The 72,089-nt window shown below is 34.8% G+C and overlaps 1 long non-coding RNA gene and 6 gene segments (V, D, J or C); 1 reads left to right on the top strand and 6 right to left on the bottom strand.

Annotated features, from left to right (window-relative positions):
* Positions 1–733: 733 nt before the first annotated feature.
* Positions 734–3,453, bottom strand: LOC125781142 (T cell receptor alpha variable 14/delta variable 4-like). The segment is given in 2 exon segments: positions 734–1,053; positions 3,408–3,453. Coding segments are annotated over 2 exon segments (366 nt in total).
* A 1,736-nt stretch (positions 3,454–5,189) lies between these two features.
* Positions 5,190–5,805, bottom strand: LOC103045392 (Ig kappa chain V-V region HP 124E1-like). The segment is given in 2 exon segments: positions 5,190–5,605; positions 5,725–5,805. Coding segments are annotated over 2 exon segments (363 nt in total).
* Positions 5,806–21,486: 15,681 nt separating this feature from the next.
* LOC111196033 (uncharacterized) lies at positions 21,487–24,345 on the top strand. Its single transcript, XR_007424051.1, has 2 exons — positions 21,487–21,779; positions 24,041–24,345. It is a non-coding gene; the product is annotated as an uncharacterized LOC111196033 (long non-coding RNA).
* Positions 24,346–26,323: 1,978 nt separating this feature from the next.
* Positions 26,324–26,889, bottom strand: LOC107197841 (T-cell receptor beta chain V region C5-like). The segment is given in 2 exon segments: positions 26,324–26,634; positions 26,756–26,889. Coding segments are annotated over 2 exon segments (357 nt in total).
* Positions 26,890–28,960: 2,071 nt separating this feature from the next.
* On the bottom strand, positions 28,961–29,569 carry LOC125781140 (immunoglobulin kappa variable 6D-21-like). The segment is given in 2 exon segments: positions 28,961–29,424; positions 29,521–29,569. Coding segments are annotated over 2 exon segments (444 nt in total).
* A 21,493-nt stretch (positions 29,570–51,062) lies between these two features.
* LOC125781139 (Ig kappa chain V region 3374-like) lies at positions 51,063–55,108 on the bottom strand. The segment is given in 3 exon segments: positions 51,063–51,200; positions 54,589–54,914; positions 55,013–55,108. Coding segments are annotated over 3 exon segments (534 nt in total).
* A 12,348-nt stretch (positions 55,109–67,456) lies between these two features.
* LOC125781007 (T cell receptor alpha variable 40-like) lies at positions 67,457–68,468 on the bottom strand. The segment is given in 2 exon segments: positions 67,457–67,806; positions 68,409–68,468. Coding segments are annotated over 2 exon segments (390 nt in total).
* Between the last annotated feature and the right edge of the window lie 3,621 nt (positions 68,469–72,089).

Here is a 72,089-nt window from a genome sequence, read left to right as displayed (position 1 = left end):
CAAACCAAGAAAAAAAATATCTCTCTTTAATGATCTATTTCAATTTTTTTCCAGTTTTCTCCTCAGTTTATCTGTCCAATTACCCACATTCAGTTGCAACTCAGCTGTGTATATATCCCCCATCAACACAAAAAAGGGTGAAGACTAGCACACGCCTCCTCCGATACATGTGTCGTGAAGTCAGCCACCCCCTTTTTTTAACTGCTACTGATGTAGCATTGTCGAGTAGCATCACAGCGTAGCGTGCTCGGAGGAAAGCGCTGCGACTTGGTTCTGATACATCAGCTCACAGGCGCCTTGTGCTGATCGACATCACCCTTTGCAGTGATGATTGGAAAATGCACCAATCTACCATCACTCAATTGAATTTGGCAGCCCCAAACTCAACTAAATTAAGTTTTTGTTAAGTTAACTCAAAAAATGCCCTAAAATGAGTTATTTTATATATATATATATATATATATATATATATATATATATATATATATATATATATATTTTTTTTTTTTTTTTATCCAGGATTTATGCTTTAACAGTGCACAGCTTCCAGTAAAGACCAGCTATAGTGCTACACCCATTCTGTAAACACTAAAAATGAGCAATAAAACCCATAAGCAGGTGGCATAATAATCAGATAATAGAGCAGAAATGCAGCATGAAGCTACAGTTTGAAGCTACAGTCAGTTTGTGCTCCTGTGTGTTTGAGGTTTAGGGTTTTAGTAAGGTGGTTGTATTAATCTGCAGCACTGTGTTCTCTTGCTGCACAGTAATAAACAGCAGAATCAGACGAGACGAGTTTAGAGATGATCAGATCTCCTTTTACATCTCCATCTCTCTTCAGATCAAATCGTTCCTTAAAACCCTCTTCTTTTACAGCATCACCTGAGATGTAGCGGTAGCCAATAAAGTTCATATTTGTACTGTCACTCTTTCGCTGATACCACAGCATATATAACAAGCTATTGTCATCGTGGCTGCACTTGATTGTTACACTGTCATGTTCTTTGGCAAAAAGAGATGGCGGCTGTTCAAATTTAACACAGTTTGTTCTTCCTGTTAAAAACAGAAAAACACAGTTTACAAAATTAAAATCTTGAAATAAGCATAAGAAATAAATAAATAAAAGTTTAATTAAAAATGTTTTAACCTGTTTTGAAAGAATATCATACCTATAAAGACAATAAAACACACAAAAAGTCCCCAAACACCACACATCCTTCAGAATCACAGCTTAAGAGTCCCATCTACTGTAGTGCAGGCACAGACAGTGTCTTTATATCAGGCTTTGAATTATGGGAATGATGAAGAGAGGCGGGGTTTCAACTCAAACTGAGACTCAAACTTTCTAAAACTCTGTCTATATTAATATATAATAAATGGACAAACATGCACATCTTTGCACATCTGTGTCAGAAATAAGCTGAAAACATCTAATGTGGCTGAATATATTCATTAGCATGGGTGTCCACAAACAAAAGCAGGTAAATATAGCATATATGCAGTGTTGTGCAAAAGTTTTTAGCATGTGATGATTAGAAAAAAAAAAAGCTTATTTATTTGCTCAATAAAAACCTAAATGTAAAATAATACCCTGGTGAAAAAAAAAAATATATATATAATTAATTTTACTTACATTTGTAACACTTAAAAAAATGTTGTACAGTATATTACAATTATTATATTTTTTTATTCCTAACAAAGTATACTAGAAGTGTGCTACCTACAAAAGACAAGATTAAGAATTTGTACATATGTACATATTTGTACTCTAATGTAAATATACAGTATTGAACATCAATTCATGAAGTAGTATGTTTACTTGTAATATGTTACTTATGTATATTTAAAATAGTTCCATTTTAGTAGAGTTAAGTACACAGATTTTTGTATTATATTTATAAAATTAAACTATAATAAGTACAAAATAAAGTTGTTCCATTTTAGCACTATAAATATACTGATTAATAATGTGGCTATAAGTTCACTTTAGTGCACTATAGCATAATAATGTAGACTTTAATCTACTTTTTTTCACTAGGGTATTAATCTTTTTTTTTTTTTATTCAGAATTGTAAAACAGGTCCACATTGAGATTACAACTAACTTTTTAAAACAAAGCCGAAACCTGATCTATTGGCAAATAGCTAGATCAGCCCAGATTCTATAAAACATAAACACTTTACATATTGTGTGTTTAAGCATTATTTACATTACTTTGTTGGCCCTAAAATAAAGCCATGTGGGACTCCATACATGACTATACATTAGTTTTTGCTTTAGGATTTGTTTTAAAGCAGGATTCTGTAGTTCTGCTTAGATCTTGGAGCATTTTTTTTAGCTTATCAAACTCAAAACTTCCAAAACACTTACAGTTAAACTAATCTGTTAATTATCAATTCTTTTTAGAGTTGAAGTGGGTGTGTGAAATCAGGAAGTCCTTTAAAATGTGCTTATGTTTAAAATGATGCCAGGACTAGACTTGAAGATGCAGTATCTCACAAGGGGTTACACCCCTAACATTTTTGTAAAAAAAAAAAAAAAAACATTACTGGACAAGACTGAAGAGATTACACTTTTATATAATGTGAAGTAGTCAGTGTACAGCTTATATAACAGTATTAATTTGCTGTGCCCTCAAACTAACTCAACACACAACCATTAGGGTCTAAAGAGCTGTAAAGTAAAAATGAGTAAATTGTGCCCAAAGTGCCAATATTTTGTGTGGCCCCCATTATTTTCCTGCACTGCCTTAACACTCTTGGGTATGAGGTTCACTAGAGCTTCACAAGTTACCACTAAAATCCCTTTCTGCTTCTCCATGAGAACATCACAGAGTTGGTGGATGTTAGAGACATTGTGCTCCTCCACCTTCCATTTGAGGATGCCCCATAGGTGCTCAATTGGGTTTCAGTCTGGAGACATACTTGGCCAGTCCATCACCTACACCTTCATTCATTATCATGTTGAAATTCTGCCATGTGGCCCAGTTTCTGAAGACATGTCACAATACATGTTAGAAAATAAATGGTTGCAGTGTTTCCAAGCTCTTGGACTGCTTGCCTTTAGCAAACTGCTTGCTGACTTTCTTGTGCATCAGCTTTAGAAGAGGCCACCTTCTAGGACAGACTCTCTGCAGACAGAGTTGGTGCAGTATGCAGGGTAAGGTCTGACCATTGCAGGATGACCCTACACTTCTTCAACCTCTGCAGCAATGCTGGCAGTGCTCATGCATCTATTTTTTTGAAGCCATTATCTGGATATTACTCAGGACATGTGGACTCAATTTCTTTGGTCAATCTTGGAGAAGCCTGTTCTGAGTGGAGGCTGAGTGTGAGACAACTGTAATGGTTTATGATATGAAAATATTTTTATTTTGCAAGTACTTTTAATTTGAGCACTGCATGTACCAGAAGCACAGTAGTACACAGCAGAGATGATCATCTTTCCAGTCATGGTGTCCTCCCTAATTATTGTAAACCAATCATAAGGCTCATTAGCTGCTAAGACTGTGATGCAGGGTTAAATTTGCACTTGCTATCTCAGCATTTAGCTAAAAAGCTATTAATATGGCTGCATAGAGACAACAAACTGTAAAAAAGTGAGTGAGCTTTTAAGCATTTAATACACAAATTAAACTCTGTATGTAAGCCTCACTACATTATCATCATAATTTAAATCAATTTAATTGGCCTTAAAATAGAACCCTGTGGGACTCTACAAAAATAATAAGTTAAATGAATATTTTTTTCCAATAGTTATTGCTATTAATTACTAAAGCAGTGGCCTAGGGTTTAAGAAAATAAACAAGAAGAATCATACAAAAAGAAAATGCATAGGCTTTAAGTAATTCCATACATTGCTAGAGAGAGAGAGACATACCCAGACTTATTTATACTTGTGAAATCGCTCTTCTCTTATTACAGATCTCCCCCTATTGGTGAAAATATGAGATATGTATTTGAAGATGTTACTGATGTGATGTGAGAAAAATATTGTTATGAATATGAAGCCAAAAAAAAAAAAAAAATCACATCAACCCTCCTATTATCTTTGGGGTCAATTTGACCCCATTCAATGTTTAAAGCAGTGTTAAATTGCTGTCTTTTCTTAGTTTGATGAATACTAAGTAAAGAATAATTAAAAAATAAAATGTTTCAACTTCCGTGTCTATTTTATTAAGGATGTTTAATTGGCATAAAACGTAATAAATTTTTATATTTTACACACATGTGTGTTGTAATAATGTTGAGGTCACTATGACATTCGGTTTTATAATCTTTCTTTAAAGGTCCCTTCACTTCACTTCATAATAATCCTTATTATTTTTATATAATACTAATAAAACACTTATAATACTACCAAAACCACTGACAATTTGTCAAATAAACATACAAAACTGTTTAGTAAATAGTTTTTAAATATAATTATAATACTTTTCTGGAGGTTTAAATTGCTGGAATCATAGCAGGAGGGTTAATCATCAAAAGCCTATATGACAAAACTAATTTAGGATAGCAACAGTATGATAAAAGTAGGAAAATAAATCACATTTTTACAATATTATAGTATATGTTATTTAACAATTCTTCCCCTGGTTATTATTATTATTATTATTATTATTATTATTATTATTATTATTATTATTATTATTATTATTATTATTATTATTGTTGTTGTTGTTGTTGTTGTTGTTGTTGTTGTTAGCAGTAGTAGTATACTGCATTGACCCTAAAATAAAACAGAGTATTTTTAGTTGAACAAAAGCTTTGCTAGATTTAAAGCTTGAAAGAGTTTATTAATGAAACTATAAGTATTGTCTTCTATTTAAAAAAATAAATACATAAATAAATAAATAAGCTGCATGTGAGATAAAATCTTTTGAACTATAATTTCAATCTAATGATTATATAAGTGAAAAACACACATTAATCATTTAAAATAAAATAACGTTTTCTCCATTACTGAAATGCCTTTTTTATACTTATATTTATACATTCACTTAAATAAATAAAATAACCTACCATAGTAAAGGAAGACATTAATATATTAATACATTTTTTTAACAGAAAAAGCCCAATTAATGTACTGTTGTTTGATTTTGTTGTTTGATAAAAAAAAAAAAAACATAGGTTAGTTGCATTTTGTTCAGAATACATGAATTCATTAATCAGCCTAAAATCTGAAACTGCTCTGTAAAATGGGGCTCATAAACACCTCTTTCATCATACCTGAGTGTGTGTGCTGCTGTGTGTTTGGTGAGGTGAGGTTTTAATACAGCACTCATATGATCATGCAGCACTGTGCTTGCTTACAGCACAGTAATACACTGCAGAATCAGACTGAAGAAGATTCGAGATGGTCAGTTCTCCTTTCAGATCTCCGTCTTTGCTCAGTTTGAACCTTTTATCAAACCCGTCTTCATAGTTTGGTTTATTAGTGCTAACACTGAAGCCAATCAGATCCATAGCCGTGCTGTCCCTCTTCTGCTGATACCACAGCGTGGTGTAATAGCTTTTGTCATCGTGGCTGCACTCGATGGTTGCGGTGTCCGTTTCTTTGGCGAACAGTATCGAGGTCTTTTGTTGAACCGTCACAGATTCTGCACCTGTTGAAAAAAAAACATCAGTCAGACTGGAAAAATCATTAAAACTCCAACATGAATAAAAAAAAAAAATGCAATTGTTAAAATATTTATTACTTTTAAATACTTTTTAGAAATCATACCTAAATATAAAATGTAGAATACACACAGTCCACATGCCAGACACATCCTTATGATGAGCAGTGTGACTGATCCACACTTTAAGCAACGGAGAGGTTTTAAAAGTTAGTGTTTGAGAAGGAGGTAAAGAAGATAAAGAAGTGTAAGTGGTAAAGTGGTAAAGGAGTAGAAATAAGGGGGAGGGAGTAGAATAAAAGGGGTTGAGATGAGTTCAAAGCTGTTTTTTTAATCTGTCAGGAAGGAAGGACATAAGTTACCACCATTTAAATCCATTACAACCCCAAGCTTATGACGTAATGCAGAGTAAATTAATAGTAAATGAATGGAAAGTCGAAGGTCAAATGGGATAATTTAGCTATACAAGGTTTATTTTCTTTAAGTGTGAAACCACAAAATCAGTTTAATCAAATGAATCTTCACTATTATAGAAGGGGATTATATGCTTGGTTAACTGTTTGGTTAAAGCGTTCAGAAAGAACTGACCCACATCCAAATTTGTCACAAAATACTATGTTTTAAAATAACAGCCATGTTCAGACATGACTTTAACAAATAATTCCCAGAATGCATGACAGCTTAAACCTGCTAAATCTGTTCTCAGTGGCTGCTTGTGATTGGATTTCTCACATCTTTTCTGCTTCTGATTCTTTAACTCAAATGAAGAACTTGTGCACCAGCCATGAGTATCTTCAGACTTTATCCATTAGCTTGTTTTATTATTTATTTATTTATTTATTTATAAGTGCAGCGGCTCGGTTCTGATACATCAGCTCACAGATGCCTTGTGCTGATCGACATCACCCTAGGAGTGATGAGGGCAAAAAGAGCGCCATCTACCCACACAGAGAGAGCAAGGTCAGTTGTGCACTCTTAGGACTAACAGGCAGCTGAGGGCAAGCTGCATGACCGGGATTTGAACCATGTATATACAGGGGCACTCCCTGGAAAAACCAAAACCAGAAGGAAAAACGTTCAGAGTCCCTCCCCTTTCCTGACCTGCAGCATGTCTCCATTTTGCATTTTATTTCTGTTTGTTTGCTAGTTTTTTTTTTTGTTAGAGTTCTCTTATTTATCTTTGGGAAAATTAGGAATTGAGTCCCATTTAGTTTGACTATCTTTTCTCCTGGTTTGCTTACAGGGATTCAGGGTAGTGTTGTGCATTTTGTTTTGTTTTTTATGTTAAGCTTTAGTTAGCACTTTTTTTAATAGAATAACTTCTGATTTATTTCATTTTTAGAGTCCAGGGTTTGGTCTGGTAGAGGTTTGAAGAGAGAGCCCACTATTATTACTCTAGAATAGGCCGTAACAGGTGTTAATAATCAGATAAGCATTCAGAAGTACAGCCCAGAGCTACAGTTAGAGAACAGTTTCCTGTGTGTTTGAGGTTGAGGGTTTTAGTAAGGCGGTTGTATTAATCTGAAACACTGTGCAGACTGGCTGCACAGTAATAAACAGCAGAATCAGACTGGGAGAGATCAGAGATGGTCAGATCTCCCTCTGTGGTTTTAATTCTGTTCAGTTTGAAGCGATCATTAAATCCCTTTTCCTTGTTTTGGTTTCCAGTGCCAACAGTGTAACCAATCAGATCCATAGTTGTACTGTCACTCTTTTGCTGATACCAAAACACATAATTATAAGTGTCATCATTATGGCTACAGGGGATCACTGCAGTGGCTGCTTTACTGGCAAAAAGTGTTGGATTTTGTTCAACTTTCACTGCAGACATTGCTGAACCTGTTGAAGAAAAAAAAATTAGAACAGAAACACAGGGATTATATAGTAAATAGTTAACTTAATGCTTTATCATATAAGTCACCATACCTAAAAACAGCCCAAAAAACACACAAAGCCCCCAAACAACACTCATCCTGCTGTTCTGATCACAGTGTGGATGATTCTCACTCTAGCACCACGAGCAGTGATGGAGTAGAGAGACAGATTGAGAAAGAACTCTGTGAACGCAGTGATGGAGTGCAAGCAACACCAGCAACCACAAGGTGAGACATAACTCAATCAAACCAGTTTTTTTAAAACCACCAACAAGAAAAGCCAGAACTCATAGTAAACTGGGGTGTTTAGGCCCACCATATACATCTAACTGAAAGGTCTGATCACTACATTTAGCAGGATTGTAGGTATACGCCCTAATGAAAAAAAAATATATATATATATACTTAATTGTACTTTAAACATATTGAAAAATGTCTAAGTAAACAGATTTATGTACTTACTTAAAATATATTAAAGGAACATTAATATCATGCTTAATCATAATGTAATTCAGTATACTTCTAAAATACTTCTTTCCAAATATACTTTTGTACATTTTTAGCAAAGTGTGTTAAAAACAACTGTTACAGTAGTTCACTTAAAGTGCAATGTATCATGTAACTTTTTAGTAAGTAAATGAGTAAATGACTACTATTGGTAAAATGTTAAATGGTAAAATATAATTAGGTATTACATTAATATCACAGTTAAAATGTATTTTAATGCTCTGTAATTGTAACTAGGAAAATATTAATACACTAAGTAAATTATAGGATACAGTATTAAATAACACATTTAAATGTCAAATAAAAAATATAAAGTAAATATGTAACATGCTAGAAATTGTAGAACAATATATTAAAATATTTATTTTTATACTCAACAAAGTATATACTAGAAGTGTGCTACTTACAAAAGACAGGAACAAGAAGCATATTTTTACTCTAATGTAAATAGATCACATGTATTTAACATAAATTCTCAGTAGATTTCTAATAGACCTGGTGTATAATAGTAATACAGTTGTAATATTTATTAAATGTATTATAATTTTACTGTAAGCATATTTTAAACATGGGGTAACATACATGAAGTTGTTTAAATGTTACATATTTAAAATAGTTCCATTTTAGTACAGTTAAGTACACTTAGCACAATTTAAATAAGACTTTTTACTATTTTTATACAATTAAAATAGAATAAGTATTAAAAAAGCTGTTTCATTTTAGCCCTCTGAATATCTAAATATACTGATTAATAATGTGGCTACAAGAACATTTTAGTGCACTATAGCATATAATACAGCTTGGTATACTTTAATCTACTTTTTTACACGAGGGTGTGGAGGTGTGTATAGGTGTTTGTAAGTGTTTAGAGGTATTTGGAGGTGTTCAGAAGTGGTTGAATCATTTGGAGGTGTTTGTGGGAGGTTGTGGTGTTTAGATGTGCTTAGGGAAATGTTTGTGGTGTATTTTGATTTATACGTGTGTTTTTGAGGTATTGTTAAGATGTGATTGAGATATTTGTGGTGTTTTTCTGCATTTTATTGTGTATTTGGAGGTGTTAATATAAGAAAGCGTAATTTACCACCAACCACCAGTAGAGGGCCTGGACACTGCAGTGGAAGAGCTGGTGGATCTGGGCCAAAAAACTCCAAGTCCCATAATCCCCAGCGGTAATCATTGCAGACCAGGTTCAGCTGTGAAACACAGCATAAAACACCAAGTCAATCAGCAGTTCACTGTTGTAACTTTGTAGAGGGGAAAAAGAAAATATATCTTAAAAGAAAGAGAAAAGATTTTAAAGATTTACAGAGAGTCTTTCCTAAGTTTCTAAAAGTTTATTTGGTTGAACTTCCTTGGTTTGAGTCATGCCATGTGGTACATCCTTTGTTTGCCTTTCCAGCCATTTTTTCCTGCCATTTTAAAGGCCTTATTTTAAAGCCTCTGCAGACATTCCCATTGGTGCAGTGGTAGCACACTGATCTGCAGTCCCCATAAGGTTGGGCGTTCAAATCCCACTTTGGGCAGCGGTTACATGTACAGAATCACCCTGTTCCATATTCCAATAGCTGTAGACACAAAAAAATCAAGTTTTTTAATAAATAAAAAAAGGTGGTTAAAGGTGGTTGGAGCATTTGTAGGTGAGGAACTTCTTCATTGTATATTTCATCCAAAGAGATTATGTAGAACATTGCAGAAGCCCTGCACAATGTTTCATTACAAATTTTTCTTGGAAAGGTTCACCTCGGCCAATATCGAGCAACCAACCAATCGAACTGAAAGACCAAATTGTCCCCAAACGTGAATATAATCCTGCATAACTTCAATAGAGAAATCAATAAAAAAGAGATTTAAACAGCAAAACAGCTGATTTGAGTTTACACATAACAAGACTGCAAACCATCCTATAACCACTACTTTCCTGTATAAACCACAGTCATTAAAACCATGAAAAGTAGCACAAACTCCCATCAAACAAGCTAGAAACTTGAAACTACCAAGAACGGACATCTTCTAAGACAGCCAAAAATGAAGAGCTCCAAAAAAGAAAGGCTCACAAAAGAAAGAAAAGAGATCTTAAAAGAAAGCCACACAAAATACTGCTTACAAAAAAAAGTCTTTCCTAAGTTTCTTTATGTTGGTTTGTTTGGTTGTACTTCCTTGGTTTAAGCCATGCCATGTGGTACGTCCTTTGTTTGTCTTTCCCGCCATTTTTCCGTCTGCCATTTTTTAAGGCCTTATTTCTAAGCCATTGCACACATTTCTATTGGTGCATTGGTAGTATGCTGGTCTGCAATCCTCAAGGTTGGGAGTTCAAAGTCCACCTTGGGCAGCATTTAAGTACACAATCCATCCATTCTGCATGCAAAAAAACTGAATCAGTAACTACATACACTCTAACAGAGGGGTGTCCAAACTACGGCCCGTGGGCCATTTGCAGCCCGTTTCCTTTTTCGGAGCGGCCCGCGAGGTATTTTAGAAGTAGAATGAAAGTTGACCCGCTGTTAAGCAGGTTTTTATAATATGAGATTCAAAGTTTGAAGGCTAGGTGTCAGAAATGGGCCAAAGAGTCTTAAAGCGGCGAGAGTGAAGTTGTAGCGCAAAAAAAACGGGCCAAAGAGTATAAAAGCGGAAAGGGTGCGCAGTTCTAGCACAGAAAAACGGTCCAAAGAGTCTAAAACCGGAGAGAGTGCTCAGTTGTAGCGCAGAAAAACGGGCCAAAGAGTCTAAAAGCGGAGAGAGTGCGCAGTTCTATAAGTCAAGTAAATGGTACATAAAAATAATCAAGAAAATGTATTAATTAAAGTGGTATATTTCATTATTTGTTTTATTACAGAGTCTGTGGCCCGTGACTTCAAATATATTTCTCCTTCTGGCCCCAACAAAAAACGTTTGGACACCCCTGCTTTAACAGTTAAAATGTATTAGGCTGTATTTAGGCATATTTGGAAGTTGTGGAAGTATTTGGAGATGTTTAAAGATGGTTGGGGGGGCAAAAGTACAAAAAAGTCTTTACTAAGTTTCTACAAGTTTGTTTGGTTGTACTTCCTTTGTTTGAGCCTTGCCATGTGGCATGTCCTTTGTTTGCCTTTTACGCCATTTTTAAAGGCCTTATTTTAATGCCATTGCACACATTTCCATTGGTGAATCGGTGGCATACTGGTCTGCAGTCCCCAAAGTTGGGAGTTTAAATCTGTCCTTGGGCAGCACTTACAAGTACAGAATCACTCTATTCTGCATTTAAGTCCAGCAAAGTTAGTATGGAAAGGTTCACCTCTATCAATATCGAGCAATCAATCAAACTGAAAGACCAAATTGTTCCCACAAACACAAATATAATCCTGCACAACTCAAATAGAGAAATCATTAAAAAAGAAGGACTTAAACAGATTATTTGAGTTTACACATAACAAGACTGCAAAACATCCCATAACCACTCTTTTTTCTGTATAAACCACAGTCAATACAAACAGTGAAAGAAGCACAACCCCCCATCAAACAACATGCTGTAAATATGGTTTTAATAACAATCAGATAAGCAGCCAGAAATACAGCCCAGAGCTACAGTTAGAGAACAGTTTCCTGTGTGTTTGAGGTTGAGGGTTTTAGTAAGGCGGTTGTATTAATCTGAAACACTGTGCAGACTGGCTGCGCAGTAATAAACAGCAGAATCAGACTGGGAGAGATCAGAGATGGTCAGATCTCCCTCTGTGGTTTTAATTCTGTTCAGTTTGAAGCGATCATTAAATCCCTTTTCCTTGTTTGCATTTCCAGTGCCAACAGTGTAGCCAATCAGATCCATAGCTGTACTGTCAGTTTTTTGCTGATACCAGAGTACAGTAGTATAAGAGCTGTCATTATGGCTACAGGGGATCACTGCAGTGGCTGCTTTACTGGCAAAAAGTCTCAGGTTTTGTTCAACTTTCACTGCAGACATTGCTGAACCTGTTGAAGAAGAAAAAAAAAACAGTCACCAAACTTAGAACAGAAACACAGGAATTATATATATTAACAGTTCTTAATACTTTAGCAAAGTGATCATACCTAAAAACAACCCAAAAAACACACAAAGCCACCAAACAACACTCATCCTGCTGTTCTGATCACAGTGTGGATGATTCTCACTTTAGCAGAAGGAGTAGTGATGAGATTCAGACTGAGGGAGAACTCTCTCAGGAAGCTCAGCAGTAAAACAGCACCAGAAATACTTGTGCACCACAGGGTGGAGCGTAGCAAGTTCAACCATTTCACTCAATAATGTGCTTTACATTACGTTACATTTACTTAAAAATGATCAGTTTCTCTGATTTTACTATTTATAGGTATATTCTGCTGAATATGTGTCATTTCTGTCCTCAAGAAATTACATGTATAAATGTGCAATAAATAATATTATTGTTATTTTATGACATTTATATTCAATAGTATATTAAGGCAGTTACATTCTTTTAAAAAAACAAGGAACATATGTATACAGATTCAACAGATTAAAAGAAAATCAGAACAAACAATATAAATAAAGTTTCCTTGCTTGATAATATATATAGGGATGCACAGAACATTTGGCAACAATGTTTATTATTAATTTATAACCAAATTAAAATAAATACCTAATAAAGACCTAATGATTATTACAAAACAAATATATTTTTGATCATGTAATCAAATTGCAACGAGTGCTGAGTGATACAAACTTTGTAAACATTGCAATGATGAAAGAGTGTTAAAATTTTATGAAAACCTGCAAAAAATAAAATAAATGTAGTATTCAACCTTTGGCTAAATGTTTAATTTTGCTAGGCTTTAGGCCAGACATTTTAATTGTGATGGATCTCTACTAATATTGAGGTTGGCAAAAATGATTGAGGTCATGTTTGATGATGTAATTAGCATGACAGGCCTACTTTGGATGCTTAAAGAGCCACTAAATCATAAACCATATTTATTTTTTTATTAATAGCTGAAATGTGTTCCTGTGAAGTAATAAAACATACCAGTCCTGTTTAATTTTTTTATACACCTTATTTCCTAACCTTTAAAAAACGCTTTTATTGTGGTCATTTCCGCCTCTGTAGCGCCCTCTCAGCTCATCCAATCAGCTCTCCCTCCTGTCCTGCCTCTAAACCCATACATCACCCAGTGCCCCTCCTAAACTACCCCTTCCATTTTTTATTAAACGGTTAACCCTCTGAACTCTAGGCTGTTTTGGTGTTTTTTCTCCGTTTTTGTTTTCAGGTCCTTTTTCAGGTCTTATAACACAGTAACTATATCAGACAGACTCTATATCAGCCATGAGCTCTTTTACACCAGAAGACATGCGGCTGCTCAAAAATATAATCATTTAAAATGTAAAAGGAAGCAGAATTGTTATATTTTCCTGGAACTGATTATGTTATGGTCCAAATTTTACCAAGCGCCTGTTTTTTTTTTTGTGTAGACTTTAAATATATTCACACCTAAGAAATATATTCATTTAAATGGCTAGACTAGAGTGTTAATGAGATGAAAGCATAAGAATTTTTATAATAGTTAATTACATGGATTATTAATTATTACTTTTATACTATACATGGAGAAACAGCATCAGGCGGATTTATTTTTCTTGATAATCAATAATCACACCTCTAGGATACATGTAGATACTAAAAACCTGACACTCAGAGCAGCCTATGCCTTTCAGTACTTTGATCAGGAAACATAAAGAAAACTATATAGAAAAATGTAAAAATAAAAAGGCAGTGATATGATTATTACCATGTTCATAATATCTCATCATTTCTGATTTTTATAACTGAATGTACTACTCATATACATTCATATCTCAATTTACATTACATTTACATGTATGGCATTTAGCTGATGTTCTTATCAAGAGTGACTTACAAGGTCATTCCTATTACAGAGGTGGGTCAATGTAGGGGTATAGTATATTACATCATTCAGTTACCCACACCTGGAATTGAACCTCAGTCTACCACATGGTAGCTCACTGGCAGGTGGTGGAGTTATCCACTGCACCACACCAACCACACACCATATCTATGTTTGTAAAATGCACACGTGAGCATGCTGTGTCTTGATTGGATGATGATTTGGTCACCATGACCAGGTCACAGTGACCATACAGTACAAGACATGAGTTTTTTTTTTTTAATTTAATTTACTTTTTACCAGAGGTGAAAAGTAATGAATTACATTTACTCAAGTTACTGTAATTGAGTAGATTTTATGAGTAATTTGTAATTTGTAAAGTAGTTTTTAAAGTAGGTAATATTACTTTTACTCAAGTATATTTTGACAGAAGTAATTTACTTCGCTACATTGGAAAACTCCCAGTTACTGAGTAAAAAATAAAATGCTGGGAAAAAAACAATTGTCTGAATTAAAAACAAAAAAACTGGTGCGGATGCGCCAGCGCACGGATGCTCGCGAGTGGAATAACGAGGCAATAACGTCCTCATGCAATGCAAAACGTGCCCCGCCGGACAGAGCTGCCAGCTTTCAAAACTTCCACATCAAACCTGTGAAAGCTTGTGGTGTAAGTACTTTTATCATCAAACAATCTGCTAGAATGTTTAAAAAAAAAAACATATAAATAGCAGTTAAAGCATAACAATGAACTGTAAAACTGTAAAAATACAGTTTATAGTCACATATTTGCCCTTAATTTTTAACAGTAAAGAAAAAAAATGGATCATAGAAACCAATACCACTTGTTCTTAAAAATGTTTTATGGGGTGGTCTGAACAAAAACTGCCTGAAAGATCCAAATTATTATGTAAAATAATACTTCATTAAAAACAATTTAATTTATGATTTGTTGACTTTTTTACATCAAATAATTAAAAGTAACTATGTAACTTTTACTCAAAGTACATTTTAATTTGAGTACTTTTTTACTTTTACTTGAGTAGATTTTTAGATGGGTACTTTTACTTTTACTTGAGTAGAATTTTAGCAAAGTAAAGGTACTTTTACTTTACTAATTACAATTTTTCTGTACTTTTTCCACCTCTGCTTTCTACATTGTAGATTAATATTAAATACAAGGAAGCAATGGGCAACATATGAAAACAAGGGTGTGTATGGAATTACATAGTGAACAGTAAAAAAATAAGTGTTGGTCCTCCACGTTAATCGCCTGATCTAAACCTGATGAACTGAGATGGTGATTTGAGGTGATTTAATTGGGATGAGCTGGAGCTTCACAGTGTGAAGGAAAACCACAACTACTGTTCAGCTTCTACTACTGCCTATCAGGAGTTTCATGGAAGGAGTGTGTCTGGGGAGGAGGATGGGTCTAGTAAAGTATTTTGATAATATATAAAAGACAGGACTGTCTGTCAGTCTGGCTGAGGCTCACCCGTAGGGTGATATTCATGTCAATGGACTCTGCTGCCAAAGACTGTTGACGGCTTCTCAGTTTGTTGTGGGCATGAATGTTGTTTCATCGCTTTTGATGATTGGTGAGGGACTTTTTCATCACATTCAATGTGATGTTCTTTTTCTAAAATGATGTTTTGCTTTTATCTGCTTCAGGTTGTCAGACAGGTCCTATTTAAATGACTCCTTGATTCTACAGGTCTGGCAGTAATCAGGCCTGGTTATGGTTAGTAGTGAAATTGAACTCAGCTTTACAAAAAAAATTTATTAATCACAGTTAATTTATGGGGGAGCAAACACTTTTTTACACAGGGCTAAACTGGTTTGGATTGTTTTTTTTCCCTTACTAAATTAAATCATAATTTAAAAAGTGCTTTGTATACTTTCTCAGGTTATATTTGTTTGGTATTAAAGTCAGTTTGATAATCTGAAAAATGTAAGTATGACAAAAATGCAAAAACAAAGGAAGTCTGTAAGGGGGCAAATACTTCTTAATGCCACTTTATTCCCTTGAAGTAGTCACTGCATTTAGCCTAGAACAGCTTTCATTAGTAAGCTGGGTTTAGGTACAATTTGAAGGTGTAAATATAATGAGTTAAGACAGTTTGTTTGTAATTAGGTTTTACATTGGATTTGCATTTGAATGAAGACAATGCAATGTTTAAGGTTCACATTATGTCACATGTGAACCGACTGTCATAGTCTCGTCCTGTTTTGTGTCCCTCTGGTCTGTCTCTGTGTTTACCTACCCTCCTTCTTCTCCTGTCTTCAGTGTACTCAACTGTTCCTTTGTAACTCCGTCCCCTTGTTACCTGGTCGCAGGTGTTTCTTGTTTCCTGTCCCTGTTCGCGTGTAAAAATAGTCCTGTTTTTTCTTGTGTCCCTTGTACGTGGTTGTATGTCCTAACTTCAGTCAGGGTTCGTGTTTCGATGTTTTTGCTGCCTCCATGTTCTCTGTGTTTCTTTTTGTTTCATGTTTTGTTTCTTTGTCTGTTTATGTTATATTCATTTCAATAAATAATATCAAGTGCATTCACTCTCCACGTCTCCTTCCTGTTCCCTACCTGACAACAACAGTAAATAGATGCTAAAATCCATGAAGCACCAAAGTAATATTTTTTTTTACCCCATAATACAATACATTAATGATTGATAAAACATTTAAATAATTTGTGGCTTGAGGAAAATAACTCCCATGTAGCTAAGCTGTGCAGGAAACACTTGGTTTCATGTTATCATCAATTTTCCAGCCGGGAAATGCTGTTGCAGTTTGTGCACTCTTAAGGGTCTATCCTGGCTGTCTGTGCTCTGGGCCATTAAAATGAGCAATGCAAGTAGCATTTGAGCAGACACTGGAGAAAGAGGAGATTTTTATGATGTAGACAGAACTCGCTTCCAGACAGCTTGAATTACGACACAATTCAGACAAGATGTCAGGGGTGTTAGAGTCTCTGGGAAAGTAAGGGATGAAGCAGACTTTGTCTCTTTCACTCTTAAAAAAGATGTGCCACAAAGGCCACCAAAGAAGAACTGCTTTTGGTTTCTTAAAGAACAATTCTTAAGCCAATCATCAGACAGACCAAGCTGTCCATCATTTTTTACTGCAGCCAATCACCTTAACAGATCTGTCAAAAGAAGGCGGAAACTGCGGTGAAGCTGAATCTGTATAAGTATTTTACAAAATACTATATTAACAGTTTAAACACATTTCTGTGATATTGTAGTTAGTCCTGCCTATATGCCGCTCTTAAACAGAAGTAACTGAATGAAAATGTTAGAAAAGCCCTGACCTGAGCGGGAGGTCGCAGGTTCGAACCCCCGCTCATGCAGCTTTGCCATCAAGCTGCCGGCGCTTAGAGGGAGCACAATTGGCTCTGCTCCCTCTGGGGTGGGTAGATGGCGCTCTCTCCCCATTACACTCAAGGTGGCGCTGGGCGACACGAGGCGTCTGTGAGCGGATAAATCGGAACCTGGCCGCTGTGCTTTCCTCCGAGCGCGCTAGCTGCTCAGGCAGTGATTCATCCGCAGCAGCTCGAAAAAAGGGGTGATTGACTTCACACGTGTCGGAGGAGGCGTGTGCTCGTCCGCATCCTCCAAGGGTCACGGGCGTCACCGGTGATGGGGACGCACAAAGGGGTGGGACAATTGGATATCCAAATTGGGAGAAAATGGGGAAAAATCAGAAATAAAATTATAAAAAAAAAAAAAGCCCTGACCTTAGGTATTTTTAAACCAAAGATTAAAATTATCGTTTTTCTGGAACGGCACTTTCGTGTTTTTTTTTTTCCTTTTTTTCATGTGATATGGACAAGAAGGAAACACATGCTTATAATAAGGTAACTTGCATAAAAACCATAAATTGTGCTGCATTATGAGGACAGTTTAATGAATGTAACTATTTTATCCCTGATTGTCAGCGATGTCCATCTCACAATCTTACCCAGACAGCAGCAGCCTCTGTATTATACAAGTTTTTCTTAGAGCTTCTCTATTGAGTGTGTGTGATTCAAATCGTTGTGGAAAAAAATATATACATTCATTTGATTCATTGGAAAGATTTAACAATAATAATAAAAAGTAATAATATTAAAACACTGAATTATTAAAAATAATTATAGATACCATTTTTCATGCAGTCCTAAAGCTATCAAGACAGGTTCACGTTTACTGTCTAGATTTGTTTTAGAGAGGTGGGTAATTGTTTATAAGTAATTAAGAATGTATAATCACATTTAGATATGCATTCTTAAATCAGATTAAACTACGCTGACATGAAATACCCGCCAGACCAACCAGGTATGTAAGCAAGATACTAAACAGATCTACCTCAATCCAACTAAACGATTCACACCGTTGCCAGCGAGCTGGAATTCACAACAGGAAATGTTGAAGCTTGTTGAGTTTAGTTTTTAACCACCATCAGAAAGCATGTGACTGTTTTAAATAAGTTTATCTTTTTACTATTATTATTTATTTATTTAATTCGTTTTAATTATTATTAGTTTTTTTATTTAATTTAACTTTATTATTCTGTTTTATATTTAGATTCTTACGTTCTTAGTTACATAAGAATCTTATGCTCAATAAATTCACAATGTTATCAAAGCCAATGAATAATCATGTTAAATAGATGTGATCTCAATATTAATGAAACATAACAACAGTAATAAGAGTTTAGCTTAAAACTTTATTTATGCTTTTTTCTTTCTTTTCTTTTTTCTTTTCTTTTCATTTTATTGCGCATGTACATGGCCCAGAATTTGCTACGCCCCTGAGCCTCACACTGAGCAAACAGCTCAGCCAGCTCCTCCTCCTCCTCACTGTCCTGAAAGGGGAGCTTCTCTTTGCTTGAGACAGGTGCTCTAGTCTCAGACTGAGTACACTGCTCATCGTCTCTAGAGGAAGACAGGTCATCCTCCTCCTTACTGTCCTGAAGGGGGGGCTTCTCTTTGCTTGAGACAGGTGCTTTAGTCTCACACTCCTCATCGTCACTAGAGGCAGACAGGTCAATCCCCTCCTCCTTTTTTTCTCTTTTACTTTTGTTGCGAGTGTACATGGCCCAGAATTTGCTACGCCCCTGAGCCTCACACTGAGCAAACAGCTCAGCCAGCTCCTCCTCCTCCTTCTCCTCACTGTCCTGAAGGGGGCGCTCCTCTGGGCTTGAGACAGGTGCTCTAGTCTCAGACTCAGCACACTGTTCATCGTCACTAGAGGAAGACGGGTCATCCTCCTCCTTCTCCTCACTGTCCTGAAGGGGGCGCTCCTCTGGGCTTGAGACAGGTTCTCTAGTCTCACACTCAGCACACTGTTCATCGTCATTAGAGGAAGACGGGTCATCCTCCTCCTTCTCCTCACTGTCCTGAAGGGGGCGCTCCTCTGGGCTTGAGACAGGTTCTCTAGTCTCACACTCAGCACACTGTTCATCGTCACTAGAGGAAGACGGGTCATCCTCCTCCTTCTCCTCACTGTCCTGAAGGGGGCGCTCCTCTGGGCTTGAGACAGGTTCTCTAGTCTCACACTCAGCACACTGTTCATCGTCATTAGAGGAAGACGGGTCATCCTCCTCCTTCTCCTCACTGTCCTGAAGGGGGCGCTCCTCTGGGCTTGAGACAGGTGCTCTAGTCGAGATGGATAGTGAAGCTCTCGCAGTATCAGACTGAGCAAACTGCTCATCGTCACTAGAGGAAGACAGCTCCTCCTCCTCCTTCTCCTTCTCCTCACTGTCCTGATGGGGGAGCTCCTCTGGGCTTGAGATGGAAATCTCACACAGAGCAAACTGCTCTTCTGCACTAGAGGAAGAAAGCTCATCCTCCTCCTCCTCACTGACCTGACTGGTAACTCGAGTTTTCTTCCGTGAGCTATACCACCACCAGCAGCAGCCGGCGACGGCCAGCACACCTGGAACGATTAACGCTTTCAGCATCTGCCCCATCTCTAGTTGTCTGTAGCTATGGGTAGCACTATTCTTTCGAACTGCTCTCTCCAACACCGAACACCCAACAGACCAAAAACTCCAGTGCACAGCTATTTATACCCGGCGGAATGCTGGTTCGGAATCTCCTTTAGAACATGCTGATGACATCATCACCTTTAAAACACTCAGCCAGTCGAATTGCTGATGACATCATCACCTCGAACTAACATTCTACAGCAGTGCAGTCTACTTACCCAGTAATACTGTGTCTAAATTATATTGAATATAACAAGAATATAAATGTCTTTTTTTTGTAATTTCACCTTTTTTTTTGTTAGGTACATAAAACTCAACGTTTGTTAATTCCTAGTTTTGATGCCTTCAGTTAGAATCTACAATGTAAATGGTAATGAAAATAAAAACACATTGAAAAAAAGAAAGAGTGACCAAACTGTGTATATATAAGGAACACAAATTAGGCGCTTATTAATGTCTTATTATTTGCTTAACAAAGCCAAAATTAGACATTTATAAATGATTTATTCACTACTTATTTGGCTTCATTCTGTGTAAGTGCTATTGGTGCTTAATTAGTGGTCTGTTATGTAGAAATGATTAATAATGGCTGTATTAGTTCTTAAATAGTTCAGAATAAACGGCTTAAACTCTTGGGAATAATTTGATATATCTTAATAATTCTATATATTTAGGAATAATTTAGAATATTTGGGATAATTTGATATATTTGGAACAATTTAGTATATTTAGGAATTATTTGGTATATTTGTTTACTTTCTGGTGCTATGTAAATAATATCCCTTATGAAACATAATAAATGGCAATATATTGGAAAATATAGTGCAATATATTAAATAATAAGTTTTCATATATGGAAAAAAGGACATCTATTGTTTAATATATGACAATTTATGCATGGACCATTTATGTCTATATATTGGTAAATATAAAAACATACCACAATAAAGACAAAATCTCTAAACTGCTAAACTGCAATATTTTTTTAGACCAAATGCTTTTTTTGTATTTATTAGTGTCTTTCTTAGTTAAGCATTTCACAAAAGAGACAAAAGCGTACCATGGTTTAAAATACATCCTGAATGTGCCAATAAAGGTCCACAGTTACAAACCCAATAAACAAAATACATTTACATTTACATCATCTACAATTACCTAAATAAAGCGGTCATATTCATGTTTGCATATTAAAAATTTTAATGTAACAAAGATTGACAAGTTATTACATTTATTTTTTTTTTGCCCAAATGCTACATACATTACACAGACCTAGCCCAAAATCTTATATTTAGGTGTATTACACTTATACAGTCTATTAATTTTACTTTGTGATTTATCATTAATTTTGTGTATAAGGGCATATGAATATTATTATATTATATTATATTATATTACATTTGATTTTTATTATATTGCTAATAATGTATTACATTTTAAAAATAATTTTAAATAATTGCAAGAAAAAAAAGCATTAGCTATGGTCAGTGTGAGTGAATCACCACATACAACAGTTCTGTGTGCTGTGTCTCAGTTGTAACCTGCTGAAAATACCCTCCCTCTCATTAAATCATAATTGTTACATTTTCAGTTTGAAGATTGAGCAAAAATGTACCCGTGGTTTTCAGACAAGCCAAATTTGGCAGTATAACCGCGAACCTGGCAACTCTGGGGGAAAAGCGTTCTGTGATTGGACTGCAAGAGCAGAAGATTTAGACAAACACGTATCAGCAGTTACAGCGCGATAGGGCGGGACTATGCTTTGGATGATGTTCGGAGAAAAGATGCTAAAATTGGCTCTCAGATTGAATGAACTGAATGAATATACAGGTTATGGTTTGCCCTCGTTTCTTGGACGAAGGGACCAATGCAGTGAGCACTGTGTCAACCAGCTGGATAACTGACTCTGACCCAACAGAAACCTCCCCGCAGTCCTTCTAAAGTTATCTGGCAAGGTGAGTCCTTAATTTAAACAGTAGCTCATCATAACACAGTTTAAAGAATCCACATGCTGATAATAAGGCTAAGTTTTTTAAGCAGTTTAAAAATTATAGTAAGGTGTACATTCTTGCTAAACTGCTTAGTCAACACAATTTAAGTTATGAGTTATAACTAGCTACCTTAGCTATAGTTTAACTAGCTAACCTAGCTTTAATTTATAAGTTATAACTAGCTAGCTGAGCTTTATTTTAACTAGCTAAACTAACTTTAATTTAACTAGCTAACCTAGCTTTAATTTAACTAGCTACTTTATCTTTAGTTTAACTAGCCAACCAGCTACCAGCTAACCTAGCTTTAAGTTAACTAGCTACCTTTGCTTTAATTTAACTAGCCAGCCTAGCTTTAATGTAACTAGCTAGCTTAGCTTTAAGTTAACTAGCTACCTTTGCTTTAATTTAACTAGCCAGCCTAGCTTTAATGTTACTAGCTAGTTTAGCTTTATTTTAACTAGCCAGCCTAGCTTTAATGTAACTAGCTAGCTTAGCTTTATTTTAACTAACCAGCCTAGCTTTAATTTAACTAGCTAGCTTAGCTTTATTTTAACTAGCCAGCCTAGCTTTAATTTAACTAGCTAGCTTAGCTTTATTTTAACTAACCAGCCTAGCTTTAATTTAACTAGCTAGCTTAGCATTATTTTAACTAACCAGCCTAGCTTTAATTTAACTAGCTAGTTTAGCTTTATTTTAACTAGCCAGCCTAGCTTTAGTGTAACTAGCTAGCTCGGCTTTATTTTAACTAACCAGCCTAGCTTTAATTTAACTAGCTAACTTAGCTTTATTTTAACTAGCCAGCCTAGCTTTAATTTAACTAGCTAGCTTAGCTTTATTTTAACTAGCCAGCCTAGCTTTAGTGTAACTAGCTAGCTTGGCTTTATTTTAACTAGCCAGCCTAGCTTTAATGTAACTAGCTAGCTTAGCTTTATTTTAACTAACCAGCCTAGCTTTAATTTAACTAGCTAACTTAGCTTTATTTTAACTAGCTAGCTTAGCCTTATTTTAACTAGCCAGCCTAGCTTTAGTGTAACTAGCTAGCTTGGCTTTATTTTAACTAGCCAGTCTAGCTTTAATGTAACTAGCTAGCTTAGCTTTATTTTAACTAAGCAGCCTAGCTTTAATTTAACTAGCTAGCGTAGCTTTATTTTAACTAGCTAAACTAACTTTAACTTAACTAGCTAACCTAGCTTTAATTTAACTAGCTAAGCAAGCTTTAATTAAACCAGCTAGCCAATCTTTAATTTAACTAGCTAACCTAACTTTAATTTAACTAGCTAACCTAACTTTAATTTAACTAGCTAACCTAGCTTTAATTTAACTATCTAATCTAGCTTTAATTTAACTAACTAACCAAGCTTTATTTTAACTAACTAACCAAGCTTCAATTTAACTAGCTAACCTAGCTTTAATTTAACTAGCTAACCTAACTTTAATTTAACTAGCTACTTTTGCTTTAATTGAACTAGCTAACCTAGTTTTAAGTTATAATTTATAGCTAGCTAACCTAGCATTCATTTATAAGTTATAATTAGCTAACCTATCTTTCATTTATGTTATAACTAGTTAACCTATCTTTAATTTTGGATTTATTACTAGCTAACCTAGCTTTAATTTATAAGTTATAACTAGCTAACTTAGCTTTATTTTAACTAGCTAAACTAACTTTAATTTAACTAGCTAACCTAGCTTTAATTTAACTAGCTAACCTAACTTTAATTTAACTAGCTAACCTAACTTTAAGTTAACTAGCTTCCTTTGCTTTAATTGAACTAGCTAACCTAGCTTTAAGTTATAATTTATAGCTAGCTAACCTAGCATTCATTTTTAAGTTATAATTAGCTAACCTATCTTTAATTTATGTTATAACTAGTTAACCTATCTTTAATTTTGGATTTATTACTAGCTAACCTAGCTTTAATTTATAAGTTATAACTAGCTAACTTAGCTTTAAGTTAACTAGTTAGCTAGCTAAATTAGCTTTGAGATATGTTTTAATTAGCTAATCTCACTTTATCCCATGAAATAGCTATGCTAATTTATTTTGTATTAAGGATTTAGCTGTACATTATTAAACTATCACAGTTTAGGCTTGTTAGCGGTGGGTTCCAAATACTAAAACTTGTTTTTAATCTAAGAGTATTCGGACCCACTTGTAACTAAGTAGCATTGTGTTGCTGGTGGTCATTGTTTGTTTATTTCTCATTTTCTTCCTTTGTTATAAGGTGAAACTGGGGAAGGAAGGCACCATCACTGTCTCAGTCCGTTGTTGGAAGACTGCAAAAGCACAATCTACAGCCAGTGGGACGGCACGAGTGCTACTGATGGAACTCTTTAATGTTGATGTTTTTCTGAACTTTAAGCATACCTTTATCTGTTTTTGTATTATACATATAGTAGTATATGGTAGTATATATTCTTGAATTTATAGTGAAGTGTATTGTTAAATATATAATAAAATAAATTGTGATGTGTGGTAATAGATGGTATGTGTATTATTGATAGTAATATATTAAAATATATTCTTGAATACATAGTGAAGTGTATTGTTCAAAATATAAAGTACAATATATAGTACACTGCAAAATATGTGGTAATAAATGGTACATAATAATTGATAAGTCATGTTCATATGTTGCCATTGCTGTTACAGTTACCATTTTAGTTATATTGGTATTTGCACATTCGACCAGTAAGTCAGTCAATCTACATTTTAAATTTAACAGTTGAGAGTCTTAAACCAATAGAAAATAAAACTGCTTGAATTTAAAAGAGAATAAATGTGCTAAAATGTGTTTTCTGTTGTTTCATTAGGACAACTGCATTTTTGACATTCAACTTATGTAAATGGGAAGTCAAACACACAGTTCTTTTTAGTGTCTAATTAGTGATGAACAGAACCTCACTTTAGAATATGGTACACTTCTTGGTCTATTAGTGACTTATTAAACCCTTATTAAGTACATTGTGAGGGGGATTGATTGATAAAATATTTAGTCAGTTCTTCTTAGCGTGTAATTAGTGATGAACAGACCCTCACTTTAGAATATGGTACACTTCTTGGTCTATTAGTGACCGATTAAACCCTGATTAACTCAGTAAACTCCAGCACAGCTATAACTGTACCAAACTCACATAGATCTGATTGCAACCAATTATACACTAATAACGTGTATGATTTGGCTAATGGTTAATGCTTAATAACCTGCTTAACTGGGTGCTAACATAACTGTTTATAGTGCACTATAAGAACTAATACAGCCATTATTAATAATTTCCACATAACAGACCACCAATTAAGCACCAATAACCCTTACACAGAATAAAGACTAATAAGTAGTGAATAAATCATTTATAAATGTCTAATTAAGGCTTTATTAAGCAAATAATAAGACATTAATAAGTGCCTATTTTGTGTTCCTTAAAATGAAGTGTTACCCTTTTAGTTATTAAGCATGAATTGTTTGATTTTATTATATAACCTATATTCAGTAAATGTATTGATTTAAAATACTCATAGAAAATTGGATAGAAGAAGAAAATGATATTGAGTCAACAGTATAACACAGAGTTAACATCTCGGAAATTAGTTCTTGCTCTTACAGCCTACAACATTTGAGGCCCAGTATTTACATAGCACTGGAAACTGGGGGACACACCCATTGTGCAATATATGATGCCAGAAGCCAACAAAACAACATAAAACAGACTTGATTTATTAGAGATTCACAATGGAAAAAAAGATTTATGGCCCTATCATACATCCTGCATAAGACTAGTCACAATGCTCATTGCTACCTTACACCACATCAACAGTCTATTTTCACGCCTTGAGCCTGCACAATGAAAATAGCATCTCAGTTAAGGAATATATTTCTGCCGATAGTCGTGGTGGTCTGGAAGTGTGGTGTGTTCAGATAAATTTTCCACAATTGATGGGTAAACTATAGATTGCTAAAATAGGGTCCATTTTGCTTTATTGTGTTTAAATTCTTAATTATTTGAAGTGTGTAAAGCCTGTTGTTTAGTGTATAAACTTACAGATGAACCATTTTCGTATTATATGTAGATTACACTAATTAAGGCAAGCAGAAGAAGTTTCATACAGAAAAAATACTTTTAACAGTTTTTTTCGAGATCTTCAAACTTTGAAATGGGTCAAATTGACCTGGAACATAACAGGAGGGTTAACAGAGCGCTGAAACTAAAACTGCATTGTCTACATGCATGCTTTACCCCCACTTGAGAGGAGAAAAGCCCCAGTCTTTGTGGTTGTTGGGGAGGGTTAGTGTTTAACAGCTGCACACACAGCTTTATGAGATCTTCATTTTGTAGATTATCAGGCTTTCTGTTGTACTAAAATAGCTAATAACTATGGCATATATATATTTGATCTGTGCTTTTGTTCTTTTTGTCATTTTGCCAGCAAAAGCTGCATTATCACAGTGCAGTCAGGTGTAGGTGCTGGACGTCTTCCAGTATGTTTTTGTAGCACAGTTGAATAACACTCATTCACTGTGGAAACTAGCAGCACAAAAGAAAACGGCATCGCTGTCCTCCTTGATAGTTACATTCAGGGACCATTTCTTCTTTTCTGTGCTGGAGATGCTGAAGCCACTCTCAAAACCTTTCTCATACGTGGCAGAGCCAGCTACAAATCTGCCTATAAGTGCTGGTTCTTTTCCTTTGAGCTGTCGGTACCAGTACAGATAGTCATAATCCGTGTCGTTTTGGTAACAGTGCATGTCCACTGATGCTCCTGATGGACTTATGATGTCTTTAGGCCACTGTGTGATCAGAACTGCTTCACTGTAAGAACCTATATAGAAAGCAAAAAGAACAGAGAGAGCAGAAATAGGTTATGAACATAAGTAGATTTTGCTATGTGAAAAAGTTTAAATTTTCTCAAATAAAAAAAAAAAAAAACTTTAGCTTCATACTTTTCAGTAGAAGCAGCCACAGTGTGTATAAGAGAGCTCCATTCATGCTGAACTCAGCTTATAATAGTTCACAAGAGAACTGCCTCACTACTGTCCCTTTTAGTTCAGCTCACTATACACTATATAGTATTAGCCTTGTGATATGTACTCTATTCACACACAGTGATGTTTAGAGGAACCCTGAGAGGAAACCAAATTGCTCACCACCCTTTGCTTCATCATCACCACCATCCATCCAATCAGATACAACTATCTTTTACAAGGCAGATTTGTATAGAGTTGTATAAAAAACTTTTATGTACAAGTTGTGGATTCTTTTCTTTTTATATCTATTTTTTTCTTCACAGTTCATTGCAAAGGAAAAAGAAAAGTGTCGTTCACATTTTCACATAAAAAGCACTATTTAAAAAAATCATTCAGTGCATTAATTGTGTGTTTTAGGCTCATCTTTGCTGTAAAAGTAATACACATTACACCATATTTAGTCTATAAAAATAATTTTCATGCTTTTGTATTAGTTATGCTTGTGTTGGTCTTCTGGTATAACCAAGGATGATATTTAATATAACCAAGCATTTTTCGTTTATAATTCACATTTCCACATACAAAACACTATTTATTTAACAAAATATTAATTGTGTATTTTAGGCTTTTCTTTTCTGTAAAAATAGTCCACATTAGTAAAGTTCATTTGTTTTTGTTAATGTGATGCTTTGTCTTAATAAATATGATAATATTTAGTCTATAAAAAAAGAACTTTTCATGCTTTGTATTAGTCATGCTTGTGTTGGTCTTCTGGTATAACCAAGCATGACATTCAGTATACCCAAGCTTGTCTTTTTTTTTAGATGGCCAGAAGCACAGTAATCCTGGATTAGTTTTTTTTTTCTTTCTTTTTAATCATTTGGGGCAATTGCTTTGGTTGCCTTAAAACTATATGATATGAATTTAAATGAATTTAAAACATTTTAATAAAATTAGTTAATAAAATGCATAACTTCTAGTTATTATGCCTAAATTATTTACTTTCATTCTATAACCTATATTCAATAAATTTATTGATTTGAAATACTCATAGAAAATTGGATGGAAGTGGAAAATGCTAAGTGAACAGTATAACACAGAGCCAACACAGTTAAGAGTTAACAGCTCAGAAATTAATGCTTGCTCTTACAGCCTACAACATTGAGGCCATGTAGTTAATTCTAATATATAATCTGGCAATTTTCCTAGTACCAGGAACTTGGGGACGCACCCATTGTGCAATAAAAAAAGGAAAAAAAAAACAGAAAACAGATTTATTAGGTTCACAATGGAAATACGACTTATGGCCCAATCATACATCCTGCAGAAGACTCATTACAATGCTCATTGCTACCTTACACCCTGTCAACTGTCTAGTTTCATGCCTTACGCCCACACTGTTAAAATAGCTTCAGAGTTTAGGAATAATCTACACTAATTGGCGTAGTGGTTTGGAAGTGAGGTGTGTTCAGGTAAATTTCTGGCATATTTCTATTTTGGCGGTGGAAAACACAGGTGCGCCACTGACTGAAATAAACCCAGACAACAGTCATTCATCAGAGTCCATTCCTATAGGTGAGCTGCAGCGCACAAACTCAACTTTTAACTCAACAATAAACAAAAAAAAAATAATAATAACATTGCTGCTGGTGTATCTTCACAGGTCAGTATCCCCTGTTGAGATGCACAAAGCGCCGCACTGTTGAGATATGAATGTGCCAAAGTCAGAGCTCACCTGGCTCTTAAAGGTGATGACGACACTGATTGGTTAAATTCACGTTACGTCCAAACCATACCCATGATTCAATTAATTAAGAGCTTTTTGCACATTGTGCTTTATTGTGTTTCAATTCTTAATGATTTAAAGTGCACAAAGCCTGTTGTTTTAATGTATGTACTTTTTAAATCAAACAAATTGAACAAATGGCTTTACAGTGCATGACAAGCAAGTCCAACCAATATGACCAGCAAGACATAAAATGCAACCTAGAATAAGCTGGTCATGAGCTTTTAAACCATTTTTTTGGCTGGATGACCGGCTTTCAACTTCCAAAACCAGCTTGAACCATTTGAAACCAGCTTCCAGCAAAAATTAGCCTTGATATGCATTTTTTCAGCAGGGTTATATTCAATTTCTTATGCTTTTTCAAATCTCACACTTATTACTTTAATATTCAGGTGCATAAAATAATATTACATCATTTTTTACCAGACAAAATGTTTCATTTTCAAGTTTTAAACCTCATTCTTTCACTTTAAACTGAAGTTCACAGACGTTACAGGTGCGTTTCCTGTGTTGTGGGTTTTAAGTGAAGAGGGTGATCTAGCAGCAGCACTGTGTGCTCTGACTGCACAGTAATACACAGCCGAGTCTGATGCGTTGAGGTTTGAGATGGTCAGATCTCCGTTTAGCGTGCCGGTCCTCGTGTGTCTGAAGCGGTTGGTGAATTCAGGCTCGTGGTTTGGTGTAGCGGTGGCATAGCTATAACCGATCAAAGCCACAGCCAAGCTGTCCCTCTTTTGCTGGTACCATAACATGACATCTAAATTACTGTCGTTGTGGCGGCAGGTGATCTTTACCTGCTCCTCTGCTAGTTTTGCCATCACATGCCCTGGCTGCTCAATCAGGACGCAGTGTGACGGACCTGTCGATGACAATGATTAAGATAAAGAAGATACAAAAACATAAATGATGAAACTGCAAATAGAAATTAATTTAAATTAGAATTTTGATATCATACTGGATAATAGTCCAAGCAGAATGCAGAGCCCATAACCCATGTGCTGCATCTTCTCACACTTCTCAGTAAAACAGGCCTACAATGAGAATTTCCACTTTTCTCTGTCTGAAGAGTGTCCTGATGATGTTATTGAGCTTTATCGCCCCCTGTTGGCTCCTTTTTTTTAATAGTGGTGTAATTTTCTCACTGTATAATTGTATTGTAATTACTTCAAACATCTTTAAACATAGTAAATCTATGGAATCGGTGCCTTTATTTTGAGCCGTGTAGCACAGTCATGTTATTCTTGAGGGTCTCTTTCAATTAGGAACTGACCATTAGGTTTAGATATCCTGTTATTGATCTGTTAAAAGTATTATTGGTTATTTATTGATGATTATTTCTGTTTATTATTTGGTCTTCAGAAGGACTATAGTTGAAACAGGTGGTTAGACAGACTTGGACAAGAACCAACTAGCCAGATCAATGGGTGTCTGAACTATTTTCACTTTCACCACCAGGGTCAGTGATGGCTCACAACCATCTCAACTCATTAGGTCATCTCAATTTATTGTGTGATTTGTGACATAAAATGCCTTCAGTAATGTTTGGAAGAAATACATTATATATATATATATATATATATATATATATATATATATATATATATATATATATATATATATATATATATATATATATATATATATATGTATTATTACATATATATATAATAAGTTCTGAAATTTCATTATTTCAATATTTTGCTATTTATAGGTATACGTTTGAGTAAAATTAACATTGTGTTTTTTTCTATAACCTACAGACAACATTTCTCCCCAATTCCAAATATTTTCACTTAGAGCATTTATTTTCAAAGAAACTCGAAATTTTTAAGTGGTCTCTTAGTTTTTTCCAGAGCTGTATACACACACACACACACACACACACACACATATATATATATACTGTGATTTTGTTTTTTTTATCCATATATGTACATTTATGTATAACGTTTTTTATATTGCTACTTTAATTTTGCAATTCTGCAATTTTCTTCTAATTCTATCTGTCTGTCTGTCTATTTAATAACCTAACTAAGTAACTAATCAAATACAAGTTTATTCTGCACAAATGAAATCAAATACATTTTTGTTTTCTAAATTTAACACTTTGGAAAGGACAACAAGTGTAACCAGTAATTAAACCAACATTTATTTATCTCAACATTTTAAATTAATCAAAGTAAACAGCAGTTGTAATAAACATTTATACAATTTCTGATACAAAATTAAACTTGATTTTAGGTTTAACTAAACCTTTTAAAGACTGTTTGATTAGAAACTGAAAATATGCTTCTAACTAGTGGAACAACTCATTTTTATTGAAGTTGATTTTTTATTTTTTTTCCAAATCAACAAACTTAGAGGTTTAGGGCAGGAGTTTGGGGCAGCTTGGCTTGGAAGCATGAAGCTGAAGCCCCCCCATGAGAAGAGATACAGGAAAAAGGGGGGAGGTGGGGAGGAGGTGGGTGCAATATTGTTCAACACGTAGGTAGAGAGGACATTGTTTTTCATAGGGCTGGGAGTGGGAGGGGTAAACGGCGTGGATCAATCTCTCAACATTAAGTTATATTCATAACTCCAATTAAAGAAAAAACTGCTGACTAAAAGAACATTTTTAAAATACCAATATAAAATTAGTAAATAATGAATAATTTTTGGGGCTCTAACAGCGACAAATAAAAAACACATCCTGACAAAACTGACACACACTCTGATGACTGTGTGGCATCTCATCACCACAGTCGTTTCTGAGACTGTGCGCAGATTGTAGTAGTGATAAATGTTTTTGAAGAAGACTGAAAGAAGCTGAAGCACTGTGCCTCTCTCACAGCACAGTAATATACTGCGCTGTCCTTCAGGGTAAGGTTAGAAATCTGCAGGGTCCCGTGTTTTTTGGCATCTCCTTCCACGTAAAAACGCTGGTAGTCCTTCTCCATGTTGGTGGATGTTGTGTAAAGATATCCGGTAAGGTGTAATGATGGGCTTGATGGGGTTTGTTGGAACCAGTAGAGGTAGTAAAAGTCTTTGTGAGTGTGTGTGCAAGTTATATTTACACTGGATCCTGGTTCTGTGAAGAATGAGGTGGGCTGGAATATTTCTGAGCTGAAGGAAAGATCTTCAGAAAAGAGAGAATATTAATTAGTATCATAATACATTAATTTAGAACATTTAAAAATAATCTACTGCAGCGGTTCTTAAATTTTTTAGACCATGTATCGCCAGTGATCAAATTAAAATCTTTAAGTACCACCTTAAATAAAAAATAAATTAAATTTACCTTCAGTTATAAAGACAATTAGAAAAATACTTAAATAAAAATGATTACATAAACCAATATAATTAACTGCAATGTAATTACAGATCATTTGTATTGCTGTATTTTTTGTATTTACAAACTTACGTATTTCTATAAGTATTTCTGTAAAGTAAGAAAGCAGAAAGATACTCTATAAATGATATTTATCATTTTTTTCTGTGAAAAATAACTGTTGGTATGTTAAACTTTTATTACAAAAGATGTTAAATATATAAAAAAAAAAAAACAGAATTCCACATTAAAAATAATGTTTTTTCCCAAATTATATATATTGTCAGTGTACCTGTTATAAGTTTAGTTTAGTAATCAGTATGGCAATATAACCACATATGTTGCTGCCATGCAAAGACCTTGTATCTCCATTTTTTTTAAATATATATATTTTTTATAACTTTTTGACAATGTGAATTTAACAGTTGTTCTTTACATTGCGTCAAATAGTTCATAATAAATTAACCAATAGAAGTGCTTAAAAATGACTTGGAATAAAACAATTTGCATTGACTTCCATTAAAAGTGGAGAAGCTTTTTTCCCATATCCTGTAAAGTTGAAATTTTAAAAATTTCCATTTTTCTCAATTTTCTCTACTTAAACCAAGCAAATTCTTAAGACTGAGATTGGAGCATCCTGTGTTATTGTCTTAATAACTATTTTTTTTTGTTTTCTTTGTTTTGTTTTTTTATATATATTTTTACTTTTTAACATAATGTGAATCTGACAGTTGTCCTTTACATTGAGTCAAATGTATCATAATAAATTAACCAATAGAAGTGCTTAAAAATGACTTGGAATTAAATAGTTTTTCATTGACTTCCATTAAAAGTTAAAAAAAAAGCCTCTTTCTCTTGTTGTGTAAATCTGAAATTCTGGAGATTTTAATTTTTTTCTCAGTTTTCTCTACTTTAAACCAGGCAAATTATTAGGCCTTTTTTTTTTTTTTGAAGCATAAAAAAACATTATTTGGTGTAGCACCTTGATTTACCTGGTCTACCACCAGCGATAAATTGACCAGAGTTTAAAAATCACTCATTTACTGATTACTGAACTTCAGTAGAGCCATTAGAAAATGCAGAACTTCTATATCTTTTCTCAGCATAGTGTTATAAACCTTCTAATGAATTACCTGCAACCCAGAGGAGCATGAGGTGAAAAATCAACATGTGGAGAACCATCCTGAACAATCCTGACCTAAAAAAAAAATGAAACAACCAATATTAAATAAAGAGATACTGAAGCTGATACTGTATGTGATAAATGATATGCTGTATATCCCATCTGTAAAAAAAGCAGAACCCAATGGCATTGGCCAGCATTTTTCAAGGTGCATGATCTTTGGCTCCTCCTCTGCACTGTCGAGGAGTCTCCGCCCTCCTGGTGGAGGTGGTGTGTGCAGAGGATGAGGTTGAGGAGGGTTTTTGTGCTGTGGTCACAGCAGATAGTGAACGGTGCATATGCCGCACACAAGTAATCCGCGCTGTCTTCCACTGTGAGGTTGGCGATTTTTAAGGTCCCATTGAACTGTCCATCTCCTGCCAGGGTAAACCTATTCTCCTCAGATGTTGAAGTTCCAAAAAAAAGATTTCCCAGGTATTTTAAATCCTCCCCCCCAAAACGACTCTGCTTGTACCAGAGCATGCGGTCATATCCTGATACAGCATGCAGGCAGTTGAATTCAGCAGTTTCTCCTGAATATTTAACAAGATCTCGAGGAGTCTGGAGTACTTTAGGTTGTGTCTTTGCTGCAGCTTCTTTGCTTTGTATCTTTTCTGTGAAGAAAAACAATTAAAATGAACAATTGAGTCATTTTAAAGGAAATCCAGATATCAACCTTTTCAGCTTTTCCATAAGATGATTTGTTAAGAATTAATTTCTCAGAATAAATAGAAGGAAGACCACTTTAGAGTTTCAGTTTCTATTTATTATATGTTTGATTAAAATGAACAATGTTGTTTTATTCTATAAACTACGCACAAAATTTCTCCCAAATTCCGAATAAAAATATTGTCATTTAGAGCATTTCTTTGCAGAAAATGAGAAATGGCTGTTTTAAGAGTTCATAAATCAATATTTGGTTTAATCAGTTTTCATGCATCTTGGAATGTTCTCCTCCACTAGTCTTACACACTGCTTTTGGATAACAAGATGCATTGAAGTCAACACATCTCTTTTTTTTCGTTGTTGTCCTAAGAAACATTAAAAAGTTATTTATTAGAATAAATAGAAAGACGACCACTTTAGAATCTGTTTCTATTTATTATATGTTTGATTAAAATGAACATTATTGTTTTATTTTATAAACTACGCACAAAATTTCTCCCAAATTCCGAACAGAAATTTTGTAATTTAGAGCATTTATTTGCAGAAAATGAGAAATGGCTGTTTTAAGAGTTCATAAATCAATATTTGGTGGAATAACCCTGATTTTTAATCCGTTTTCATGCATCTTGGCATATTCTCCTCCACCAGTCTTACACACTGCTTTTGAATAACAAGATGCATTGAAGTCAACACATCTCTTTTTTTTTCGTTGTTGTCCTAAGAAACATTAAGAAGATTTTTTTTTAGAATAAATAGAAAGAAGACCACTTCAGAATCAGCTTCTATTTATTATTTAATTATATGTTTATGTAAAATGAACATTGTTGTTTTATTCTATAAATTACTGACAACATTTCTCCCAAATTCCCCCCAAAAAAAAAAAAATAAATAAATGTCATTTAGAGCATTTCATTGCAGAAAATGAGAAATGGCTGTTTTAAGAGTTCAGAAAGCAATATTTGGTGGATTAACCCTGTTTTTTAATCAGTTTTCATGCATCTTGGCATGTTCTCCTCCACCAGTCTTACACATTGCTTTTAGATAACAAGATGCATTAAAGTCAACACATCTCTTATTTATTCTTCTCCTAAACAACATAAAGAAGTTACTTCTTACCTGTCAATAATAAAAGCAGTAAGATGATCTGGAGGATGAGGATTCTGATCACTTCACACATCATTGTGAAGAGAGAGAGGTATATGGTTTGAAGTCAGATTCAGTTTTCAAGCTGATATCTGTCTGTGATCATGACAGGTGAACATCCTCACTGCCCCCTTTAGGTGCAGCAGATAAAATATGCTACTAATTTCAGTGCTAACTGTGTTGCTGATGTTAGTGGATATTTTAAGCAAATCTTTAGACTAAACTATAACATTTGTAAGAATTTAATATAAGAATAATAGAAATTAGCTTAATAAATGTAATGGATACTGTCTGATTATTTTATTATGTAAATGACTGTCACTGTGAAAAAAATGAAAACCGGTGATAATGTACCAGTGTGATGCTATTATAATTATTCCAAATTAACTTGTGGCCTTTTTGTTGATGGTAAATTTATCAAACAACAGTGTTCTCAAAAAATATAGAAAAATGTAGAAATGTAGATTTTTGTGAAATGGTCGGATGCTGTATTAGGCATGCATCAACAGCAAATAGATTTTCCAAATGATCTTCATTAATACAAGGTAACAGAGATAGATCACAGACTTTAATTTTTTTATTACCTTGATTTAATATTTATTTTCTTACACATATTTTTCTATTTATCTATGCTAATGGGCATACTGGTCTGGAAACCAGGTACGTTTCTTGTGCATTGCTATCTTGTCAACAGAAAACACAGGTGCTCCACTGTCTGAAAACAACCTAGGCCGATGTCAACAGTTGTTGACGTTCATTACTATCTTGGCAATCTATATGGGTGTACACCCCCGCTTGATACACACACAAGGACATGCAGTAGAGCACTAACCTAACTTTTAAATCTTCAAAAAATAAAAGAATAAATAAAAAAACATTGCTGTTTCTGTAGGACCTGCTCTCGCACCTTCACAGTCTGGGCAAGCTGAGAAGCGCAGAAGAGCTGCACTGTTAAAATAGCAATCTGCCAAAGTCAGAGCGCACCTGGATATTAAAGAAAAATGGCAAGAGACACACTGATTGGATTATTTTATACTACGCCCAGAACACACCCACGACTACTTAAGAGAATTAGCATGCCCTTTGTGCATTTCAAGCTGTGCAAGGTACACTATTCCCATTGTTACGATAGAAAAGACACACTGACATGCTGATGATTTTGCTATTTATAGGTAGATGTTTGAGTAAAATGAACATTGTTGTTTCTCCCAAATTCCAAATAAAAATATTCATTTCATTCATTCAGTCATTTAGAGCATTTATTTGCAGAAAATGAGAAATGGATGGAATAATAAAAAGAGGTGCAGAGATTTCAGACCTCAAATAATGCAAAGAAAACAAGTTTATATTCATAAAGTTTTAGGAGTTCAGAATTCAATATTCAGAGAAATAACCCTGGTTTTTAATCACAGCTTTCATGCGTATTGGGATGTTCTCCTCCACCAGTCTTCCACACTGCTTTTGGATAACTTTATGCCACTACTGGTTCAAAACTGTAAGGAGTTCAGTTTGGTTTGATGGCTTGCGATCATCCATCTTCCTGCGCCATCATTCTCTCGCTTGTGCGCCCTCTCTCTCTCCCTCTCTCTCTCTCTTATATATGCTTATGAAAAAAATATATTATAAGTATCATATTACTCACTTGAATAGCTTGATCCTTGATTGATGGAGTTTATGGATTTTATAACATGACAAAATAAAAGAATTCATGTTATAACCAAGCAACAAGGAAACATATATTTTTTCCATGCAATTGTAATGTTTTAATTAAATACGTAATACTTGGTTAATTTGGTTACATTTTGTTACATTTATTTGTTACTGCCTCTACTGGCAGTGTCTATATTACATCCCCGTGCAGACTGTACTGATCTGAGAGCAGTCAGTATTTACAGGTGTGTGTGGAGCGTGGCTTTTTGTTGGGGAGAGAAGGGAGATATATAACTGTGCATACTAGCAGCACAGAAATACACTGTACTGTCCTGCACAGTTATATTAGATATAACCAGAAACGCGTCGGCTTTTGCGTGTCCTGAAAGCTTGAATCGTGCTTTAAATTTTTCCTCTGGAAAGACATTTTCATACTGCAGAAATCCAATCAGCTCCATGGAGGAACTGGCAGTCTTCTGCTGATACCAGTACAGGTAGGGGTAGCTGGTATCACCATGCCTGCAGCTGAGCTTCACCTCTGTCTGGCCAGGTGTTCCCAGGACATGTGCTGGAGATTGCTGGATGATGAGAGAAGAGTAGAGAGGGACTGTGTATGAGGAAGAGAAGTAAATGTTAGTATTGTATATACTGTATATATATATATATATATATATATATATATATATATATATATATATATATATATATATATATATATATATATATATAGTACTGTATATTGGTAACTGTTTAATACATCCCATGTTTTATAGTGTAGCTTCCATTTGAAATGTAGTAACTTTTAGTGTAACTTCTTTATAGCAAATCTTAGCAAGTGAAATAATCTAATTTAAAAGCAATACATTTTATTTATTACTCTGATAAGAGTTTTTGGTTTTACTAAGTGTAAGATTGTTTTGCTTATATTAAAAAAAAATGATCTTAATCAGTCATTTAAAATTTCTAGTTTATTTAAAAGTCACCAGTTCAGATGAATTGGCTTACCCTATTGGCAGATTTATCTTCTTGATATAAGCATATATCTCTCAATGTATATATATATCTTGTCTAGATTTTGCCCATGTTTTTTTTTGCAGTGTATGAATCAGTAAATATATATGGTAAAATGCTTATTGGGTCATACTGGTACTTAAAACCAGGGCAACAAGAAAGAGAACAAGAAAGCAGCAATTGTGGATTTGGGTAAAAATTCCAGTAAATTACCATGCATTTGCTCAGAACTTACACTATAACTTATTAGTGTGACCATATAAGTTGTGTATATATATTGCTGCTGTCCAATGAAAAGCATCTATCTCCATTTTTGGCTGTTTTCAGGTTTCTTCATCACATCAGTACTCTGTGCTCTAAAATATTTGAAAAAAAAAAACAAAGTAATTATAAATATATATATATATATATATATATATATATAGCATGTACATTACATAATTATAGTCCACTTTTTTATCTTTCCATCCTCGAATTACAGTACAAGTCTTCTATAGCTGTTCCCTTTTATAAAATGTTTCTTCATCCTCTAGCCTGCCCATTATCAGATGCTGCAGTACTCATAAAGTTTTTATTTTTATTTTTATAAAGCTATTTCTAGCATATTATTATTCAAAATCGTACAGTAAAGTACAAGATATAGGCATAGTAATCACTGCTGTCATAATGATGCATGTTTGCTGAATTCACATCCATCATTTTTATTTATTATTTAATATTTTAGTATGCATGTGAATTTGACAGACATTCACATGAAAGGCATACCCATGTTCTGGGAAATAACATGGTGAATGTCAGTAAAAGTTTCACTCCTCAAGTACCCAGTTGTTAATCTCTTGTTACATTACATTACATTACATTACACTTGGCAGACGCTTTCGTCCAAAGTGACTTACAATAGTGAAGTACAAAAGTAATAGAAGTTAGAGGTAAAAAAAATCTTTGGATAGGGCCTAAAGGAGGTCAAAGGGAAATTATGGGATAGAGGAGGAAAGGAGAGGAAGAAAGAAGTGAGGTTGGAAGTAGTTAGTTTGTCTTGTTTCTCACTGTCCTCATTTTCTTTTGCTGTAAAAATCCAAATAATGAAGTTTAAGATTAAACAAAATAAAAACTAAAATAAGAAGAAAATTCTAAGCAATAATACATTCTAAATTCAATTAGCAGTGAAAAAAATAGGGTTTTTTTTTCTATTTTGCACAAGATACATTTCTAAACTGTACATTGTACACAAGTAGGATCCAGTAATTTGATACTTTATTATATGCACTGATTCATATAAGAAAGGAAGTTACTCTACTCTAATTACTACTAATTATTCGGGCAATTACATGGTAAAGAACAAGAAAAGTACACTTTAAGATGTGGGCTGCATTCTGTATATATCAATATGTCATAGAATATATGTAGCAAATTTGCGAGACACACGTACTCACCTTGTATAATGAAGATTAGGACTATGATATTGAAGATCATATCTTTGATCATGCTTTCTATTCTGTATATTTAGAAATACAACCCATAAATATAAGCAAACCTGTATAAGCTGCCAAGAACCAGGCCTTGGTTGTCTTTCTCTTGCTAAGTAAATGTACCTTATCATATAAATCATGAGGCTGTGGTGGCTCCGCCTCCCTTTAGGTCTTTTGGCGCAGGTGCGAGGGTACTGTATGAGATAGCAGGGGCTGGGTTTTCAGCATGTGTTTCAGAGTATCTGCAGCACTGTGAATACTCACAGCGCAGAAATATAATCCACTGTGTGCCGCAGTCGCAGACGACACTGTGAGGTATCCTTCTTTCTCCGCATCTCCTGAGACGCTGTAGCCGCTTTTGATTTCTTGAGAATTTGTAAAGGACAGAAAGCCGATGAGCTCGAGGCTTTGTTTGTTGTCCTGTTGGTACCAGAGGATCTTGTCGTAGCTTTTGTCGTGGTGGCTGCAGTTGATTTGAAACAGTTCTCCAAGGAGCACAAAGAGGTATTTAGGAGACTGTACAATATTTAGGCACATGGAGGGCTCTAGGTGAAAGTTACAGAAAGTTAGAACAAGTTAAAGCTAGAAATGATCCTTAAATTCAAAAAGATAATTGAAGATAATTACTTCACTCACCTATGAAAAGCTGAATACATAATATAAAATACAATGTAACTGTAATGGTGAACATGATGCTGTATATTAGCTAGAGCACAAATGAAATGATGGCAGTTCATTTGTATTCTAGATGTGAATAAGCTCAAGATGTGAATAAGCTTTCTGTGCTTTCCATGTGTGTGTATTTATACTGCCCCCTTGAGGAGTTCATAGCCTAGTCGTTTAATAAAAAAGGCCTAACTTTAGTATGACTTGAAGAATGATAAATGATATATAAAAAAAAAACAACTTAAATCACATACTAGTGCATTTTAAAACATTAAAATATTATTGAAAATGTATTACTTTATTTCAGTAATTCAGTTCAAAATGTGAAACATATATATTATACAGATGTATTACACAGAGTGATCTATTTAAAGTGTTTATTTCCTTTATTAAACCCAAAAAATCAGTGTCTCAAAAAAAATGTAATATTATATGAGATCAGTACTTTTGGCAGTGTGGGCAGTGTGCTACCAAGTCCTGCTGGAAAATGAAATCCACATCTCCATAAAAGTTCTAAGCTGAGAAAAGCATGAAATTCTGGATTTGGATTTGATATAACACAGTGGATCAACACCAGCAGATGACATGTCTCTCCAAACCATCACTGATTGGTGGAAACTTCACAATAGATCTCAAGCAGTTTGGACTGTGTGTTTCTCCACTCTTCTTCCAGACTCTGCTCCCTTAAGTTACAGTACAAATGAAATGCAAATCTACTGATTACCAATGAGGGTTTGGAGAGACATGTCATCTGCTGCTGGTGTTGATCCACTGTGTTCTATTATCAAGTCTAAAGTCAGTGCAGTGTTTTCCTGGAAAATCTTAGCACTCTCTCTCTCTCTCTCTTTATGCTCCTTCCCTCTGCTGAAAACTTTTATGGAGATGTGGATTTCATTTTCCAGCAGGACTTGGCACACTGCCCACACTGCCAAAAGTACCAATTGGTCTTAAATATAATATTCAAAATTTCCTAGACACTAATTGTTGTGTTTTCATTGGCTGAAAGCCATAATAATCACTGATAAAATAAATAAATGCTTACATTTCGTAGATCACTTTGTGTGTAATACATGTATATGATATGAGTTTCACATTACTTATTTACTGAAATAAAGTATTTTTTCTGTTACTCATTCATACTGAAGCTCTTTGTTTGGGGCTCTTTTTACGTGGTTAATGACAGTGTGTGAGGTTTTTGTACAGATAAGCAGGAACCTCCATTGCTGTGTGCACTCACAGCACAGTAATACACTGCGCTGTCATTCGATGATAGGTTCTCCACCAGCATGAAGCCTGTACTTGCTCCATTTCCAGAGATTATAACTTTCTTCTGCCAGCCTGATTCTGTATTATTATTAGTTCTGTAGAGATTTCCCAGGAACTGCAGTTCTCCACTCTTGGACTGTTTATACCAGAGGATGGTATTGTAGCTCTGGATGCTGTGGGAACATTCAAGCCTCATGGAGTCATCTTTGTTCTTCACCACGTCAAGAGGTTTCTGGATTACTTCAGAACATACTGACAAGCCTGTTTAAAAAATAGGACATTTGAAAATTTAAGGATCTAAACTGTGAAATACTTTTATTATAATTGTTCAAGTTTTCTTATAGTTGTTAAAAAAAAGCTTTTTAGCTTCCATACCTGTCAAGTACAACAATAAAGCAACACTGCTGGTGATAACAGCTCTGGCCATGTTGAGTCTGGAGATAAAATACACATGATGTTTTTAACACTGAGCATAAACCTACCAGCAGGTGGAAGTGACATCATGAGCATCCTGCCAAACTCGTATACAGTACAGTATTTCTAAACACACAGGTACCCCATCTACTGTATGTGAACATAAAAACTGTGTTGAAAAAACATAGTCTGAAGCCAATTAAGGATGCATTTCAAGGGCACAATATCATATCCTACCAATAAAAGGTTTGGGCACACATTCCTATTGTTTCTTCTCATGTTTTTCTTTATTTTCTACATTGTAGATTATAAGACACATATGGAATTACGTAGTAAACAGTAAAAAGGTTTTTGTTTTGTCCTCCACATTAATCCCCTGATCTAAACCTGATGAACTGATATGGTGATTTGAGGTGATTTGAAATGATGAGCTGGAGCTTCACAGTGTGAAGGATTATTGATAAAGTATAAAACATAAAAAAAAAATTGTGAAAAAAGAATTCTGAAAAAAAATCTGCATGTGTTCCTGTATAGCTTTAATACAGTCTTCAATAATAGTAATAATAATAATAATAATAATAATAATAATAATAATAAGAATAGAAAAAATAATCATAAAATGTAAAAAAAGGAAACCTTTAAAATTAAGTATCTGTAGAATACACTGTGTGTATTCTTGTTTATACATTTCTCCCAAATTCCGAATAAAAATATTGGCATTTATCGCAGGAAATGAGAAATGTCTGAAATAACAAAAAAAGATGCAGAGCTTTCAGACCTCAAATAATGCAAAGAAAAAACAAGTTCATATTCATAAACTTTTAAAAGTCCATAAATCAGTATTTGGTGGAATAAGCCTGATTTTAAATGACAGTTTTCATGCATCTTGGCATCATTTTCTCCTCCACCAGTCTTACACACTGTTTTTGGATATCTTTATGCTTTGCACTCCTGGTGCAAAAATTCAAGCAGTTCGGTTTGGTTTGGTTTAATGGCTTGTGATCATCCATCTTCCTCTTGATTATATTCCATGGGTTTTCTATTTGGTAAAATCAAAGAAACTCATCATATTTAAGTAATTTAATCACATTACATACAGTATGTGTGATCAAAAGGCTACTATACTAAGCATGAGTCTTTATAGGACAGCGCTACCAATGACCCACTTTATCTTAACTGCAGCCTATAGGATGTTATATGGCATGTTGTGAAGTCACTGAGTTAAGGTCTGTGGTTTTCTTCTTCTACTGCTTGATCTCCTCAGTAGATAAGAGAAGTGTATTTGTTAGATAAGGAGGGTGTGTGTATCACTGTGCCCTTCTCACAGCACAGAAATACACTGCAGCGTCCTCAGAGGTAACGTTCATCACGGTTAATGAGCCGTTATCCACTGCATTGCCCTGTAATTTGACTTTTTTCTGGTAATCGAGCTCAGTGTTCTCAACTTTAGTATAAAGATTTCCCAACAGCTGAAGTTTCTGGTGGGTTTGTTTGTACCAGAGCATGCGGTCATAGTCTGTGTTATTGTTTGAACACCATATTTCAGCAGATTCGCCTTTCTCCTTTATCAGAATTAATGGAGATTGATTGATGTTCACAGCCACAGAGAGACCTGTTAATGAGAGTCATTAAGAGAACATAATAGTGTAGTACTCTAGTACTGTATATCATTGCTGTCCAATGAAAAACCAGTATCCTCATTTTTGTCGATTTTTAGTTTACTACATAATTTGAACAGACAAACTGTCCCTTACACTGAGCCAAAATTTCTTGATGAATGGACCAATAGAAACTCTTCAAAATGACCTAAAATAAACTCTTTTTACATTGACTCCCATTAAAAGTTTAGACGTTTTTTTCTCTCTCCTGTAACGTTGCTGTTTTGGAGTTACTTGTTTTTTATTAGACAGCGATATTTACATGAGTTTACAATTAAAGTAATTATAGATATACAGAAATATAGAAAAAACACACCTGAAACGCAGAGCAAAGTCACAGTGAGGAGCTTCATGCTAAACATGTTAAATCATTGGCAAGATAAGAAGCACTACTACAAGCCCAAGCCCTGCTTACCCAGCCTGACAACTTCCTGAGTGGAAGAGGGCACTATTACATCACAGTGATCATGATCACAAAGGTAGGTTACTGATAATAGTGGGACATTGTAGAATAGGGGTATTTAAAAAAAAAAAAAAAAAAATATATATATATATATATATATATATAGTGTATGGTTGAAGTATATTGAAGTATAGTGATTTTATGTTTTGCTTATGTTATGTTGTTTTATTATATTAATTCTCAAAAACACACTTTGAGATTGTAATAAATAAAAGAAAATGTTTTAAAATTTGAAGATTGGTGTCAGACAGTGGTTCATTATGTGTTCAAACCCCGCCCACTAGATAGCAATGTTATACTCAGCCATTAGATCCCGTTGTTCTGATTGCAAAAAAAAAAAAAAAACCTTTCTATTAATTATATTTTATAAATATGGCAGCATGTGATTTATACTATAACAGTTTTTTTCTAAAATTAAAAAGCAAAAACAAAAACAAATTGTAACAAATTTTCTTTGCCTTGTTTACAGTATTGCAATATTTTTCGGAATATTGGATCATGATCTCTTTATTCTGATAGTATTTCATACCTTATCACTAGTATTTAATATACTTAATATCTCTGACTGTCATTTAAACCCATAAACGTTTAAACTCATAAAACACTTGCCATATAGTAATCTCAAGTTTCTTTGCAGCAATCCTCTATTAAGATTTTATATCACTGATCAAACCACAAATTAATGGAATGTAAGTAACCATTGTCTCTGGCATTATACAATATTATCCTTTCAAACAAAAAAAAAAAAAAAAACTTGTATCTCCATTTTTGGAGTATTTCAATTTCGAATTTTTGTTTTTCTTCTTTACATTGACACTAATTTACAAATGCTGCAAAATGACTTGGAATTTTTTTCACCCATTTTGGATGACAGGGTCAAAGTAGTGTTTTATTGCGTTCTATTATTCTAACATTGTCAAACAATTTTTTTTTGTATTTTAAAATGTTTTCACTTTGAATATTTTTTTTCACATTACCTTATATTTTCAAAACACAAGGTTTATCTGACAGTGAAAGTATTATACTTTACATAATGAAATATAATTTTTTTGTTGTGTAAAAAGTGTTTTGTATTCCTTTATATAAGATGCAGCCAATATTAATGCTCAAATGCTGTGTTATGGTTTATTCTAATGTTTCTACTTCATATTTCATATTCAGTAAATGTCCATCATATGTTTTGTTTTGTCATCCTCATCATTGTAATCATCATCATCATCATCATCTTTACCATCATCTTCATCGTTATCTTCATCTTTTTTCTCGTCATAATCTTCGTCTTTATCATCTTCATCATCATCCTCACCTTCAGCATCATCATAATCATCAGCATTGCAATCATCGTCGTAATCATCATCATCATTGTAATAATTATCATCATCGTAATGATCATCTTTATCATTATTGTCTTCATCTTTTTCATCTTCATAATCATCGTCTTTATCATCATCTTCACTTTCAACATCTTCATCGTAATCTTCACCATCATCATCGTAATCTTCACCTTCGCCATCTTCATCATTGTAATCATCTTCATCATCCTTACCATCATTACCTTCATCATCATCAACTTCATTGTAATCTTCATCATCTTCACCTTCAACATCTTTGTCATTGTAATCATCATTGTAATCATCACCTTTATCCTAATCATCCTCATCATCCTTATTATCTTTTTTTGTACAGCACCTTTCAAACTTAAATGTTTTACATACCACATTATAAACATAATTAAATTAATAAAATAAATTATTATAGGTAAATAATTAAATATAGTATATGTTTTTTATTCAGTAAACTGAGCATTCATTAGAAGCTGTACTGTTTTATCTGTATTATATATGTTACAGCTGCCAGCTGTGCAGCCTTCATTGATAGTGGTTGGAGTTTTTGCTATGAAAAGCTATAACTGCTGCAGCACTGTGTATAGTAAGCTGCACAGAAGTACACTGCGCTGTCCACTGTTGAATTTGCTCGTTGGATTTGAAGTGTTGCATTTTTTTCTCCATTTCCCGTCACTTTAAACCTCTGTTTATATGGATCCTCCATGGAAACACTCTTGTAGTAGACATAACCTATGAGTTTCATTTCTGTGTCCCTGTCTGAGGTCTGGTAAAACAGTATCGTATCGTAGTTATTCACTGAATGATTGCAGTGCAGCTCAACCTCACTGTCTGGATCACAGAAGAGAGAAGTAGGGAACTGTTGAACATCTTTGCAGAAGACTGGGCCTGTAAAAGGTGTAAAAAATAAAAAATAACATAAAATAAAAAAACATGTACAAATACAGTAAAATGGTAAAAGTATTAAAACATACAGCAGATCAATCTATAAAAAATATATTTTTGCATCATACCAATACCCATCAGCAAAATTAGTGGTAGAACCAAGATGAGCACAGCCATTATGGTGCAAATAAACACGGTGAACTGATCTGAACTTATATCTTCTTTACAAAGGAGGAAATTATGACATCATACCTGTCAATGATTGACTGTTTAAAGAATACAAATAAAAAATGAACCATCTGCACAACATGGGGTGTGTACATTCTAGAAGAGGTGTGGCTAAAACTATAAACATAAATAGATGGAGTAGACTAAATATTTACAATATTAAGTAGTTTTTTTTTTACTTTTGTGCCATCACTAACAATAATTTACTTTGTCTCATACAATCAAATACAGTTTATTCTATTAATAAGGGGCATCTATTGGGCACCACATCACATTTAATGCACTGGTTGTTTCTATATTAGAGCACTTAACCTGGTACTTCATTATTTATTTATTTATTTATTTATTTTTTCAGATTTAGGCGAACCCTATTTAGCATGGCATCCCATTTCCTCTACAGTAGGGGTGACATAGAAGAGCACTGGAGGAGTCAAGGGTGGGCAGGGTGGGCAACTGCCCCTGCCCTAGTGACCTCATGCCCTATAGTGCCCTACTGGTTGTCATTTTTGTGGGAACATAAGCAGTTTAGTACACACTAGGATGTAGAGGTCTGCACTCCCGCAGGACTCGCAGGACCCAACAGAATGTGCGGGACAGAACTGAATTGTTATTGGCGGGAAAGGGAGTTTAATCAATCCAGGCGATGTGGGATGATTTTGATGAATAGTTGCAGGGGGTGTGTTAAATTTTATGAATAGTTAAGAAAATGATAATTATCACGCAATGATTCCCATGCAAGCAACAAAAAACCCTCAAGAAAAACCTGTCGGAGGATGGACCGACGCACACACATGCACTCACGCCAATGGGAGATTTTCAGCATCTCCAGCAGGCACGTGCAGAGATGGGGCAGAGGTTGCTTGAGCACCTGCCCGTTTTTCTCACCTTTCTCACCTTTTTCTCACCTTTCCAGACAAACCAAGTCTCCCTGAAGCTGCGGGAGTCTCACGCATTTCGGTAGTGGCTCCCCGATGCCCGCGAGTCACATATAATCTCCCGGAATTCAGAACGAGTGCCCCAAAGGCGCACACAGGCCACAGACTTTTTTTCTCTAATCGCGTGTGGGAAGGAGAGAGAGAAAACAGAGAGGGTTCTGATTGGCCTGTTCTCTGCAAAGAGTCTGTGAGACAGCCAATCAGTTTTTAGTGTGGGCGGGCAGTGTTTTTCCCCCCTCCCGGACGGGATTTGTTCAGAGAGTGAGAGAAAGCAGATCATGGCGGAGGCAATATTACTACTTATTGTAATAATTATTGTCAATTTTTGTCAAATAATCCCCCCCCCAAAAAAAAGGAAAGCAGAGGCAGGGCCTTCCAAAAAGAAAAAAGATAAAACTCATTTCACCTCTGAATACTCTAAATGTAATTTAAAAAAAGTTAATTTTAAAGTTAAAATTAATTAATATAAAAGTAAAGTTTCGTTATCCTTTGGTGTGTGTGCAAGTTTTTTTTTTTTTTTTTTTGCCCTGAAATCAACTTTTGCAACTTGGGATGTCTGCCTTTGTCACGTCTTTTCTCACCTTTCTCACCTCTTTCTCACTTGAAAAATAATTCCACCAACACTCACCCACACCACCCACACCACTACCCAAAACTCCCCCACCCCCCCCTCCCCATTCTCACCTAAAATATTTCGCCAGCAGTTAATTTGAAGCACTACATTTGATTCATTCAATTCCTATAAGGACCGCGGGGCGGGAGTGGCAGAAATTTGTGTGTGGTGGGCAGGCACGGAATTAAAAGAGCGTTTTTTTTCTGGGAGTGGGCGGTAACAGGACAAAAACACACGGGAGCGGGCAGGAGCGGGTTAAAAAAACAAGCAAACAAAAAAAAAACACAACAATGGCGCGCAGACCTCTGCTAGCATTCCTCTTCTTGCAACCGCATCCGCATCTATTCCTTCCATTTGTTTTCAGATTTAGCCACACCCCCTTGGAATAAGTAGGCTCCATAATGTGAAGTAGATGAACTTTTTCACTTTTTATTTTTTCACCCACTGCCCTTCAAAAGCTTGAGACCACCACTAAAATAGATTCCATTTTCTATGGAATAGACAGAATGGCAACCATACATCGATGGGCACTCCTGAAGACACATTCTAAAATGTTCTTGATCTTGAGGGCACACCATTATCTAGTTTCCAACAAGATACTTTCTCATTTTTTGCCCGACTACATAGCATTTTATCAATGCTATTCTTTCCATGGTGGAAAAATGGAGGGTGGTTAGCCCCCCCCCCGCTCCCCCCAAAATCCACCAGTGACACCTGTGATGCAATGCTGTAATCTGTAATCAGTAATCATGGTATCTGATCAGCTTTTAATGTGGCTTCATTTCATTTCTGCTGTGGTTAAGCAGGTGTATCAGATAAATAAGCTGTGCACAGAAATAAGCTGGCAGGTTTTTGTTTGTTAGAAGAGTAGATGTATGTCACTGTGCCTTATATAAGCCGCACAGAAGTACAGAGCAGTATCCTCGACTGTTCTTGGTTGGAGAATCGTTAGGGTAACTGATGACTGTCCGTTGCCGTCGACTTTAAAACGGTCTTTGAATTCTGTCTCGATTTGTTTAAGATTGGCATAACTTGCATAACCGATGAGTTTCAGGCTGGTGTCTCCAGGTCTTTGCTGATACCACAGTACTGTGTCGTAGTTTGGGATTTTATGGCTGCAGGTGAGACTTACAGGCTGCTTAGGCAAACAATGAACATCAGCAGGGCTTTGATGAACTTCTTTGCAGTAGAAGCCACCTAGTTTGAAAGAACAGAGCTTAAATATTAACACATAAATAGTATATATATATATATATATATATATATATATATATATATATATATATATATATATATATATATATATATATATATATATATAGTTGCATCATCAATAATGTTATTTCTACTGTACCTGATAGACAGCAAAGACATATAATGAATTCTGAGGGAAGTCTGATCATATTGATGGTCTACTGTTAAGTTAAGTCAGAATAATTTGTCACAAGATCTAACTTCTGGTATATTGGCAGCAGTGACAGAGGATGTGACATCATTACAAAGCACAGTGATCCCACCCATCAATGTGAACATTGTAGTGAAGTAATCTTTTCCACCCTGGTCCTGGAGCCACCTTGCCCTGCAAATTTCAGTGCATTCCCTTTTTTTTAAATCACCCCCTGTAAAACGGAAAGGGCTGGTTATTGAGCTGATTAGTTGAATCAGGTGTTTTGTGAGCAGCAAAAACACTAAAATGTATCATAGAGAATTGTCTTGTAAAATATTGAGTATTGCAGAATCACATTATCATGATATCATCATTACTGCCCGCAGGATATTATGATTACCACCCCTAGAGCCAATAAAAATCAACTACATTCAGGCCTATTTTTGATGTTTTTATGAATGTCGTTTTTTCTCCAGTCAGCTAATGCCTTTTCTTCACTCATGTTTTACAGTATATCATTTTTGTTAAGCAAAAAAGTAACTTTTACAGTAGAAAAAAAAAAACAAAAAAATAGCAATTTCCAAAAAGAGTCATGCAGTTTTATTGTCAGTACTGCATATGTACAGGACATACAGTGGATTTAAATGACGTTACTCTCCTTTCCAAGTAATAACAGCAAGTACAGCAAGATAAAAAGAAAAAAGTAAGATAAAAAGAAAATATAAATATAAATATAAAAATAAAGTTAAAATTTAAATAAAATGATTGAGCCTCATTTAAGAATTTTCTTAAATTATTTCTTGAGAAAGAAATCCTAACAAAATGTTATCAGATTTGTGTTGCCTTTTAAAACACAAAATCACCAATAAATCATGAATATCAATTACATCTTTGTAAAAAAGTGCATGAGTGGGTTTAAAGTAGTAATGCACAATGATATTGGTATGATATCGGTATCAGGTGATAGTTTTCATTTTTAGAATCATCGGCTATCGTCTGGTGTGGCCAATATAACGATACTTACTGATGTATCTATTGTATGTTGGAAATGGACAAAGCGACACTGGCAATTGGCCAGCACTGACTTTAAAATTAATTGATTTAAGTGAAGTTATACCGGGGTGTCTAGTCTCTTTGTAACTATAAACATATATATCGGCAGATACGTATGTGTAAAATCAGACATCGACATTGAACTAGAATTCCCACATCAGTGCATTCCTACTTTAAAGAGGAAATTTCCTCTTAACAAAAATAGATGAATGAGGCTCTGTGTTTTTTAAGCTATTTCAGACTGTTTCTGTAGACATTAGGCTAAAAGAACAAACTCTAAATTTTGTAGTATTTCAGCACATTTTTGAGAAATCTAAAATGCATTATATATACATTATTTTCCCACTCAAAGAAATGAGACAACAGCACCATCTAGAGATTAGATGTTTGGAAACATGATTTGCCTACACAGTACATCAATATATCTTAAATTACTGACCTAATTATAGACTATAAAAATTTATATATTTTTTTTAATGCAAGAAAAAAAATTGCATTAAAAAATCTTTAAAGACTTGTTTATAAGGGGTTTATAAAGAGGTCATAAAGGAGTTATTAATGGTTATAAAAATATATAAATAGAAAGAACAATAGTGACATATCTGATAAAATCATATAGAAAGTCATTTGTTTAGTCATTCAATATGTAACTATAGTTAAATGAAAAAAGTTATTCACAGAAATGTTAATGCTGACTGATGGAAAATACAAAACAAGATAATAATCAAGTGCAATCTGAGGTTTTTGTATGTGTTGTAACTGCTTATTAATGGTTTATAACATTAGTAAACCCTTTATGAAGTACTTATAAACCATTTATAAAGAAGCCTTATTTTAAAGTGGTACCCATATCTTTGTATGTTACACAAAAGTCCTGATTCGTAATTCATTCCTTCTTCTTCTTTAAAAATGTGAAAATATAATGATAAATAAGACTCCCCCTGTCTGTATTATTAATTATTACAGTAATATCAGTACAGGTGTTTTTGTACAGTGGTGTAATAGATCTGTAACACTGTGTTGGCTCACAGCACAGAAATATACAGCATTATCTGTTGAATTCACATCGTTCACAGTGAAAGATCCACTCGCAGCTTCTTTTTTATCAGCTGAGAATTTTGTTCCATTAAAAGGACCAAAGTCTGGTTCAGTGAAGGCTGTTGTAGTAGCTATGAGCTTCATAGATTCCCCTTGGTGTTGTTGGAACCAGTACATGTAGCGGTAAGTGCTTCCCATATCATGCTTGCAGTGCATTTCAGCAGGTTTTCCATTAGAAACCATGAGTATACTGGGGCTTTGAGTGACACCACTGTCTCCTGCAAAAAAAAAAAAAAAAGAAAAAACATTTATATATTGTGTTATTTAGTAGAAAACCAATATATAACATCCCTTTACATATTGCAGAATATCATACCTGAAATCAATTGAAAGAAAAAAATCAAGGTGATTATGATGAGGCTGATCATAATTGAATGAGATAACAATAAAAGAGTGTGGATATAAGCTCCTCACTGCTGCTGAAACATGATGTTAAAGAACATTTTAAGGAAGTGATGTCAGAACTTTGTTTAACTCCTCCTTCCATATGCGGAAAACTGATGAAGATTATATAAAGAGAATATTATTAATGAGAGTATTATTATGGCATAAAAAAATGCCATCTGTTTTTGAACTAATATGCCAAAAGTGATTGGACAAGAAAAATATCATGTCTTTTCATATTCATGACATTTTCCATGTCCAATTAAAGTTAAAAAATGCTGTGTAGATCATAGCAACTTCAGAAGTAGAATGTTCCATGCATCTATCTGGCACCCACACAGCAAATAACTAAATGTGAGTTCAAATCAACTCATTTTGAGATGGGGGCATTCAATAGACTTGTTAACAAGTTAATAATTGAGCTATTTTGAGGCATTGAAACAGTAACCCCATCTAAAGTAGATTACAGCTCTACATTTGAGTTCATTTTAACAGGACTCCTTTAAAGAGTTAACAAGAACATCAGAATTATTTTAATTAAATAATGAAATTACTCCAGTACAGGCATACCATTTGAACACACCTTAAAATCAATGGTTTTTTTTTTCATTATTTTAAAATGTTCTGCATTATAGATTAATACTAAGGACACTATAAAGAAAAAAACAAGGAATTACTTAAACAAAAAAGTGATAAACAAACCAGTAACTGTTTTATATAGTATTTTAGATTCTTTAATGTAGGCACATAAAAAAATCAAGAACTTAGAAAGTATCTTCAAATGCAGTTATAAAGACCATCAAAAATGTTATGATGAAACTGGCACTCATCAGGGTCATCCCAGGGAGGTAAAAATCAGAGTTTTCAGCCTCAGAAAGTTACTACATGAGTTCATATTTTTCTTTATAGTCTAGATAACTTCAGTATTCACTTACAATGTAGAAAAACAATGAGTGTGCACAAACATTTGACTGTACTTTATTGCAGCTCCCAGCCAGCATAAAGTGATACTTGGCAATAAAGAAAATAAAAACTGAAGTTGTTTAACTTAGAGAATAAAACTTTCAAACATGTCCATATTTTCAAACTCTGTGCAATTTGCTGTGCTCTCTCAGGCCTTACTCAAGCTCTGATAATTCAGGCAACCTTGCCATGAGCACAGTGACCAGTGTTGCCAACTCCTCAGTAAGGAAAGTAGCTATTGGCTGTCCTAAAAGTTGCTAGAAGTCGCTAAATGATGTCATCACCTAATTTGCATAATACGTGTTTTTGAAGCTGTAAAGGATTAGGGTTGTGGGAGAGAAAAATGTGAGAAAAAACACCATGAATATGTTAGAAATGTTACAAAAGAACAACTTCTGTTGCTTTTTAAATAGGACGTCACTTTTTTTACAATAACTTCATTTTTACGCGAATTACATAAATTAGTTTTCTGCCATGTTCTGAAATGTTATCATAAGAGCAGCAGTTAGCCGGAACTGTTATTCTACGTTTTTTTTTTTTTTATTATTATTTTTTTAGTTTGTTTGTTTTACTTCATTATTTTTTTACATTTTATTTATTTTTAAACCCATCATAGACAAATTGTTCAATGGTTCAATAGATATTTAGCTTTGTTTTGTTTATCTATTTATTATTAGCTTTTATTTAGCTTTTTTTTTTACGTTTTCTTAAGTTTTCTTTATTTTTAGACCTATCATAGACAAATCGTTCAATGGTTCAATAGATATTTAGCTTTTTATAGAGAGGCAGACACTGTGGAGGAGGTGAGTGACTGATTGAGACAAAGTGAGTTTAATTCAGTGATTTCTTTTCATGTAACACTGAAGACACATTAATATTTATACTTCTGCTCTGTAAATACAGAGCGGGGTCAGTCAGCGGCGGCTGTGGGCACACGCGATTCATTTACAGTGTGTTCGTGGAGCGGTGTGTGTGTGTGCTCTGAGTGTGAGAGAGTGTGGGTCTACACTGTGAGTGTTGTGGGTGGGGCTCACTGCAGCGCCCGCTGCAGGGCGGAGGACAGTAACTGAAGAGCGCGTGTTTTACAAAAAAAGTCGCTAGAGCGTCTGAAAAGTCGCTAAGTTGGAAACACTGGCAGTGACCAGTATACAGACATCCCAAGTTGATTTCAGGGAGGTTACCGTGCACACACACCAAAGGATAAAGAAACTTTACTTTTATATTAATTAATTTTACTTAATTAAATGTTTTTAATTTTTTTTTTTTAGAGTATTCAGAGGTGAAATGAGTTTTATCTTTTTTCTTTTTGGAAGGCCCTGCCTCTGATTTCCTTTTTTTTTTTTTTTTTTTTTGAAAAAAAAATTGCACAACATCAAAAACATATCATATTACAATAATTATTAATATTGCCTCCGCCATGATCTGCTTTCTCTCACTCACTGAAAAAATCCCGTCCGGGAGGGGGGAAAAACACTGCCCACCCACACTAAAAACTGATTGGCTGTCTCACAGACTCTTTGCAGAGAACAGGCCAATCAGAACCCTCTCTGTTTTCTCTCTCTTCTTCCCACACGCGATTAGAGAAAAAAAGTCTGTCGCCTGTGTGCGCGTTTGGGGCACTCGTTCTTCGCTTCAGGGAGACTTGGTTTGTCTGAGTATACAGTCTTATTCTGAAGATAACACCATTAAATGCACTGAAAACTGTGTAAGCAGCGCTTTCAATTCTGTGATGTCCAAGGCGCCAAGTGGTCCAGTAGTCTTAAGCGCTGCCACTATAATCCCCTCAGGGGGGGATTCCGATTAGTTGCTGACAGCAGCCAGCCAGTTAGGTTAGTGATTCCTGCAGGCAGCAAAATATGAAACTTCAGCAGTCTGTTTGGATGGGGGGCCCCAAATGCCTTGAAACAGCCCTGCAACTGTGAGCATTCTTAAGCTTTCATCTGAGGTAATACTTAATAGTTAATAAAGAGCCCCATTACAAATATTGTTCTTTACTGAAACAAAAATAGATCATCATGACATTAAAGAACCATTAGTGGCACCTTTATGTTTAAAAGTGATGGGGTTTGTTCTTTAATTTTTGGGGTTGTTTAACCCATTATAGATTTTATCTCAATTTTATGATGTTCCCTTAACAAATGTGACAAATTTAGTAGATGACACAACTGTCAGTGAGCCAACAGCAAACCACAGAAGCAGGTGTTAATAACGTCTGCAGACTTCACTATTGGCCATTTATCAAATATGTTTTTGTATTACAGTAGAGCAGCTCTGCAGCACTGTGTAATAAGCAGCACAGAAATACACTGCACTGTCTGAGACTGAGAGATCTTTGATGGTCAAAGAGACATTGTTGTTTCCATTTCCAGTGATGTCCACTTTATTCTTAAAGTCTTCTTCCTTGAATTCGCTGCTCTCCCCTAAGCGATATCCAATAAGAGCTAAGCTCTGGTCCTGGGTTTGTTTGTACCAGTTAACCTGGTTGTAACTCGGAACACTGTGTGAACAATCAATTTTAGCATTTTCTCCTTTGTTTTTAAACACATGTAGAGGAGATTGGTCAACACGATTGCTGTGAGAAAAACCTGAAATGAGAGAATTTTGTCAAATTAAAATAATATGCACGCAAACAAGCTACATTTTGTAACAGTTAAGAAAACTCCACTTGATTTTAAAACTGTACCTATGAGGAATATCACTAAAACATAAACGCAGCCCACTCTGATCATGTTGAACAAACTCTGGAGGAACATCTACCTCAAACTGAGAATATGTCCTATATGTGAACTATAAGATGATAGAAGTGAGTAAATGGGTTTCTGCCCAGGTTTGTGAGCATAGCCCCCCCATATGTCGAACCTGTGAACTGCAACCCTGCACTAAAAATGTGCAGACACATTGGGTGACCAACTCCTTTGGCAAATTTAACAATTAAAATAAGCTCTAAATAAATTACTTCCTCTTGTATATTGTTGATATGTATCTCCTTTACTTATGAAAACAAATTCTTTGGTCTACATTGTTTTGCATGTTACAGTTTTTATGCTATTAAGTTGTGTCCCACAACATGCGTGCAACCCTGTTACCATAAGGAATTTTACCTGCATGGTAAAGAGTTAAAAATATTTGTCTACTGGCACAAAGGAAGTTACATCACAATGACATTTTCTGCCCACATGGCAAGACCAAGAGTAAGTGCTCTAACAATTTTCAAGTTTTTTTTCTTCCAAATATGTTTGTCCAAGTTGTGTGTGTCACTCAGTGAACGCAACCCTGTTACTCATATTGTAAGACTAATAATGAGTAAAATTCAAGTCAAAAGTCAAAATTTACTTTATATACTTATATAACCATGTTTGTCCTTGATCTTGTATACATAGCTAAATTTTACAGTTAGCATCTGTTCCTGGGGTAAACCACAATTTAGATTTGCAACCCTGTTACTCGCAACCCTGTTACTGTAAGTTACCAAATATATTGCATAATCTAATTTAAAAAACTGCTTTGATACCTGAGATTGACGAATCAAACTTTTTGATAAATGATCAAATTGAAGATCAAATTTTCACAAGTGACCACCCCTGAAATGTACCAAAATCCTGGAATGTCCCGCAATGTCTCAGCAATATGAGTCCTTTTTCCTGAAAAAAGAACCACATATGATTTATACAGATGCAAATAAACACACATACAGTAAAATGTACCAAGGAATTCTCATTTTTAACTAAGCATGTTATATCCTGTGAGCCAAGCTGAAGAACAAAGTGTAGTTCTACTGGAGTTTCTACTGGATACTCTCAGGCAGCATGTGTAACTATATGTTCAGTTACTTCAGCAGCTTACCTGATTTACCAAATTTACCAAACCAGTTGTTGAGATGTTTATACTGAATAATGCTAGTGCTTTACTGAGCTAATAAACACTTACTTCACAGATAAGAAGTTTTCTGTACTGAAATTCCCTCAGGTGCATAAAACCTTTGCATAGTGCTGTATGTGAATGTTATGTGAGCCATGCTGTGTCAGACAGAGCTTTCAGAGGACCTATAATCAAAACTTGCACCAAATTGACAGTGATTTCAAAGAGTTAAGAAAGTCACCAGTCTACAGTAAACCAAACAATCCACAAATGGAGACAATTTGGCACTGTTGCTACTAAAAAGTGGGCGCCCAGTCAAAATTACCCCAAGAGCACAAGGGCGACTCATCAATGAGGTAAATAAATAACCCTAAGTGATGGACAAAGGTTTATATGGATTGAGTTGAAAAAAGTTGACCCGAACAGAAGAAATATGACAAAGCTATCACAATCATGTTGCCTTGTCTTTAACATGCTGGCTCAACCTGTTTAAGATAACACCTCACAACTTATACAGCTGTGGGTGTTCCAAAGCCAGCAGCTGAGGTAACGTGATATGATCAAGTTACAGGATTTAAGAGCAGGAAGATGTTATAACTCTATATATGAGATTCTTTGAATGCTCAGATTTGTCACATACACATACTGTATATCCTTTATGGAAAATGCTCTTTTTATTAATTAGATGAAGACTCCCCCTGTCTGTATGAATTATTATTACAGTATTATCAGTACAGGTGTTTTTGTACAGTGGTGTAATAGATCTGTAACACTGTGTTCACTCACAGCACAGAAATATACAGCATTATCTGTTGAATTCACTTCGTTCACAGTGAAAGATCCACTTGCAGCTTCTTTTTTATAAGCTGAGTATTTTGTTTTACTAAAGGAGCCGAAATCTTCATTGGAGGCTGATTTGAAAACGATTAACTCCAAGGACTTCCCTTGGTACTGTCGGAACCAGTACATGTAAATGTAAGTGAGCCCTTTATTATGCCTGCAGTTCATTGTAGCAGGTTTTCCCTTCTCAACATAGAGTATCTCAGGGCTTTGCGTGACGCCACTGTCTTCAGCAAAACCTAAATAGACAACAAATATTTATATATAAAACAATTAAAACTTCAGTTTTAGTATTTATGTTAAGACAAAACTTTAACATTAGTATTTTGTAGTAGAATGTGGTACCTGAAGTCCATTGAAGTGCAAAAGTCAGAATAATGATAATGTTGATCATACTGAAGAGTGTGTGCATCCCAAATAAGATCAGCTTAAGGAATGACAGCAAATCAGTTTTCAAACTCCTCCCTTCCACTTGATGAACAAAGAATATATATAAAAAAAAAAAAAAACATTGTGTGAGACTTGGTCATGTTTGCTTCTGGGCTCCCTCTACAGTTGAAAAAAAAACCCAGTGTAATTCATTTTGAACAACTGCCGTGAATGGCATTTGCTCTCATGGACAGCTGTAAACATGCATTCCTGGACAAGCTGAGAAATACAGAACCAGGATCTTAAGTGAACGAAACATGTGGACCAACATGATCTCACACAGAATATATGTTAGACCATAAAACACTGGTAGCACTGTTGATCAAATTACACACAAACATTTGCCTGTCATTTAGTAGAAGAAGAATTGATAAAACAGTCCTTGGAGGTAAAGTTGAAGAAAATACTGTTGTTTATGAAGATTTTAGATCCCATAAAAAGAAGTCGATGGACTGAAATGAATAGGTTTTACTGTTTTGTAGCTTTTGCTTGGTTGCAGTAACTTTTGGATTAAGAAACCAAGCTTTTGCTATCGCATATCAGTAAAATGAACCCTGTTGTTTTATTCTACAAACTGCATTTCTCCCAAATTCCAAATAAAAATATTGGTCATTTAAAGCATTTATTTGCATATTTGTTTGTCCAGTGTTGCATTTATTATTATTTTTTTGTTTCTAATTTTTCCCATTTTGTTCCCAATTTAGCACAGCCAATTACCCAACCCACTCACTAGGACTCCTCCTATCACCAGTAATGCCCCAACACACCAGGAGGGTGAAGACTAACACATGCCTCCTCCGATACAATACTTTTCAAACTGTTGCTGATGCAGCAAATATTGATTTCTGAACTCTTAAAACTTTATGAATATGAACTTGTTTTCTTTGCATTATTTGAGGTCTGAAAGCTGAAAGTCTGTAGTTTATAGAATAAAACAACACAGTTTATTTTACACAAACATATAATATGAATAGCTAAATCAGAGAAACTGTTTCAGAAACTGAAGTGGTCTCTTATTTTTTTTTTCCAGAGCCGTATCTAGGAGAAACAACTGCTGACTGCTGAAGTTCATTTAAATGAAAAATGTTGTGTGTATGTGAGAATGCCTCCAATGAACAATATATATTAATTCATCATTAATCAGACCGGGACTCCCCCTGTCTGTATTAAATATTATTACAGTAATATCAGTTCAGGTGTTTTTGTACAGTGGTGTAATAGATCTGTAACACTGTGTTGGCTCACAGCACAGAAATATACAGCATTATCTGTTGAATTCACTTCGTTCACAGTGAAAGATCCACTCGCAGCTACTTTTTTATAAGCTGAGAATTTTGTTCCTTTATGAGTTCCAAAGTCTATAGTAGTGGTTGTTGTAAACACTATGAGCTCCATAGATTTCCCTGGGTACTGTCGGTACCAGTACATCTGACTGTAGCTAGCATCTTTATTATGGCTGCAGTTCATTTCAGCAGGTTTTCCCTTTTCAACCCAGAGTTTTCGGGGGCTTTGAGTGACACCATTGTCTTCTGCAAAACCTAATGAACAAAAAACAATAAGAATAATAATACAAAAAAATATTCTTATAATTTGAGTAAGACATAAAATAAAAAATTAAATGTCTTAACAGAAATGATTGTACCTGGTGTCCACTGAATGAAGAAAGTCAAGGTGATGATAATGCTGATACTCATACTCATAGTCTTCTGATAGTAGTGGAAGAATGTTTTCTGAGCTCCACACTGCTGCTGGTGCATCCTTATGAAGATGAGCTCGAGGAAATGACATCAATCCTTTTCAACCCCTCCATCCCATCGCGAGTGGCTGCCTGTTCCAGTAGCTCCGTCTCCTTTGTGTGTTTTGTTTAGAATTTCCCCTCGGGGAAGTATCCATCCATCCATCTGCTGAATACTTATTAGTTCTTCTAAATACTATTCTGAATACTATTACTTCATTTGGCTGCTGCCTTCTTGAAAAAAAATGCTTTATGTGGAAATATTTAACCCTTTCAGACTGTAAATGTAAAAATGCTGTTTTATGTCTGTAATACACAGAAAAACTCTAAATTTCTTCTTCAAAATCTATATCGCACATACTGTATATTCACTCAACTGAAATATTTAATAGTTTATTTTGTTTCCATTGCATTGAAAGCATGTGTGTAATATTTTATATTTTATATCGATCTTTTAAATTTCATAAACCATCTCTAAAAAGTTAAACATGATTAAATAGTGTTCTAAATCACATTAAATTAGTAAACATCAGAATTTACTTTGCCTCAATGCCAGTGCTCTACTACTATTTTTTTTTTCCAGTGTTACTGTTTTATTGGTTTATACTGTAAACTTGCTGGCTTATGGTTTATGGTCTATTCTAATGGACAACAGCTCTCAAATAGTGTTATATGTGCAACAAAACATTTAATGAAAATACATGATATATATTGTAATGGATGCAGGATCTGAATGGGTTCAAATGTAAAATGTAATTATTCATGTAATTTAAGCTAATATAAAGACTAGGATGGACCTTTAAATAAAAGTTAAACAAATTTCATAAGCTTTATGAAGGTTATAAGTAATTAAATTCAACTTCACACACTGTAAAATCTGCCCTACTCATTAATGTAATTTACAGATATTTACAATCACTTAAGCTGATTAAGACATACTATCTCAAAAAATGAACAGTTGTGATAAATTACTAGCTTATTTGTGTAGAATCAACATTTTGGCATATTTTTAGATGGGTCTATTGATTCAGTTGAGTTTTACAAACTGTTGAGTTGTTCTAATAAAATGTGGTGATCTTTAAGATGTGCGTTATACACTGCCTGGTCAAAAAAATGGTCAAAACACACTCTCTAATATTTGGTTGGGTCGCTTCTGCAATGTCACAACATTTGTTTTTGCCCAATGTTGCATTCATTTTTCACCAAGATATTGCAGCATTGATGATGGTAGAGTCTGACCACTGCACAAAGCAGCGCTTCTCCAGCACATAGAATACTGAATTCACCTGTTCCCCTCAGTATATATACTCCTTAACTCCACACACACCTTACCAAGTATTGTCTATTTTACCCCATTTTACAAAGTGTTTCCAATTCATGGACAGTCTTTGTACTGTCTCTGTGGTATTACTTTACTGTGATATTATTTTACTGGTTCAAATTTCAACTTCACATACTGTAAAATCGACTTTTGGAAGCTGATTTAAAAAAAACAAATACTTGAAATACACACTAATTTGTTCAAGTTGATTTAATAAGGTAAAAGATAAGTGAAATATGTTTATCTTTAGGGTGTGCCTTATTTGGGCACTGCAACCTTGAAGAAAAACATGTTTCCCATTGGCTTCTGAGTTCTGGGACCATCTGTTTGTATAGTTGGTTTGTCATTCCCCTTCTTTACTATTAGGCCTTACCTCTTTGCAAACTTTATGTATTTTAACTTGTTTTCTTTGCATTAATTGAGATTTGAAAGCTCTGCATCTCTTTTGTAAGTTCAGCCATTTCTCATTTTCTGCAAATAAATGCTCTAAATGACAATATTTTTATTTGGAATTTGGGAGACATGTCATCCATAGTTTATAGATGTGGTAGTGTGGGTGGTGTGGTCAGGAGGTACCGCTGTTGAATAACGACCTCACGGAAAGGATGCGCTTTGAGCAGATGTAAAATATTCAGCTGTTGCAGTTTATTGACCAAAAAAAAAAAAGTCCAATACACTATATACACTTTTACTACGAGAAGGCAGAGGTAAGTGGATTATGCTACCACTAGTTAAGACTGTAAGGGGAAAAAACGTAACCCAGTCCTTAATAGAATTCTGAAGCTTTTAACTCCAGCGAACAGGCCCGTCCCACAGAACTCAATCTGCCTCTCCTCCCAATAATGCTCACCCTATACCCCTTAAATACCCCCGGGTTAAAACCAAAAGGAGTACATGGGTAAGACAGCAACAATTACACATATAACAAATATACACATAACCGGTTATTTCCATTCATACAACATACTAGGACCTATAGGACAGGTAAGTAAAATACACACACACACACACACACATATATATATATATATATATATATATATATATATATATATATATATATATATATATATATATATATATATATATATATATACACACATTATATAAACAATATAATGTTTCTTCCCACCCCATTAAGGGTATAAAAGCTGGGTGACCCGTGCGCTGCCACTCCCTAAGGAAGCCGGTAAGTAGCAGGGGTAACCTGCATGACTGAATATAAAAAAATGTCTTTTAGGATAGTTGGCGATTGGTGTGGGGACCCACCATATCACAATAGAATAAAACAACAAAGTTAATTTTACTCATACATATAATATAAATAGCAAAATCAGAGAAACTGTTTCAGAAACTGAAGTGGTCTCTTAATTTTTTTCCAGAGCTGTATTTAAGAGAAACAACTGCTGAGTGCTGAAGTTCATGTGTGTATGTGAGAATGCCTCCAATGAACAATATGTATTAATTCATCATTAATCAGACCGGGACTCCCCCTGTCTGTATTAAATATTATTACAGTAATATCAGTACAGGTGTTTTTGTACAGTGGTGTAATAGATCTGTAACACTGTGTTGGCTCACAGCACAGAAATATACAGCATTATCTGTTGAATTCACTTCGTTCACAGTGAAAGATCCACTCGCAGCTACTTTTTTATAAGCTGAGAATTTTGTTCCTTTATGAGTTCCAAAGTCTATACTGGAGGTTGATGTATAAACTATGAGCTCCATAGACTTTCCTGGGTACTGTCGGTACCAGTACATCTGAATGTAGCTAGCATCTTTATTATGGCTGCAGTTCATTTCAGCAGGTTTTCCCTTCTCAACCCAGAGTATCAGGGGGGTTTGAGTGACACCATTGTCTTCAGCAAAACCTAATGAACAAAAAATAATATTAATAGAAGAAAAAACAGTCTTTAATAGTTTTTATATAGTTAGTATAGTCTTTATATAGTTAGTAATAACTATTATACCTGATGTCCACTGACAGAAGAAAGTCAAGGTGAAGATAATGCGGATCATACTCATAGTCTTCTGATAAAGGTGAATGAGATGTACAAGCTTCACCCTGCTGCTGGTGCATCCTGCTGAAGATCAGCTTGAGGAAATGACATCACATCAGTTTATCTTCTCCATCTGGATACTGAATTCTGGATTTTTCTTTTCTTTGGCTACTGCCTTTTGTAAAATATAATTTTTATTAAAAACATTTAAAAAAAGGAAACATTTTCATTGACTTAAAAATCCCTCTTTTCTCTCCCACACTCAGCTCTACCTGCCATCTCCAGCCTTCTGGGACTACAATACCCAGAATGCACCTCACACTGACATCATTCCCTTTACAAAATCATATGACACTGTTTCTCTCTTCACTCTTCCTCCACACTCTGCTCCCTTGATTTACAAATGAAATGTAAAATGTACTGATAATCAGTGATGGTTTTGAGAGTCATGTCTGTCATCTGCTGGTGTTGGTCCACTGTGTTATATCAAGTCCAAAGTCAGGGCTTCTCTCTGCTGAAAACTTTTCTGTAGATGCAGATTTTAACTGTTTGACTGTTTTGCTGAAGAATGGAATAATGATTAAGCACACAGATCAAACGTGATGTTTGAATGATCTGAATGATATGAGCTTGTGTGTTTTAGTAATTACTCCAACTGTGTTGTGCTAGCCTGTTCCCTATATACCATCATATTATATTAATAAATATCTCAAATATTTTAATTGTATTAAATAGTAATTGTGCAGCTTAAATAACTGTATAGATTTACCATTAAGTTACAAGGTTCCAGGAAATGGAAAGCTGCACACTTAAGTAATGCATGGCAGCAGCTCAGCTGATGAGGCAAAATCAGGGGTCAGAGATTAAAGTTATATAAGATACAAATACAAATTTTAAACAAATGTTTTACGCTTTAACTACCACAAAAACAATAATATTGCATGATATTTAGATATGTTTTTATCTTGTTTTTGACTGCATTAAAGATGGAAACGTATACATTTACTGTATATTGTACTATATTTATTTTATCACTGTAGTATACTTCAGGTCTGATATATCTATCAAAAGATCAAACTCCTCCCCCACAAGCATGTTTCCTACAAAGCTGTTAAATATACTTTATAAAAAAAAATAAAAAAAAGAAACTGGCAGTGTTTCAACAGCAGCCCGCAGAAGCAGGTGTTAATAACGTCTAAAGGTCTCAGTATTGGCAATTTATTAAATATGTTTTTGTATTGCAGTAGAGCAGCTTTGCATCACTGTGTAATAAGCAGCACAGAAATATACTGCACTGTCTGAGGCTGAAAGATCTTTGATGGTCAAAGAGACATTGTTGTTTCCATCTCCACTCATCTCTACTTTATTCTGGAACTCTTTTTCAGCTTTAGGCTCTAATGTTCCTATTTTATATCCCATCAAAATTAAGTTTAGATCCCGGGTCTGTTTATACCAGTTGATTTGATCGTAGTTTGGTACACTCTGTGAACAGTCGATTTTAGCAGATCCATCATGGTTTGTGATTAGATGTTGAGGAGTCTGGATGACCCGATTACTGTGAGAAAATCCTAAAAGGAAATCAAAGGAAAGATGTTAAAATCAATCAGTACAAAATTATGCAAAAAAAATGTACCAAAGGATAATTAAACTCTGTAATATTTAAAATATTACCAATGAGGCATATCACTGCAAGAAGGATCCTGCCCAATCTGACTACACTGAACATCGTTCCTGCCTCAAGAGCATAGCACCCCCATTTGAGAAAATTCTGAAGTGTTAACTGCAACTGTGGGCACTGTGAATAAAAACATGACGTCACAAATCAGGTTATCATCACCTCCTGTACATGGGTTGTGTCTCCCCATACTTAACACTGATTGGTTTGTAGAATGTAGTCAGTTCAGCAAGTTGCATTTTCTGTTGCAAGTTGCAGTGCTGAGCAGAATTCTGCCTCTCTGCCATAAATATAAATGACATTGTCTATAAAAATTATTGTGGATTTGGTAACCATTTGGTTTAGCATATCTTGTCCCACAGGGTTTTACTTGGGAAGTAATTAGCAGTGCTGCACCACTGGCCACCAGTAGGGGAGCTGGAAAACAAAGGGTTAGAATCAGTGGAGTTCCCAGAATTGAAGCTGACAGAATGCCAAGCCAAGCCTTTAAGAAAGTCATGCCAAGCCCTGACAGAAAGCCAAGCTTAGCCTTGAAAGAAGGCTGTACCAAGCCATTAAAAAAGGCCATGCCAAGCCATGCAAAAAGTCCATGCCATGAAAGAAGGCCATGCCAAGCCATGCATGAAGGCCAAGCCATGAAAGAATGCCAAGCCAAGACAGGCATTGAAAGAGAGCCAAGCCAAACCAATCCCTGAAAGAAAGCCAAGCCAAACCAATCCCTGAAAGAAAGACAAGACAGGACAAGCCAAGCCCTATAAGCAAGTCAAGCCATGAAAGAGGGCCGAGCCAAGCCAGGCTCTGAAAGAAAAGAAAGTCAAGATAAGTCATGAAAGAAGGTCAAGCCATGAAAGAAGGCCATGCCAAGCCATGCATGAAGGCCAAACCATTAAAGAATGCTAAGCCAAGACAGTAAAGAAAGCCAAGCCAAGCCATGAAAGAATGCCAAGTCATGAAAGAGGGCAGAGTCAAGCCAGGCTCTGAAAGAAAGCCAAGACAAGACAAGCCCTGAAAGAAAGCCAAACCAAGCCAAACCCTGAAGCCATGCCAAGCCATGAAAGAATGCCAAGCCAAGTCATGAAATAATGCCAAGCCAAGCCATGAAAGAATGCCGAGCTTAGTCATGAAAGAATGCCAAGCCATGAAAGAAGGACATGCAATGCAAAAAGGCCAAGCTATGAAAGAATGCCAAGCTAAGTCATGAAAAAAGCCAAGCCAGGCCATGAAAGAAGGCCATGCCAAGCCATGAAAGAAAGCCATGCCAAGCCCTGAAAGAATGCCAAGCCAAGCCCTGAAAGAATGCCAAGCCAAGCCATGAAAGAATGCCAAGCCAAGAAATTAAAAAGGCCATGCAAAGCCATGAAAGAATGTCCATGCCAAGCCATGCAAGAAAGCCAAGCCATGAAAGAAAGCCAAGTCATGCAAGAAGGCCAAGCCATGCAAGAAGGCCAAGCCATGCAAGAAGGCCAAACCATGCAAGAAGGCCAAACCATGCAAGAAGGCAAAGCCATTAAAGAAAGCCATGCCAAGCTCTGAAAGAATGCCAAGCTAAGCCATGAAAAAATGCCAAGCCATTAAAAAAGGCCACACCAAGCCATAAAAGAAAGCATGACAAACAATGAAAGAAGGACAGGTCAGGTCATGAAATAAAGTCAAGCTTTTTTTGGGTTATTGCAGGTGTTTACCAGCACTACTCTACTAATCACATCTAAACAATGAAGTATGTTTTTGTGCAGGAAGGGGGTTGCCTTGAGATACTGTGTCTCCGTGCTGCACAGAAATAAACAGCACTGTCGTTTGCCGTTAGATTACTAATAGTAAGTGTAGCAGCGCTGTTCCCATCTCCATCAAGCTGAATTTTGCCTGTAAATGCAGCATCTGGATATGGATAATTTCTGTTGAGATATCCAAGAAAAGTTAGAATCTTGTCTTCTGACTGTTTAAACCAGAGTATATGCTCAAAGTCTTTGACTGAATGTGAACAGGAGATTTCCGCAGATTCTGTTTGGTTCTTCACTATGTTGGAAGGAAACTGGTCAACCTGATGACCCACTGCAAAGCCTAGAGAAAAGGACACACTTGTTTAGATTAGTTTTGATGAGATCATTGAATTTATTTACTTAATGTAGATGAAAATTGCAGGGTTAAAGTCTTACCATTTAACATAACAAAACATACAAAGAAGAGAACAAGCATGGTGATCTGTTTTTCTTTCAGTGGAGAAGAACACAACCGAACACTTATCAACAAAATCTAGATGGCAGGAAGTGATGTCACTGAACGGTTTCCTTTTAGCTTTTTTGAGACACATTTTTTTATGTTGTATAACTTATCCAAAACAGAAATTTAAATAAAAAACAAAAATAAATTCGATGCGTTTAATAATTTGTAAGACCTTATCTGTCCCATAATGAAAATAAATACATTTAAAACAGTACCAGTCAAAAGTATGGACAGCTTTTTTCCTCATTCAATGTGTTTTTTTTTCTTTCTTTTCATGATTTTTTTTAAACATTTTTTTAACAAAGACTACATTAAAGCTATACAGGAATACATTAAATACTATAAAAATGTCCAAAACCTATTTTCCCCCTATTGTACTGCAATTGTTTAAAATGCATTCTGAAACTGTAAATATATATTTAAAATGTCTTCAGGGCTATTCAGTTTAAACAGTTGCTAGAGGTTTCAGAGCATGGTTTTTGAACTGTTATGCAGATGAAATCAATCACAAAAAAAATGTGCTCATATATTGAGGTGGCCATATTTGGATTCTAAATAAAAGGACACAAAATGCCAAAAAATCTTTTTTTATTATCATTATCAAAATTCTGTGCCTTTTGTCTCATTTTATACTTTTGCTGATCACATTTTATAAATGTTCAGATTACACAGAAATTATATTTTTACCCCCCTCCCACCCCAACATCAAAGACAAATCTATAAGATATACAGTATTTTGAAGTCAAGATAACATTACTTTATATTATTAACAGTAATAATGTTTTTATTTAGCAGATATTAAAAATGGTATATTTAAACAACCATGCTGTGAAAACAAAAGGCATGTTATATAAATATTGGTCCATACCATGTTTTTTATTTATTTATTCATTTATTTATTCATTTTCATGTCAATATTGAATAAAGTAAAAAAAAAACTAAAAGTAAAAAAATGAGGCCGGAAACAATTTTTATTTATTTATTTATTTATTTTTTGTAGTTTTAGTTAAAGCAAAAAAAAAGAAAAAAAGCTGCATCCAGCAGCTGTTGGTTCAGCGTAGGCCTTGGAGGAGGTAGTTCTTGTTGAGGTTAGAGATTAGGCTCTCTTGCTGTGCATCTTGTTTTCCGCAGTAGTAAACAGCACTGTCTGCTCTCTCCACTTCCTTCACAGTTACATCCAGAGAAGATTTATTTCTCACAGCAGACACTTTATTTTTAAACGGATCTATTTCTGTCTTCATGTTAATGTAGTAGTAAGCAATCATCTCTATTGGTTCAGAGGGTCTTTGTCTGAACCAGTACATTCCGTTAAATGTGGTGTTAATCTGAGAGCACGTAAGAGTCACATTTTCACCACTTTTAACAAAAAGATCAGGCGACTGTTTCAAGCTCAGACCTGAAACAAAGCAAAAACAAATCCAGTTAAGTCTAAAATATATTTACAGGGTTCATACATGTTTTAACCAATATATTTCAAGGACTTTTTCATGCCTTCAAGGCAAATTTTCATGACCATACGATTTTTAAAACATCAGCGAAGACATGGAAAATAAAATCAAACTAAAAAAATCAAACAAAACAATAACTGAAATTGATTATAGTAGATCTAAAATGAATTAGATAAAATGCTGACAAAAATCTTTAATAATAAAATGTGAGATTCTGAGAGCTCCATTGTTTAGGGCTAAATTACTGAATTAACCCTGAGCCGACATATTTGTTAGCTCAAAATATATAAATATAAGGTTTTCTCCATTGGTAAACTGAAACACACAGATTTGTAGATTAATATTTCCATGACTTTTCCAAAACTTTCTGGGTAATTAAATTTTTTCCAAAACTTATCCAGGCCTGGAAACTGCTATTTGCAAATTTTATGACTTTTCCAGGTTATTCATGACCGTAAAAACCCTGAATTTAATATTGAAATTAACACATCACCGCATTTAATTATGTAATAGGACAATACAAAAAGAAAAAAAATATATATACTCTTACCAGCTGATGGAAACAGAATTAAAAGTGCCACAGCAGCCACCAACATGTTCTTTACCTTATTTCAACTGAAGCTGATGATTGTGTAAGTAGCAGTAATGGTGAAGTGTGACCTCTAGAGGATTCAGCTCCAAATGATTCAGACCAAACCTCCTTTTTTTTTTTGTGATCTTGTGATCTTACTCCGGCTGAGTTATCTTCTACAATATAAACAGATGTTCAAATGATGGAAGAACTTTGTACATTTAACTTTGTATGTATTTAAATATTATTTAGTACCTGCAAAGCACTGAGTTCATGTTTAAAGTCATTCATCTTAATTATGCTTTTGGGAGTGTTGCCAGAAAATGAGCACTTTTTTTTATTTTAGATATTTTTTGAAACCCCAGCTGCCAGCATACATATTTATTTACACTTGTCCAGTTTATTACCTTTTTCACATATTTACACAGTAATATATCTGAGTAATTTTCTGGAAACAAATTAAAATTTCAAATAATACACTTGCATATCAGCATTAGTTTTAATGAATTAGTCTTTTAAAATCTCAAAAGACAAAGCGACCAAAATGAACACAGGCAAAACCAGGATCATAAACCATTAGAAGTCATAAGTCAAAAACCAAGAGTGAAAAGTAAACAAACAACCAAATCAAGAGAGCAAACTAAACGTGGAACAAACCAGAACAACACGCATAGATGAGATAAGTAACCAGGCAGAAAAGGTGGACAACTCAAATACAAATCAATACAAATACAAGTATTTCCTTGGCAAAAATAAGGGGTGTATATACACAATGTTCAGGGAAAACAGGTGAAGCAGATTAGTATTCAGGTGACAGGGAATAGGAGTACAGTCCTTGATTGTTGGAGGGTGATTATGGGAACTGTAGTTGAGTCAGTGAGCAGCAGAGGTGGGGGGAGAACATATAAATATAACAGTTGTGGTATTTTTATTTTATTTTATTTTTTAATAATGGCAGACATTTAATATTGATATTGAATAAGTGTTCGTATGTTTGGTTGATGTGGTTTAAGCAGGTGTCTCATGCTGTGCAGCTGAATAAGCTGTTTAAATGATGGGTTTTTGTTCTTATATCAGGGCAAATAGAGCACCGTGCATAAAAAGCTGCGCATAAATACAGAGCACTGTCCTTGACTTTTGTTTGAAGAATGTGGAGAGAAGCTGATGATCTCCCATCTCCAGAAATGTTAAAATTATCCAGATATTCTTTCTCAATTTCCTTGGTAGTGCTGTATCTCAAATAGGCAATGAGATTCAGGCTGGGTTCTCCAGGTCTTCGCTGATACCATAATATAGTGTCATAACTCGGAATGCTGTGACTGCAGGTGAGAGTAACAGCCGTGTTATGTGGACACAAAACATCAGCAGGACTTTGATCAACTTTGAAATCTTTGCAAATGATCAGACCTACAATGAAAGAAGTTTGAAACACAATTTATTTATTTAAGTATTTATTTAGACGATTTAGTATAAAAAAAACATATCAAATATGTGTTATCTTACCCGAGAGACAGAAGATAAAGATGATGAAACAAAAGGGAAATGTGTTCATGTTGACTAAACCCAGCAAACTATTCAAACTAGTCAAATACAGTCATAAGCAAGGGCTAAGCTAAATGGTTCATGTTGATACAGGAACTAGCATTACAATGCCAGAGAGCAGACAGGGTGTGACATCATTGCATTTGAAATAATTAGTGACTCATAAGACGTCTCTATTCAATTGAGTTTAGTTCACTTCTCAAGTCTTTAAGTAGCATCAATACAAAGAAAAAAAAATGTGATCTGTTTTATATAACGGAGTTTTAGGACCACTCTTAAAAAAAATTAAAACAGCTCACATTGAGAAAAAAGTCGCAATTTTACGAGATTTAAGTTGTAGTTTTTTGAGGGAAATGTAGTTCTAACCGCTTGGGCTGCAATTTAAGAGGGAAGCACAGAGGGAGGGAAAGGAGCTTTCCGCTCATGATCTGTTACAGGGCTGCTGTGATTACCATATATATATATATATGTAAAACATTTATTTATTAATTTTATTTATTTATTTTTTTTAATAAAAAACCCAATGCGCTGTGCTACATTATTTATTCAAGCATTGCTCATTCATAGCTTAAATAATCAGACATCACTTGGGCAATTAATCAGACATCACTTCCCCTCTTACACTGAACTACAACCAAGGCACGATGAAGCTAAAACTTACTGGTGCCAAAGCAGTTGGTTTGATGGCTTGTGTTCATCCATCTTCCTCGTGATTATATTCCAAAGGTTTTCAAACTGGTAAAATCAAAGAAACTCATCATTTTTAAGTGGTGTCTTATTTTGATTTTTTTTTACAGAGCTGCATATATTTAAAAAAATACAATAAAAATACAAAAGGGGAAAATTCTTTCCTAGGCTACAGCACCACCTACAGACTATGATTATGTGTTACATATCAATATTCAGCATAAGCTGCAGACTAGTAGACAGAACAAAACAATCTTAAAACTATTGTAATGTACCCTGTCAGCTACCCTGCAGGTTAGTACTGTATAAATGATCAAATATTACTTACACTCCAAATAGCATGCTCTAATGGCATTGAGTTGCTTCTACGTTTGCACAAGACTTTCTTATTTATTAAAAAATTGGCAGTGAGTCAACAGCAGGCCACAGAAACAGGTGTTAATAACGTCTTTAGACGTGTCTTCTGTATCAACAGCTTATTAAAGGCATTTTTGTATTGCAGTAGAGCAGCTCTGCAGCACTGTGTAACTTGCAGCGCAGAAATACACTGCACTGTCTGAGGCTGAAAGATCTTTTATGGTCAAAACGACACTGGATCGTCCGTTTCCACTCATCCCCGTTTTATTCTGGAAGTCTTTTTCTATTTGAGGTGTTCCAGTGGCATATAAATATCCAATTAATGCCAATCCTTCACCATTTGTTTGTTTGTACCAGTTAATTTGATTATAACCTGATACAGTGTGTGAACACTCAATGGTAACAGATACATCATGATTTCTGATTAGGTGAAGAGGAGTCTGGGTGACTTGATCACTGTGAGAAAACCCTAAAATCAGAAAAAAATATGAAATATATGAATACAAAAAACTGCAACAAGGTTAAATATTTACAAGATATTCTACTATATTTTAAAACCTTACCAAACAAACACACTGAAAATAGAACAGTAATAACTGTGCCAATGCTGGTCATACTCCTCATCAGTGCTGGATAAACTCCTGCTTCAGGCTGTGATGACACTGTGCTCAGGTTTAAATATCTGACTTTGTGTAATGTTTCATATATTTTACTTTCTAACTTTGATGAGAGCGCCCTCTTATGATACAATTTGGAAGTTCAGTTATGCTGCACTTTTTTTATGAACATAAAGAGCCTTTTAAAGTTTACTTGATGAAGATTCGTCATGCTCACAAATCTAAAAACATATTCTTTTATGGAAGCAAACATACCATACCTATAAAATAAAGTATTCACACCCTTTTACATTTACCTAAAGAGGGAAAAGTAAGGCAGGCCACTAAAACAACTTCTGTATGACTTCTCTAAAGAAGTAAAAAGATGCTACCACCACCATGCTTCATGGTGAGGATGGTGATTTGGTGAGTGTTTGGTTTCCACCAAACATAGGCTCTAGTCTTATGACCAAAGCTC

Source organism: Astyanax mexicanus, chromosome 14, assembly GCF_023375975.1.
Source record: "Astyanax mexicanus isolate ESR-SI-001 chromosome 14, AstMex3_surface, whole genome shotgun sequence".
NCBI classification, from domain to species: Eukaryota; Metazoa; Chordata; class Actinopteri; order Characiformes; family Acestrorhamphidae; genus Astyanax; species Astyanax mexicanus.
Note: the sequence above shows the minus strand (reverse complement) of the source record. Positions and strands in the feature narration are given on the sequence as shown.